Genomic DNA, 66,642 nt, shown 5'->3' on the forward strand with positions numbered 1-66,642 from the left:
ATTTATACCAACCACCACCTCCTCCTCCCCATCCCCATCCCCCACCTCCCCCTCCCCCTCCCCCTCCTCCACCACCACCTCCTCCACCTCCACCCCATCCCCATCCAAAACTGCCACCACCACCACCTCCTCCTCCACCCGCCTCCACCACCCCACCACCACCACCACCTCCTCCTCCTCTATAATATGGTCCTCTATTTTTGTTCTTATCATCGAGCACAACTTCAGTAGAAGTTCTATTGCTTACTTCAACATTGTCTTTTCCTTGGGGAAGCTTGACATGAACTGAAGAAGAATTGGTACTAGTGGGGCCCCTTACCAAGTCATCACCTCTCAGCCTAACAATTGCCACCGCTAGAAAAAACAGAACCCACCAACCTTTTACTAATGTCTCCATCTTTTGATTTCTGAAAAGATGCCACTGTTGCCTAAATGTGCCTGCTATATATACACTTGGTTTAAAGCTATACGCCCAGATCTCCATGGCAACCGAAAACAACCAATTGCTACTTGTTCTTTTCTTAAAAGTACTAAAGAATGAGATGCCTTCGGACACACTTTGTCCCCACCTAGGATTGCAATGTGACTAGCGCATGCTTGAAAGGCTCAAAATATTTCAGCCTCGCCCACTTGCATGGCAGGCGCACATGTACCCCTCTTAAGATCGTCCCGAGACTCTCTGAGGAGCAAGAATTAGAGGTAATGCCAGTGTATCCTAAATCCTAATTATAAAATGGCATGGATCTGAGAAGTGGGACATGCCATGACATCAATATAAATGAAACAGTTCTTTGGAAGATTGAAGAAACAATGGAAGTATGTTTCCAAAAGAAGGGAGTTCGAGTAGTGGCTGATTGTTTGCTGATAGTGGTACAACGATTGACTATCGATAAGCTTTCAGCTTTTGTTTCCCAAATGCAATGATCCCAAAAAAAGGATCAGCTTTTTGATGAAAAGGTGGAAATTAATTAACCAATACAAGCTCTTGATCGAATCAGAACTGGGACAAATCCACTTATCTAGAGACCAAGAGGAACATTGATAAGAACTAAGAAGCCTCCTACAGAAAAGAACCAACTAGCTTGCCTGGTCAAAGTTTACTATTTGGAATTATAAACCTTTGCATGCAATTAGCTAAGCAAACCTTGAGTTAATACCCATATTTTGGTAATTCATGGTCTTGTGAGCCTCACATGTGACATTCATAATAAAATAGTTTTAGCAGTAACAGAGGGGCCTGGTTCTTGGGCAGAGAATCTGTTTACAGTATTGGCAATTCTCTGCATGTCTTTACCAAACAATTTTGTTGCGAGCTTCCAAACTTTCTTCACCTTGACGTTTGAAAATTGAACAAGTGTGAAGGGGAAAGAGCAGTTGAGTATGGCATTTGTGGGGATACAATAATCTTGCTTGTAGGTAATGCATTCCTTATAAGGTACGGAACAAATTGATTTTTTCAGGGGCAGGGCACTTGTGCCATCATGTTTGCAACTTCATATTTAAAAGGAAAAAAAAATGATATGGCTGGCATTCACGTTCCGATTCAGGCTCAAGTTTTCTTTCTTACTGGCCTCCTTAACCACCATCTAGTGCTTGTCCTAACTCGTAACATGGATTGCTTGATTCTCACACAAACTGAGAAACGATGAGAGACACGCATGATTGAGCAAATGAGCAAGTTGGGAGAGCACTCAAGTGTCAGGATTTTGGCCTAAAATCAAAATGCTGCAGACAGTACTGATTGAAGGGTTTATGCATTATTTATGTAAAGAGTAAATTAACTAACCAAGATTTCCATTTTTGCATCTGCATTGGGCAGCTGCCCTTGCAGAAACAGATGTAATGATGCTTAGCTTAACCACATGGGCTTTCAAGCTTATCTTCTTACCCAGCATCAATGGAAGTCCAAAACGTCATGGATTGAATTGCATTGCGTGTCAGAACAAAGCTTGAAGAGGCATACTATTTTATTCCAAAATCAAGTAGTAATTAGCCAAAGAGACAGATAATCATATTATAGGAGGACAGCAGACAGAAATTTAGCAGGAAAGCTTAAAGATGAAAACTAAACTAAGTATGTTTGCTTTTCCCTTCCTGGGGTTTGGTGTGGGTGGTCCTGAAAATAGGATAATAGTAGTCCAGATCCAGCTGTCTCATGATTTTCTTTGCCATCCAGAGATAGGAAGAGTGGCCCTCGATAAATTCAGTTGCATCAACCTGCAAATCCAACGATAATTCATTGTCTTTTAACATCAGTGCAATGGAAATTGAAAAGGAACTGAAAAAATAGAAAAGAAAAAAAGTCTGAGCACTTACATTTTCAATCCCGTGAAGATCAACAGGTTGAATTCCAGCCAATCCCTTGGAAAGTATGCTGCAGATAGGAGACTGGAAAACTGTTTAGTAACATAGAAACAAAAAAGAGGAAGATACAAACAAGATCATGAATCATGATCATCCATGGAAGAAAATCCTAGTATTTCATTTACGCCACTATGAGGAGTCAAGTATTGACCATTTCATGTAAGTTACCGAACGCTTGCTAAACATTTTCTTCTTGCATAATTATGGATAAGCAAAACAAAATTTTTTTTCCATAGGTCAATGGTGTAAGATTTTTCCTAAGATTCATCGATTCTTTGACATGATAATTAAGTATAGACCAGTCACTTGCCTGGCACGAAATATGATTCCAAGTGTCCAATCATTAGTACTGTAAACATTGACAAATCTTCCTGCCACCATCTGCAAACCAGGAGCAAATCTTATTAGTGCTATCTATGAAAGAAGAAAAGTTGAGAGAAGAAAATTAGTGCCAGAAAGCAATCAGAAATACCTTTCTGGCATCTTCCCAATTTTCATCGTGTATTGAGATTGGTGCTCCAAGGAGGACAACCCTTTCGACGAGTCCAGCTGCAGAAATACGGATGAATAGAAAAATTATCAAATAGTCAATTCAACCTACTAATAAAAATGATAAAAAGATGGTGATTGGTGATCTTGCCATTATCTCCTTCTGTTTCAGCCAGACACTGGAGACATTTAAAGATTACTCGGGCACCCAAGGCGAAACCAACGAGTGTCACTGGTCTGAAAAAAAGTATATATAAACCAAGGTCAAAACTCAACTACTGTTATGGGGCAAAAAGATCAGTTTTTACATGATCATAAATGTGACTACCTGTTCCCCTGCAATCCCTTTAGCAACACTTCAGCTAGTAGCTTTCCAGCTTTATCAGATCTGAGGCAATATATACCGAAGATCAGGAATTGGCAACTATGATGCAAAGACTCCAAGAATGCTTAAGGGAAAAACTGCAGAGAAGTCAGTGGCGTTGTTTGAAGACTAAGGGAAGAAGATGTTGGGCACTCAACGTTTTGTTGAACAAAAGTGAAGCGTGCATGCATTATATACATCTAATCAAATGTAGAACTTCTACCATCATCCATCTCAATTACACTAAGTTATCCATTCCAAAGAAGTAAAAGATAACCTGTCAACAGCAACCGCCCATACATTGTCTATAAGGTTAGATGCGGTAACCAAAGCTACTGGCACAGCTAGTGCTGCTACTAGTGTACTTAATACAGTCAGCATGGCTCCTGCTTGCATTACGTCTAAAGCAATTCCTGCAAAAGGCGGCTAGTTTTCAAACAAAATACCTAGTCAGCTAGCAAAGATGGCTTACTAAGGTTAAAATAATACTTGAAGTAAGCCACTTCTGTACTGAAATGTTCAGTGCAATCAGCTTCTCGGACTCCCACTTTAGCACATACCTAAGAATTTGAAACATTAATAAGATTACTACATCATCAAGACAGAAAGAAAATAAAATATAGAAAGACCAAACACCAAATAAGTTGTTGGTTTTAAATTACATAGAAAGTAAAAACAGGAAGAACATTGAACATTGAAAAGACAAGGGAAATTAAGCACAAGTTCAGAAAAGCAAGAGTCAACCTTCGCTTGACAATGGAAACATAGGTACATAATCCAATATGCCTATTATGAAGAAAGAGGTAGAAACAGTAATACAAAAATAGAGGTTCTATTCCTCAAGGAAGATGGTTGATAAGTTTCTGACCTCTCCAAGTTATCATTGTGATCTTCCCAAGGTCTTAAAAAATCCTCTTCCTCAAAGACAATTCCAGAAACCAAAATTCCAACTGCTAGCCGCTAAAAAATGTAGTTATAAAAAATCAGCAAGTAAATTCATGAATTGAGCCAGTAAGAACGCAAACATGATAAAGAACCAACATTTAGTAAGTTATAAAGTAGCCTATTCTAAGCAGCCAAAAATGTAAAGATTTAAATAAATGAATAAAAACTCACGCCTTGGTCATGATTCTTCCCAATTTGTTTGAATTCAAATTCATCAAGGTCTCCAGTTCTTTTAGCCATTTTACTTCCTGCAAGACCAGCTCCAGCAGCTGGGATACGTACAGAGTAAGTTAGTGAGGAAAGTATCCACCAAACACATTACTTCGGTTACAAAGAAAAAAGTACTAAAAGAAATGCAAGTTGGTTAACATCATAACTAAATCTGCACTCTAGGCAGTAAATTGGTCTTATTTTACAGCATTCAATTGTTAAATTCTCTATTGTTTTAGCCCTTAAAAGTTATTATACGGAAAAATGACTGTTGATTGATAGTTTTGAGCTGTTTACTCTGCTCATCGTGTAAGTGTGAAACAAAGCTTTCTATGATATGTAAGCTTGTTTTATTGACAAATCAGTCAGGACACTGACAACGTTTTGTTTTACAGTCGTACTTCTAATGGTGTCTAGTGTTGAAGGGTTAGTCAAATCTAATAATTAAACCTTAGCAAGAAATGAAGGACCTTATCATGTCATTGAGTATTATGAAACTGTTACTAGTGTTACCATTTGTCCAAAAAAAATAAAAATGAATAACACCCAAAGTCCTGCATTGTGCAGCTCAGTTATAAACACAAGTACCATAAGTTCTCATGAAAAAGCATCAAACATAAACAAAAATCATGTTCAACGCCCCATTGATCAATACCTCCAAATGATGCGGCAACAGTAACCGAACCAGCAACTGACCCTGTAGCACTCGCTGCTGCAGCAAACCCACCTCCAACTGCAGGAACAATGCTGCCTAATGTAGGAGCCAGGGCACCTAATCCCTGTGCAATTGCTGGGGCAGCTAGGCCTGTTATGAAATTGGTCAACGGTGACTTTGCTTATACCATAAAAAAAGGGGGAAAATACTTGAGGAAGAAATATCTGCTATGTACAAACTGATGGATTCCATACCACCAGTAACGGCCAACAAAGTTCCTCCAGTTAAAGCAGCTGCACCGATCATGCCTTCCCGTTTCCAATCAGCTATCGTTTTCTTTTCAACTTCCTCTGCATCTTCCTTTATCAATGGAACCATGAGAGAGCAAGCAACCATTATCTCTGTGGCTTCCTACAATATTAAAATTTTCTTATGGATAGATAGAAGGTTCAAATGCAGCAAACACATTATCACTAGCAGGAGTTGTTTAAAACCAAATGCCATTCACAACTGATGCTTAAAACTCACAAAGGGCTCTACGGAATAATGAGTAGTTTAAGCACACTAACCATTTTTACCCATTTGACATTGAGCCAAGTAGCTAGCAAACGCAGAGCCACACGGTGGCGAGCATCATAGCCCTTTGTTTGAGATGAGCTTTTTGATCCATTGTCACTGGCTTCAGCTACGCAAGCTGAAAGAAGCTCATAAAGAACCGTTACTTTCCTCTCCTCAGTAAGCAATTCTCCCTCTTCCATTGGTTTCTCAGAAACTCTACTTCCTAATCCATCAACCTCTTCTTCTTCATCGGATACATTGGAAGTAGTCCTTTGAATTCTTCCATTAGGATCCGTGTCTTCACCGATTAACTCTGTCTTGTGAAAGCCGTATCTCCCGCGGCACTTAATTTCATAGTCACGACTCCTATCAATATCCTCAGAAACAACGAGAGAACTTTCTATACTAAGCATTGTAGCATCGACAGCCTTAAGTAAAGCAAGTTCCTTTTCTCGTCTTTCTTCAGAAGCTTCATCAGTTTCCTCTGAGAGTAATGTCAAGAACTGTAACAGAATCAATATCACGCTCAAAAAATAAACTTGTTTCATAATTCCAAGATTTAGATATGAATTAGTAAGGGACATACTGATCCGACGTGATGCCTCGCTTGTGTTGATACTCCGGCGGTTTCTTTGAGCCCATCCCAAGCTTGATCTTCCACTCCCATCAACCTAAACATCCGTAAAAAAAAAAAATTGTTTCAAAAGAAAAAATCAGAGCCGACTGATTTGAAAAATGAACTTTTTAAATCAAAACTTTTCAGTAATAAACCTGAAGACGGGCAAAAGTAAACCGGAGTTCTCATGGATCCAGAGCTGGGGATGATCAGAGACCGAAAGGGTTTTATGGGTGCTTGCGCCTTCACCAATCGGCTCGTCTTTCATTGAAACAAGGGCATTCGTAGGCCGTTTTTGGTGAACCTGAGAATGGTGAAGAGCCAGAGCGAACAAAGCCGATGCTGCGTACTTCTGCGTCGGTGAAAGAATCGATGTTTCCATTGCTAACCAATATCGTTGATCTCACTACCCTAAGCCTAAGCCATTACAGATTTTGCAATTCGAAGGGGTCAGAGCTGGGAAAAGATTTTCGTGTTGAGTTTTTGCTTACCATTGGAAATTTGAACATGAAGACGAAGCTGATTGCATAACAAGACTTTTTCAAAAAACGCACCAAGTTTCGCGGGGGAAATGAAGCGGCTACTGCACGTGATGTCACTTGATTAATAGACTCCTGCATGGACTGGGCCCAAATTAGTTGTAGACTCGAGGGGGCCTATTGGGCTTTTTTATATCGCTTGGGTTTACATTCCATTGCGGATTTTAATTTAAGAGTAAATTTTTACAAAACCCATAGTCAAAGATGTAATTTCATTCCCTTTCTATATGTTTTGTCTTTTTTTCTTTTAAATTTTAAAAAAATTAAAATAAAAATTTTGATTTTAATATATTTTGTATTGTAATTTATTTATTTTATCAATACAACTATTCAATTTTTTTAATATAAAAATTTTTTAAAAATCATGAAGAATAAATTTTTACCATTGCTGCAGCTCATGTCCCTGAACACTTGAGGGATTAGAACTGTCAGAAGCTAATATCAGTGAAAAGAAGATAAATTGGGGTCTAAGCATACACATTTTCAAGACTAAAAAGGTTTTTGCAGACAAAAACAAGACATTCAGAACCAAATAACCACTCTTTTGGAAGATTTAAAATGACCCAAGGCCACAGTTCAAACTCCTGTGCTCTCCGTGTACTACAAGCTCCTATCCTTGAAAAGCAGTAATCCTAACTTATGTTTCAGTATCGACGGTATCCACGGTCGGCCAGCCTGCCGGATGGGCACTCGTATGCCATGTGTCCCCTGCCACCACAATTGTGGCAGATGATAGGGGCACCTCTGCATTCCCTGCTGATATGTCCCACTTGATTGCAGTTCCGGCAGACCACATCACGATAACCATTGTTCCGGCTGCCACCACCCCTATCAGAAAGAATATGGCCCTTTGGGCATTGCCGAGCGACATGGCCAGATATGTTGCACAAGTTGCAAACAGGATCACTGTGACAATCACGAGCTAGATGACCCGTTTTCCGGCAGTTCTTGCATGCTTTATCATTTGTGCAGTCAGCAGCTAGATGCCCTGGCCTAAAGCAGTTGTTGCAGAGTCTCATGTCTCCGGATTGCATTTGGGGATTGGGGCAGTCTCTGGCACGGTGTCCAGTCTTGCAACATGAGTGGCAGATGCCCTCATTGGGACAGTGACTGGCCACATGCCCTGGCTCTCGACAATTCCAACATTGTGCCTGTGTAGTGCACTCGGATGCAATGTGCCTGAAAAGCAATTGTTAGGAAGCAAACAGGCACAAACAAAGGAAGCGATTAGTTAGTAATGCAACAAAAATTATCATTACCCAGGAAGACCACAGTTATTGCAAACAGAAACATTAATGCATTCTCTTGCAAAATGACCAGGCCGCTTGCAGTTGTTGCACAGATTGCCTTGGCTGGAGATAAATTTAAAGACACAAAAAGGCATTTATTAGAAAATTAATAAAAAAATTAATGTTAATCCAAATGTACAGAATGAGTATACTGGTAATGTATAAAAGAATGTTGTGGTCTAACAGACACTAACACATTGGAACCAAAATATCATCTCAGATTTAAAATTTATAAACTCATCACATAGCCAATGAAAGAGAAAACTAAACTCTGGTTGTCCTATCAGTATCCCTTTCTTCATATTTCTTCTTGTAAAACAAATAATCTTAAGCAACCATAAATACCACCTAGAGTCTTAGCAATAATGCAGTGTGCCATTAGAATCATATGAGAATGCTTCATTTATAGCCTACTGACTTTCATCCTATTCAAATTGAGCACACTCGTTGCATACCCCATGCAATCAGGCCTCAAGTCATTTATACAGAGCACCTAAGTATTTGTGGCAGCTAACTATTAGAATTTTGCTCTACAACTACCAACAATAAGTTAGTAACCGAAGATATTTGGCTTCAATCTCTCTAGGATGACGAGAAACTTAGGAGTTATTCTCAGGTGCAAAAGCAGGGTATAAAGACAGAATTAACTCAAGGAGGAAGCTTGTCTGCTGCTTGTGCAAGGAGACATTAAATGATCATTTCAAAACTCTAAAAAAGGCAAAATGTTAGAATTGAAATGTATAAATTCTATTACAACCAAAAATGCACAACTTCTTACAGATTATCTATCTCTATAATTTATTTATGTAGCGATCTAGCTCTAAAGTTAAGGCCTAAGAAAACTTAAAGATATGCTTCCTATTGCTGGCATATAAGAATCCCTTCCTGTTAAAATATTACTTTTGTTTTTTCAGTCTTCCTTCCCTTTCTGTTAAAACAAAATACTGGGAAAAAGTAAATCACTAGATAACCAAATAACCTGAAGCCATGACGCGACTCCCTCCTAAACGAAGCATCTCGGTGTGAAAATCGGTGAGATCGAATCCTGCGATCTCGTGGGCTCCTGCTTCTACTTCGACTCAGGCCTCTGCTCCTGCTACTGCTTCTGCTGCGAGAACTCATGTTCAAACCTTCTAATAGACACACCAACCAGCACAAATCTACTAATTAACACCCCACCACCAACAAAGCTGCACTTCCCCTGTCAACATTATCACACACCCAAAGATTATCTTCATTGGTCCATCTTATACTTCTACCCTAACCTTCAAACAGAAACGCGTAGTTCCATGCACGACATTCAAATACTTGCCCAAGACCCACCTATTAAAGTTAATTGACCATAACCCATACCAAGTAAAACTTAAAATGAGATTTCTTCAACATCCTCCGAGGTGATAAAAAATTACCCTGTATTTACTTTGAAAGCCACATTTTACACAATATTACAAACAAAACTCCAACGACACACAAATTATCCCACAAAGAAAGCAAACCTCTTCCATCAATCAGATGGATCCCTTAGTATACACCATTTATCAAAATCTTTTTACCAAGAAATCTGAATCGAATTTCATCTTCACGTTAGCTGGTTCCCCAATTTACTGTCTTCCTTTACAAGTTGGAAAGATATGGACTAGACGAGAAATTATAGAAAGCTGTCTAGTTTTAAAAGAGAAGGAAATATCCGCAGAAACCTGAAACTGCCCTCATGTGTTTCTTTTGTATTTTAGTACAAGCATTTATTTCAAATATAAGTTCTAGCAATCAAGATTACATACTACAATAGAAGCCTTCCGCCCTAATAGCAGAAGTTCTCCAATCTACAGTATACTCATGGATATACAATGGCAGGCACCTGGCCTTCCCTAAATTATAAACTGCTTGCCATATGACGATAACTATCATCTGATCCAAATTCATGCAAATGCTTTTGGATGAAACACAGAATCACCTACCATATGTTTCAATTAACTTCCTTAATCTCAAAATCCTTTAAAAAAAGGAAGGATCACAAGACACTTCCAAAGAGTTAGGTGTCACGGACTGGCGAAGCCAAGAAGATGGCAGGTGATGATGGCTGTCACCCCTCAATTTTTAATATTCTTTATTATTATATGTATAAAACTTAATATATATATATATATATATATATATAANCTTAATATATATATATATATATATATATATATAAGATGATTACCCTACTAATTACACTTTAACCACCCCTCATGCAAAATCTTGAATTCGTCCTTATGGCATCTACTCTTTCATCACAACTATAGTCAACCTAGCACACTTTCAATACATCAATGAATTTGCAAATTATTGAGGAAAGGAACAAAAGTTAATGCCAAACTGATATAGCAACTTGATCAGCCTAAATACTCCACACTTATGAACTATGGAAACCGTGTTAAATAAATTTTGAAACTCGATCGAATATAAGACAACACTGACAAACCTTAGCACAAAGGAACAAATCTTTTTCCCGTTCAAAATCCTTCCTTTGTAGCATTAAACATTCCTTGCAACCCTATAGATTAAACATCAATGTTTCAACAACGAAAGCAAATCCACTAACGAACTAAAAAGAAATTAAAAAAAAAAAAAAAACAACGATTGCAGGAAATGGATCTAATCCAGAAAAGCGATGCCATGGAACGGATCAGAAGCCAATTACCAGAACAACACAAAGGAAACGAAGGATTAAGTGGTTTCGAACTTACAGTCGTCGACGGAGCTTTGATGCAGATGTGATGCCCGTGCGAGCCCCGAGATATCCTTTTCTCCGATGGAGGGAGGGTGCTTGCTTCAGTTTGCAGATTAGGATCTCTGATAGGCTACAATTAAAGAGATCGAGGCTTGTCCTAATCTTTTGAACATTGGACACGTGGCACTCAGGTTAAGATGTTACTGTTTAATGTTTTCGGTTGCCCGCCTACGGTCATTGCTACGTCGGATATAGGACCCACTTACGACGGCGGTCCCCCGCTAATTTCTTTCATTTTTTATTTTATTTTTGCAGTTAATGCTTCGGATTAAGTGATTAATTAGCCATTTAAACCGGTTTAATGCCTTTAACTAAGATTAGCTAGATGCTGTTTTCCGTAAAGTTACATAAATAAAATTGATAAAGTTATATGCTGATTTTGACCTTGTTTCATAAAATCTTTGTAATTAAAAACTTTGTACATGATTCTTTATCTTTATTCGAGATTTATTATTAAAAAAAAAGAACATTTGCATAATAATCATAGAAGGGTTTAAGATTATTTAAAAGAATTACTATTACGATGGAGCAAACGCCAGCAGATTTCTGGAAATGAGTAAGCTGCAGAACTGTTGTTCAATGAAATGGGCCTGCATGGTTAGGTCGACGACGTCGTCTTCGGGCGGGAAAATGGGTAATCAGTCCGGAAATGATTTTGGAAGAGAAGTGGCGACTGTCTTTTGCATGGGGAACGGGGGAAGCACGCACTCCTCCGCCGCCTGATCTCGGGGTGGGATTCCAAACACCGTAATCCTCTTGGTCTTGGATGATGACTTTCTGACGATGATCCTGCTGCAGGTAGCTAATTTCCTTATCACCTGATCCCTGCTGCTTCTTTCTCTCAACCGGGTGGAAGAGAAGATCAGATGCTGGTGATGATGATGATAACGGCGACGATGGTGACGATGTTTCTGTTGCTATCATGGGCATTAATGTCATTATAACCATCCCTGTCACACCAAAAATGTGCATGACTGACCTCTCACTCAAGCTTGACATGCTTATCTTGTGCTTTGGAGTTTGCACCACTTGACCTATATATCTTAAAACCTTTAAACTGCAGGTTGTAGCGACGGTACAGTTCGGGAATCTGACTCGCTAGACAGAACGAGTAGTCGTCATTAATATTTTTTTATTTAATTACAATTAATCACATAATTAAATTCATCTTATGTAACACGCAGAAAGAATATTAACGCTCTATAACGCACGTACGGCAACTGTCTTAAACTACCACGAGATGTTTACACCTGTCAAAATAGAGTTTTGTCCAATTAATGTCGGTCCGACTGTACCAGGTAGCAGTGCTTGAATTAAACTGAACTTCCTAGCTCATGCCCAACAGATGACAGGTCATGGTTTTTGCATGTACTTGAATTGAAGCTAACTCTTTTTAGATCGAAAGTGTTGTGACGAAATGAAAAGGTCATGGTTTAATCTATGTACTATGTTTTGCCACAAGGATGAAAACTAGTGAATACGAGGCAGTATGTTTAATTGATGATAGAGCAATTAAAACAAGGTACCGTACTTGTCTTCACTTTTACTCAATATATGGGAATAATTTGTTATACATATTTTTTTATTAAAAAATAGAGATTCGAATACATATTCTTTAAATAAGAAATAATGTATTAACTGATGAATTAAATATTTAGGTACAATTTACCATAGTGCTTGTATACAATTTCATCTCTTGTGTCTTATATTAAATAATCAAACTATGTTGATGCATATAGAATGGAGCGATGCTAATTTCAGTTACTTGCAATTGCTTTGATACCTATGCGTAGGGATGTAAATTTAATTAGTTTCAAATTTTTTAAAATCAAATTAATAGAAATTTATTTTTAGTAAATTTTTAATAATTTTTAGTAACATTTTATAGAAAAAAAAGTACTCATCTCCACATTTTAATCAAGATAAATTCAACTTATAAAGATTTTATTTTTAAAAATATTGAAATATTTAATATTTAAAAGCATACTATTATTAATGGGTTTATCCGATCAATTCGATTATAAATTTTGAATATATAAAAACCAATCCGATAAATAAAAACAATCAATGTTTTTAATTGATTTAAGATGAAAATCAAAATAATCGAATCAAATTAATCACATTCGACAGATTGGATCCATAAATTATTTCAATTTCAACTCAATGCGGATGAAATGGCCCAGATCAAGGTTCTATTTCTTTATGGGCCTACTACAATCGAATCGATTGGGCTACTCTACCGCTAGCCTTTCAAAGGCTTAAAAAAAAAAAAACATATTCCGTTGCCGGGACTTGAACCCGGGTCTCTCGGGTGAGAGCCGAGTATCCTAACCAACTAGACTACAACGGATTTCGCGGGAGCCTCCCGTTTATTATTAATTTCTGTAATTAAAATAGGTTTCCGTCCTAAAAAATAAAATACTGATGGCTTTGGGATTGCGCTGCTGAAGTCAATCATGCCCTGTTATCTATATATATATATATATGTCATAAGTTTCCCGTTGTTAAGATCCTGATGGAAAAAGCTGGAATCAAGTGTTTAGTTGTTGGAATTTTGCATTTGGACGTGGAGAAAAAGAAATTACTTTAAACGATAAAAGTAAATGGTTGGTTTGACCCTTGGATATCAATCATAGAAAGTGACATTTGTAAGCCTTTAGTCCTTCATGCAGTTCTAAATATTATTCCTGTAGTAGTACAATTATTCAACAAACATAGAAACAGACAATGACTAAGCTAGGAAACCAGCTTGGTTTCTTTTGATAATTCCCCATCCTGCTAATTTTCATTAGGAAAAAGTGTCATCCACAATGATTTAGTGAATCATTCCAGAATATTTAATGAAAATATTCTAGATACTACATAGTTGTAAACATCATTTTGTTTTCTCTTTTAGTGTCAAACCCCCATCATTTAATGGGAAGGGAAAAATCCGACCTGGGCTCCCAAAACTCTGCTGTCTGCATTGGTCAACTGTATTACCTGTTCCCCTTCAAGTCCCAGCTAATGATGGTACCTACCACTTTCCCCACCTATCCTTATGATGAAGACGACTGAGGCAAAGAAACCAATAAGAGATTAAGAGATGGGATTATTAATAGATTTGAAAGATTTTTGAAGGATAACAAACTACCTGCAATTACCAACAGATTATGGCCCAGAGTATCAGAATAATGAAAGCTGATGTCACAGTTAGAATTCTTATACTCTTTAAGTTATTGTTGTTCCCTCCCACCTCACAGTTAAAAGGGAAGAATGATGATTTCATGGTAAGTCAATCTCCTCTTTATGACTATTAACTATTAAGCATACAATGGCAACACCAGTTTAAGATTGCATCTGATTCGGATTACACCACTAGCTTTTATTTATTGCTTGAACTATTCTTAAGACTCAAAAAACACCAGAAGTAGAATCAACACTTTCTACCTGACTATATTTATTGCCGCCTGGCCTTTCAACAACTCTAGGAAAGCTTCATTTCTCTTTCTTAAAGATAAAGCTTTGTAATTGTCTTCAATTGCTGGGCCTGCAATCACCGGCCAATAACAGTAAATGCTCAACATGTATTTGCCTTATGCAATAACAAGAGTCAAGTAGGCAAAACTATATATGGCAATTCACAACCTGAGAACATGCATTGGTGAAGCAATAAAAGATCTATCAATTGAATATCAAACTACTCAAGCAGAATGTCTGAGCAGAATTAATGCCCTGCACGCCAAAAGCATAACATTTGTTTCTCCATTTAACACCTCCAAACAAATTTAACACTACTAACAAGAAAAGAGCAGAAGATGATACAGTGAATATACACCATCTAGGGAATTTTCATTTTTCCCAAAAACGGAAGAGGAAAAATGTCTCTACAACAACTGTTATGAAACAAGGATACTAGAGCCATCACCTGAAAACGGTTTATTATACAAGGGCATGTTGCCCACTGAACACATTGATGAACTATATATTGCACAATGCACACAGGATGACTAAAACAACACAATGGAATGGTACAAGATTAGCAAAAAGACTTTAAACCAACTAGCTACGGATCTTTGTGGGATTGCAAATTAAAGCACATGCACTTGTCTTTCATCGCTTCAGCCTCACTTCCATACTCTTTGAATTTATACTCATCCTGTTTATAGTTAGTGGGCACCTTTCCCTCACTGTAGCATTGATTACATAGACTAAAGTGAGACTTCACTTCCTTAAAGCGAGAACCAATAATTGGGTAACGGCAAACAGAGCAAACTTGGCGTCCATGACGATTCCTATCTCCGGTTTCTAACTTCATCAGAGTGGACATGATACCAAAGCCCCAATCAGGATCGTCAAACATGACAAGAAATTCATTGAAAGATACCATCGAGGAATCTGTTTCTCCATGAATTTCCAGTATTTCACTTATTCCATGAGAAGGAACATATATAGCCCTCAACAATTTGATGTACTGAAGAGCATCCACCTTTCTAATCTGAGAACCACCTTCATTTACTGGCCGCCATAAAAGTGCATCAAAGGCAATCCGTTTTCGCTTATCCAGAGGTCCACTACAAATGGGGGCAAGAACAGCATAAAACATGCCCAAGTCCACCCTGCCTGATCCTGTTTCATCCAAGACAGAGAGGATTTTCTCATTTATGGCTTTGACAGCTCCTTGGAAGGTTTCAGGTTTTAGAAAATTAAGTAGTCTGCGTAGAATTTCTTCCAAATTAGGTTTGCGAATGGATTTCTGAGGACCGCCACCACCAGAGTAGGAGACTGGTACATCAGTGTCACTCATTTCCTTCTTCAGAAGATCCACTTCACAGCGGCCCAATCTAGTAATTCTCTGGAAGGCCCTAATTTCAAGGGCACTTCCTAAATCCTGCCTCAACGTAGTCTTCTCCCCCACAGTCTTGAATTTTGATGGCTCCACTATTACAAAAGCCCCTTCCCCGTTGGCACCACCGTTAGTCTTCACCTTCTTCTTCTGTAGCTGCTTCAGATGGTAAATGGCATCATGTAATTCAACCCTATTTGTCATTTTCAAAGCTTCCTTCAAAGCTTTCTTAGCTTCCTCAGTTTCTCCAGCCCCCAACAAGGACACAGCCTTATTGAGCTGTGCCCGCCAATGATTTGGCCACACAGCTAAAACCCTAGTGTACATCTCAGAAGCTCTCTGAAACCTACCCAAGTCCATATAAAGCCCACCTAGATTGTATAAAGCATCGACATGACCAGGTTTCAAATCAATCGCTTTCTGGAAAACCTCAATTGCCCTCTCATCCTCACCCATTGCATGCAAAGCTGATGCTAAATCACAATGTGCATCAGCATAATCTGGTTTCATAAAGATAGCTTCTTCTAAAGCCTTAACAGCCGCCCTATACTCCCCTACCCCAAAAAGAGCACTACCCAAAAGTTTCAAAGCTCTAAAATGAGTAGGACAAAGAATAGCAGCTTCTCTATAATACTCACAAGCACTTAAAACCATACCTTCTCCTTCAAGAGCAATCCCAAGATTGACATCAATTTGAGGAAGCAAGTAACCCCATTGATGTCCGCCTGCCTCAGCTGATTCCAAAGCCAACAAAAACTCTTCTTTAGCTTCTTTATACTTCCCTAACACATACAGACAATTCCCAGCTCTAAAATGTGGCCTCACATCCATAGGCTGCAATTCGCAAGACCTTTTGAAACTAATCAAAGCTTCTTTAAACAACTGATGCTCATATAAAACCCTCCCAATTGCCATGTGGCCATCAAATGCTTCTTCTCTCGACCTTGCTCCATCAGCTCTACTCCTTAAAGCCCCCAATTCTTTAACAAAAACAGCATAATCATGTCCAGATTCTTCCCAATACACCCTTTTCTCTGAAAGCTCCGCAGACGGTCCTAATTCCCTTGACCACCCAGCATCAGAATACGCATCAAAATTATCGTTTTTAAATTTCCCGTCTTTCGCTTGCTGTGCTTTCAATCTCTTCACCAAAATCTCCAAATCGTCAACGAGCTTCCACGTGTCATCGAAAACTATCCCGTGATGCGGCGACACGGCCCACGCTGCCGTCCGCTGCTTCTTCTGCGACTCCATTACTCTCTCATCCACAATCGACGAAGAAGAAGCTTCGGAAACAATCGACGCGCCTTTGTTTTCGTCCAAATTGAGCTCGAGACCCAGCGCGTCAAAGTCACGGTCCACGTCACCGGCTCCGTCGTCGTAAGTTCTCAACAAACCTTCGTACGTTAACCCGTTTTCACCGTCAATGAACTCCCCGTAGGTCCGGAACACTTCGTCGAGAATGGCGTTGATTTGTTCGTCGCTAAATTTGACTCTCGGGTTCACTGCGACGACCAACGCTGCCATTTCGTCTCTGTTAAGACCCCCATCCCGGTTCGCGTCGAATTGCTGGAAAATTCTCTTCACCTTCTCTGATCTACTCCCTCTTGTCGCCATTGTCTCTAAAATTTTTCTCCTCTTCTCCCTTTTCTTCTTAGAGCTAGGGTTTGAAACTTGGAAACGGAAATGGAAAAACACTAAAGTTTGTAAATTGGGAAACGAGGGACCAAGACAAAATTAAAAAAAAAAAAGAGAGAGAGAAGAAAGATGGGATTTTTTTCCCTTTATAAAAAAGAGGTTGGCTATAAATTAGAAAAGTTTGAACAGAAAATCATAATTCATTAGGGTTTTTTATTTATTTTTATTTAATTTTGGGGGTTTCGGGATGTTCCTTTGGTTTCATTCGATCTGGAGCAGCTAAAGGGAAAGGAGAGAACAGGAAGAGAAGGAGAGAGAGATGGAGTCCCTTATTTTTTCTTATTTTTTATTCATTTTCAATTTATTTTTCTGGCTCTGATGATGAGGGTGTGGGGGCTATGCCTATGAAGCCCCACAAAAAGCAAACTCTTTTTTTTTTTTTTTGGGGATGAAATTTGGATGAGAAGGCAAGAGGGAGTGTGTGTAGTTTGGTTGGTTGGCTGGTTGGCAGTTGGCTAATGGGCTTATTTTGAGGCGAAAAGTGGAGTAACTGCCAGCTGGCTGCGTGGCTACAATTATCGTTCCCCTTCCTCCTTTTTCTAACGAGTGGAAATTGCCAAAACGACATCCGTTGTAATGGTACTGCTCACCAAGTTTTCAACATAAAACAAAAGCAAGCCAAGGTGGTAGAGAAAAAACAATTACAAAGAAACAAAACGGAGCAAGACAGAAATGAGGATTCACCCCAAGACCAACTAACAAATATTGTTATAATTTGTTTACAAAAATATAAACGTAGAAATTTTAGATTTGATCATAAATATCTTTAATAAGTATTTTTATAATTAAGTATCATGTATTATTTTATATTATTAGAACTTTGTAATCAAGTATGAACAGTAAAATTATTAACAGTTACGAGTTTGGGTAACGAGTATAAGGTATTTGTTACTTGAATTTAATAATATATTATTTTTTAATAAAGAATAAATTTTATTTTTTATAAATTATTTTTATTAGTAAAATATTTACAATAAATGTAATATTTATTAAAATTTATTAATTATTTTAAATATAATTTTAAATTCATAATTTATTCTTTTATGAATTAATTTTTAATTTATTATACATAAAAATTTAAAAAATGGATTGAATCAATTAAAAATCAAATCGGTTTGGTCTGTTCGATTATGGACCAAAAGAACTAAATTTTTGTCATTTTTGTCTTTTATATATTGCAATATTAAAATTTATAAATTTTATCTATAATTATAAAATATACAAATAATTTAAACATAAATAAACTAATACAAACCATAATAAATAAATAAACTAATTAAACATATAAATATAATATACATACATATATATAATATAATTTTAAGATTTATTGTTTTATTAGTTCAATAAAAATTTTAAGATCCAGAACTAATCGAATAAATTGTAAAATCCAATGAACCGATCGAATGAACCAATTAAATCAAATAAACCAATCAAATCAAACCACTTTATTAAAATTTTATTCAATTCGATCGGTCATTAGTTTGATCTATTTTTACTCATTTTTAACAAATAAAGCTTTTTAGTTTCAAGGACTGACCCATCATCCAAGCCCAAACCCTTGGCCCATGATGTACAATTTGTGGGTACGAAATTTAGGTCGAATCGACGGGTTTGGGCAAGAAAATTATACCACTTCGGTTCACAAATAGATTTGGGAAAAGTGACCGAAATCCGGTTTCAAGCTCATATGAGAATTATTATATGAGGCGTCAAAAAGCTAAAAGCTCAAGTTGTGGACACGTGTACTTGGACAGCTGGGAAGGGATAGCGACAAGCGTTAATACTTGGAAAAGTGAAGGTCAAAACCGGTAAGGCCACATCGGATTTTAGTTAGCGGTAGCGGTTATATTCGAAAGGTCGGTAGGATTCCAAGTCAGGAAGAGAAACGGAGGGAGAGGGAGGCAAAGCGAAGAACAACGGCATTGCGTTTGCTGTTTACTGCCATTTTCTTCTTCTACTCTCTTTCTCCAGAAACGCATTGTATGAGTTAGAGACTTTTAGTTAAGTTTGTTGTATTTTTCTTTTTTCACGGAATTTGATGATTGTTTTTGAGCTGTTTTTCCAACGTTTTTGGATCCTTACGATTGATCAAATTAAGATCATTTCATTCCATTTTGCGTTGATTGATTGCATTTGAAAGTTGAAGCCTTTCCATTGAGATTTCTCTTTTTTTTTCTTTTTTTTCTATTTTGTTGCTTGAATTGAAGCTCGAAGGTGAAAGGATTGTTTAATTTTCATTTAAAAATGAAAAATTTGACGTTCAAATTTTTTGAATTTTTGCTCTCATTTTATCGTTAGTATAGATGTTAATTCTTACGTTTTGATTTGAAATTTTCTTGTGGTTTTATGTATTTTATTTCCAGGACAGTATTGTGAAGCGTAGAGAAAACAGAGACAAAAAAAGGCTTCGAAGCTGAAGAAACGGCATGATTTCAGTGAAATCGTGTTGGTTTCAAAGCTTCATGGTAGTACATTTGGTAAAACGGTGCCCGTGAAGGATTTCTTGGGCAGGTTTAGACAATTGAGACCATTACCTTACGTAAGCTTTCTAGGAGTGGAAAGGAAACGAAGGAAAATTCGGTGATCTGTTTGTGAGTTTTAAGGATAGATATGGGGACAATGAGTGAGGAGGTGGAAGTTCAGGAACAGGGGTTAAGTGGACAAGAAGAGAAAATTTTTGTTTCGGTTAGATTAAGGCCTTTGAACGAGAAAGACAGAGCGAGGAACAGTGTATCTGATTGGGAATGCATTAACAATGACACCATTGTTTTCAAGAATAGCTTGCCCGAACGCTCCATGTTCCCTGCCGCCTATACATTTGGTAAGGATTTGCTTGTCTCTTAAAAAATCAGTTCGTTGCCTTACAATTTTCCAATATGATATCATCTTCTAATCATTGTCTTATTGGTAAATTTTGTTGTGAATAGACAGGGTATTTGCTTGTGACAGCCATACAAGGCAAGTGTACGAGGAAGTAGCTAAACAAATTGCACTTTCAGTGCTCAGTGGTATCAATTGTAAGTAGTCTTTGTCTCCATGTTTCTGTTTCCTGATATTTATAGCTATATAATCAAGCAAAACTTTTCACTGATCGAGGATTTTTTGTTTCTTTTTTCAGCAACCATATTTGCATATGGGCAAACAAGCAGTGGAAAGACATATACAATGAGTGGAATCACTGAATATGCAGTAGCAGATATATATGACTACATAGAGATGGTAATTATAGATTTGTGATCACCTTTTGTATCTTTTGTTTTTATAGTTGAAGTCTATCTATTCTTGTTTCTTGGGAATGTAGAATGAAAATGACATTTTGTTTTGATCAATATCTCAGCATGAAGAGAGAGAATTTTTGGTGAAATTCTCTGCCATGGAGATATATAATGAAGCTGTCAGAGACCTCCTTAGCTCTGATAGTACCCCACTCAGACTCCTAGATGATCCAGAGGTAAAAATTTCCCCCATTTATGCTTTCTATTCTGAATAGTAATATGTTTGAACGAGCATAAACGTTTTTATAACTTGTTTTCACTTCAATAGAGGGGAACTGTTGTGGAGAAACTTACTGAGGAGACTCTCAGAGACAGGGACCATCTTCAGGAGCTCCTTTCAATCTGTGAAGGTAATGTGTTATCGAAAACACTCATGGCACTCTATCCAATTTCTTTTTACTTTTCATTTTTCAATAGATGGCATTATATATTCATTTTCGTATCGCATTTGCGCAGCTCAAAGGCAGATAGGAGAGACCTCTTTGAATGAAACTAGCTCCAGATCACATCAGATTTTGCGGCTGGTAGGAATGCTCCACTTGAGTAAACTTTTGTTTTTTTATCAGAGCTGTGCCTGGTCTTACTGTTGTGTTCAATGATGCAATCTTGCAGACTGTTGAAAGCTCTGCTCGTGATTATGCTGGAGCTGAAAATTCAAGCATGCTTGCAGCTTCTGTGGTATAATACAGTTGACTTCTTAGTAAACAATCCAGTTATCTTGTTTCAGATGGGAATTGATGAAATAACAGAGACAACTTTGTTCAGATTTGAACTAGTAACTTAAGCGTTAACAATGAAAATTTGACTTGCCTTTCTTGTACAGAATTTTGTTGATTTAGCAGGAAGCGAGCGTGCCTCTCAGACCTTATCTGCTGGTGCAAGATTGAAAGAGGGCTGCCACATAAATAGGAGTTTACTAACCCTTGGAACCGTGATTCGCAAATTAAGGTTGATCAAAAAAATTTTTTTTCATTTTTCTATAACAAATATTGCAGGGCATATGTGTATTTTTAACTCCTTATAAATATGGCATATATTGTTTCTGTCCAATTTACTGGCACGACATTTTGCAGCAAGGGAAGAAACGCACATGTACCTTATAGAGACTCTAAGCTGACACGCATACTCCAGAATTCCTTAGGAGGCAATGCGAGAACAGCCATCATTTGCACTATGAATCCTGCACGCAGTCATGTTGAGCAATCAAGAAACACTCTCTTGTTTGCAAGCTGTGCTAAAGAGGTGACAACAAATGCACACGTCAATTTAGTTATGTCAGACAAAGCATTGGTAAAGCAATTACAAAGAGAGTTGGCTAGACTGGAGAATGAAATGAAGAGCTTAGGATCAGCTTCAAACAAACGTGATACTGCTATAATGCTGAGAGAGAAAGAGCTGCTCATCGGGCAGGTGATTCCCATACATTTAACCATGACATCTTTGCATCTCAGAAAAGTTATATCTTGAGGGTACAGGCTCTGCTTTTTTTTTTAGTTATCACGACATTTATTATTTGGGATTCTAAAAGGGGTTTAGGAAACTTGTCATCAATATGTTACTTCAATATTGAGTTCTGAAAGCCAGGTTTAGAGTGTTCATACTTCTTTAGAGCGGAAAGAAAAAAAGAAAGAAGGAAGAAATTAGGAAAACTAGATAAAGAGTGGTTGAAAGTTGGGCATGCCCTGACTTAAAACTATTCACTTGTATTAACCTGGCTTTTTTTCTTTTGAGAATGTACAGATGGCCAAAGAGATAGCAGAATTGACTCGGCAACGTGATCTTGCTCAATCTCGAGTTGAGAATTTGCTACTGTCAGTTAGAGAAGTTCAAATGCTAAAGCAAGGTGAATATTCATCACCAAAATTATCAGAACCGGCCAAAGTTCCCTATATGGTTGATTACAACAAGCATAGGAATACTAGTGTACCTAGTGTGCCTAGTTCCTACAACCATTATCTAGGGCTTCCTGAGAACTCTGAAGAGTATTTTCTGCTCGATGGCAGCACTCCGAAGTTTGTTGGGCCTGATCCATGCAAAGGTTGGGAGGAGATCGCTCATAGAACGAATGAACAATTTGATGATAGCTGCAAGGAAGTTCGATGCATTGAAATTGAAAACTCGAGCATTAAGATGAATGAAAAGGCAGAAGTTTCCTCTTTGAGTCCTGCCAATAATGAAGGAAAATTAGCCACGGAAGACGCCATCGTCCAGGAAACTGAAACTGATGAGTTGTCAATTGACCCTGAGGAACAGGAAAGAAAATCGGCCATGACAGAGACCGTTGTCAAGGAAATAGAAGCTGATGATTCATCAATTGCTCCGGAGGAAAAGGTTGGAAAAGTACCCAAGACAGAGGTCATTCTCAAGAAAACAGGAGATGGGGAATTCCTGACTGTTCCTGAGGATATTGAAGGAAAATTAACCATGATGGAGTCAAGCATGGAGAAACTGGAAGCTGATGGCTTCTCCACTGATCCTGAGGAAAATCAAGGAAAATTAGACATAGCTAGAGTCATGAACGAAAATGTATTACCAATCGTACAAAAGGAAAATTTGCAATCAACTCCTCTGTATAGAGATGAAACTTACAAGGCTTTGAAACAAAAAATTGAGGAATTGCAAAGGACCGTTAAATTTCTTGTCAGAATTCATCATCTAGAGCAGTCGCCTTGTTTCTCGGACGCATCTAGCTCTAGTACCTCGAGCATGACCAGAAGCAGAAGCTGCAAGGCGGTTCTCGCGACAGTGCCATCTTCACCTTGCTTTGAGAAGGCACAACAGAATGAAAGCACACCCCCTTCCACTGGGTTTGACAAGGACTTCTTTGAAAGACCAAGGGGCCTAGACCAAAAGCTTTCTGGACTGAAATATGACAACAGAAGTGAAAATATGTCCAGAAAAAATTCTCAAACTTCTCTTAGCAGTGTTTCTGGGGATGCACAAAGTCTGAAAGATTCAGATGTTGAAGACAATTGTAGTGTAATTGATTTTCTTCCACGACCAGAGAAGTCATTTAGCAATGATTTTGTGAGAAGAAGAACTGCCTCCTCCCCTGATTCTGTTGCTGGTGGTATTGAAACGAAACTACAGTCAGAAAAGCAAATTGGTCACGATACGGTGAGAAGATGAACCTCCCTTACTCTCTTGATTTTACTTATTTCTCATGAAATCAATCTTTTACAGGTTAGCTGTTATAGTTTCTTTTGTTTCATTATAATCTTCTCTTCCATATCACTGAGGTCCTCACAATTCTGTTCTTTCAAAATGAACACAAATTGCCCAGAAATAAAAGATTCTAATAACTACCTTTCTGCTTTGGTAGATAAAGTATTCCCAAGGTTCAAGCTGTCCTCTCCACCACAGGTTTAAAGTAGAGTGAATAGAGATTGTTAGTAGGCATAGCAAAAAATATTCTTGTTCATGTCTTGCACTGAAACCTTGCATGCAAAAGTTATAAAGGTTGCACATGTGCATGGCCATATTTCCTTCATGCAACTCTAAGAACAGCTGTATGATCCTATGATGATACTTCCCGAAAACCCCCAAAAAAAGACCTAGTATGATTGATTTTTGGCATATTTATTTAGCTAGTAACCTATTTCCTTTACCATGGAATTGTTATCTATGGTAGGCTCAGGAAACCACAGATCAGACTGATAATTCCAGGGAAAAAATAGAGGATGCCATGCAACTGCACTCTAGTTGGGCCTCAGAATTTGAGAAGCAGCAGAGAAAGATAATTGAACTTTGGGATGCATGCAATGTACCATTAATCCACAGAACTTATTTCATCCTGCTTTTCAAAGGTGATCCTTCCGATTCTGTGTATATGGAGGTAGAGCTAAGAAGGTTGTCTTTTATAAAGAATTCAATGTCATCCGGAACCAATGCTCGGACAAATAGTCCTCTTGACACAACATCTTCAAGGTAAAATTAAGATTCCCTCTTAATGAGTTGAACAGTACACATGCACATTCACACAGTACGCATCTGCACTTCAATGGAATTACTGCACATTTTGAATCTGATTGAATACAAACGAACTGCCTTTACTCAATTCCCTTTTAATGCCATGGAAATCTTGATAGTAATAGTATTCTTCTGTGGTGGCAGTGTGAAGGATTTGATTCGTGAGAGAGGAATGTTGAGCAAGCAAATACAGAAGAAGTTCTCAAGAAAGCAAAGGGAAGAACTCTTCAAGAAGTGGGGTATTGGGTTGGACACAAAGCAGAGGAGTTTACAGCTGGCACGCCGTGTATGGACAGACACCAATGACATGGACCATGTCAAGGAGAGTGCTGCCTTAGTGGCTAAGTTGTTCGGGTTTGTCGAGCCAAGTCGAGCTCCCAAGGAGATAGTTGGACTCAACATCCTGCCTCGATCCATAACACGAAGATCCTACACCTGGAAGCACGGCATTCCTCCCCTGCTGTAAGGCTGTTGAAGTTTTAGAGAATTATCTAGGTTGGATCTATTTGCAGGGTTGGAATCTTCTCATTTTAACCTCCTGAACGTAAATCCGAAGGTGTGTAAAGTTAACCAGACTTTAGTAGCAGATTCGATTTGATTTCTTTCTTTGCTCATTGTATTTGAGTTACCAAAGATTTAATAATGGATTGAAGGAATTTTCCATAAACTTAAGTTGAACGACTTCTCTCATGATTCAATAATGCAATGCTCTGTTTCTGTCAAATAATAACACTTAAAAAAAAAACTGTGGCAAAAAGCAGAGTTTGGTATTCACATTGGAGCTTTGTTATGCTTTACATCATCTATGATTTGAAGACAGATCCTTCAGTAATTTTCCAGCCTGACTTGGTGCTAGACATTTCATATCTCGTGGTGTAGGATTGCACATTGGAGGCATTGTTCTCTGGATGATGAACATCGGTCAAGCAGGTGGACTCTTCCAGAGTTGCTTCCACTACGGCACGCTGCCCATCTAGTGAGAGGGTAACACTGTCGATGGCCAGGCTCAGTAGACTATATTCGTATGTCCAACCAAGCTGAGCAATCTCAGCTGCACGATCTGTCCATGTCTTCAACATCTGACCATCTAGAACCTGGTGGTTTTCTCAGTGTTAGGAAAAGCTTTAACAAAAAGTCGCACGGTGCCCTAATGCAGCAGCAATGAACATCTTCAAAAGCAATCTACTTACTATGTTTGGCTGACTCATAACAACCATACATAACCAGTTGCCCCCAAATGAAAAGGGTCTAGTTTGCGGGGCAGTTTTCAAGATCATCCTTGAGGAAATTAAAAAAAATAAATAAAAGAAAAGAATGTAAGTTACAGTATCATTACCTCTGGCAATTTATCAAGACAGTGATCAGGTCCAAATGCCTGCGATTTAACGTTCTGCCACCTGCGAACAATGCCTTCCGCAATCCTTGCATCTATTCTAGGTAATTCTTGCAAAGAATTTTCATCTACTGACCCTGCAAAGTTCAAAGCAGTTTTGAGCACCACATATCATGGAGGAACAGGATGACTTCCAAGGAATTTGCCTAATTTGGACACATCTTACATGTTTAGGAGAAAAATCATTCTCTGTTCCCAACCAATTTTGACATTATACTAAACAAACAAATGGAAGAATAGCCATATCAAATAAGTTTAGTTAAATTATAAGATAATTTTAGAAATTACTTCACTTGTGTGTACTTAATGCTACATTAGGTTGACTACTCACTCACTGACGACATGTCTTATTGAATCATACCTATGTTACTGACATTAGATGACATAGCTGGGCTGATTTCTTTGCGAATAACTGATGAACTAGATCTACCAGGTAAAACCTTCAATCCAACCAAAGTCATCAATCCAATTACCACACTAGCAGACATGATCTTGACACTGGCATCTTTAATTTTGTCAGTAATTGTTTCTTCTTCATGCATTTCTTCCAAACTACTTTTCCCAGGAATCTCAGCTAGAACGGCAGAATCCTCTGGATCAGGTTTTCCAAGAGTCTCTTCATTTTCAACAGCATGAAAAATATTGCTCATCTCGCCATCTAATTGATGTCTCACACTCTCCTCAGCACTACGAAGAGGAAACACCTTCTGCAATGCCTGAATTGCACTAGCCTTTACATGATCAAGAACTGCAGTAGCCTCTGCACCTATCCTCACTATAGCTGCTGCTGCAGCTAAGGGTGAACCACCCACTCCCTCAAGCCTTTCTAAATATCTCAGGACAGTGGGGTCATCATAATAATCTCCAAGCTTGAATTGTATATCTTTGGTGTCTCTAAATCTGGGGAAGACCACCTCCATTAACCATGTCTCCAACAGTTTACAAAGCCCAGGAAGATCTCTGTCATCATCATCCTTTGAGTTTTCCAAGACAAAATCTACGATAGATGGATTTCTATAAGGGGAGCTGTCACTGTCTAAGCCCAACCACAAGCGACACTCATCAAGCTCCCCCACAAGCAATGAACAGAGGCCCCTCTCCAAAGCAAAGTCTATCTCACGGTTTTCCATGGGAGCATAGAGAGAGACAGGGTCCCGGAGGGCTGCTACCTTTGTCTGCTGAAGCTGCTGGAAGAGGTTATCCGCATCTCGGATAAGATGAGGTTTCTTACTTAGAAATGCTTGAGCAACAAGTGCAAGTGCTACTCCATAAACTTCAAAACTTTCTGCAGGAATATTGCTTGGTGTGGCAGCAAATAGATCAACCTTTCATGGAAAAGGATTTAAAAACAAAGAGACTGATCAGAAAGCCTAAAAGGCAAACATGAATCATGACAAATATTATGTACTATAATACCTGCTCAGCCGCTGTCATGCATAAGAAGGCCTCATTCATAAAATCTTCACGGGTAAAACCTCCAGCGATTGCAGCAGCTCCTCCTCCACCGACAGCCCATAATATGTTGCGTACACCACGAAGACCCTCCTCTCTCTTTGTCCGGTACTCATCACCAAGTGGCAAGGCTAGAAGTTCCAGAACACAACGTGGGGTAATCTCTTCTAATGTCTCATCAATCTGTGACTGTAAATCCGGGGCGAGACTGCTGGCCCCTTCCTCCTGCATGCTCCACAGAAGAATTTATCAAGAATCTTGTAAATTTACAAGTGTCGAAACAAAAAGCCCAGTTTATCAATCCATAACCAAGTGATTAACCTTTATGTAGGTTCACTACATGCTTGAGTTGCTATGCATAAGTTATATCAGTAAAATACTGATAAAAAATTCCATACATTAGCTCCTTTTCCCATTGTTAGGCAGACTTTACACTCACTACAGTACTGAAAAATCCACCAATATACAATTAATATAGACAACCACATAGTAATCAAACAGAGTTTAATCAATATTGAAGCACAATTACAAAATGAACTAGAAAGAAGGTGTGTTAGAGTACCTGCAACAACTTCAAAGCCATCTCAAGCACCTCACAACCAGTAATAAAATCTGGCGGATTCAATGCCATAGCATCCCTCGACAAGTCCACATAAGCAAGCGCCATTGCCAGGACGACATCCTGCTTAAATGCCTTGGGCAGTCTCTCTCTCAGCAAACTCTCCCCAATTCGAAGCACCACTTCAGTCTCCCCTGCTTCTTGCAACACGCATAATGCTCCAGGAACCTACATTTCCCGCATTTTCTCAACAACCAAACAGAAATTTGATAAAAGAAAATGTGAAATTCTGAAATTACCTTGTCCCAGGGCACTTGAGTGATGATAGTGTCGCGCTCATCATCGACAAGGCCTTGATTATAATTTCGTCTAGAGCCAGGGTTAGCTAGAGTTTCACAGGCGGCTTGAAGAATCTGTCTTCGGCTAAGTAAGCTGTCTTGGCTGAACCCGTATTGAGGCGGTTTCGAGACTCTAGCTTCATATGCTCTTTTGATTCCATCACCTAAAAAATGAGTCTCAGCTCCTAACACCTGCTTTCCAAAACGACAATCTTAAAATTAACTCTGATTTTCTAAACTAACATAATTCAAAACGAACTGAGAGCTACTGTCTGACAGACCTTGTAGAAATCGAGGGGGATGGACACTTGGCGTTCGGGAGGAGAGGGAGAGAGTGGGGGAGGGAAAGGGGGAGAGAGGGTGGCGGTTGAGGAGGAAGAAGAGGAGAAAGAGTTGTCGGTTGGTGGGAGGAATTGGAAGTCCGCGATGAGGCGGTCGGCCCATTTACTGGCGGAGCAGACGGTTGTGGTGGCTGAAGGGCGGTGGAGTCTTGAAGGTTTTCCAGGGTGAGGCAATGGGGTTAAAGCGGGAGTGCAAAGCCCGATGCTAATGTGTCTCAAAGATTCCATTTTTGGAATTGTGAGTTAAAAAAAGAGGCTTAAACCGTTCTTCACTCTCAGTTAAGAGGTGGCTTCTTCGGCTTCTTCCTCTTTGTCTCCTGGGTTAGGAAAGTGCCGGACTTTCTACAATAAAAAAAAATCAAAGGAAGTCGCTGCCGCAAAGTTGTCGTCTTTTTCTCCGATCTTCTATGAGTGTCATTAGAACAACAACATCAGTGCTCCGTTGTAGTCTAGCTGGTCAGGATATTCGGCTCTCACCCGAAAGACCCGGGTTCGAGTCCCGGCAACGGAAGTTTCATTTTATCCATCCAAGCTCTTAGTGTCTGTTTATGTTAGTGTTGGGATTGGCCCTGAAATGAAATGTTCCCAATTTTCGTTGCATGGTTTTGCATTTACTTATTTCATTGCATGCCTATCTAGCCATCAAATCATGTTAGAGGTTGTATTGTTGTAATGATAACCCTGGAGCCAGGGTGAGAGACTAACCCATAAACCCTGCGCAATGCAATGATTACCATTAATTAACCTCCTCAAAATAACTAGGAGGAGTTGATAATCATTTTCCTCGTGCCCTTTTCTCTTTTCTCCTGTCAACAATGATTAGCTACATGAGAACCCACTTGCTCCTCGAGCACCACCCTGTCGAGATTTACAGGAAATTTGGGGAATATAGAGACTTACCATTCTTAATGCTGGAGCTGCTATCACCACTGTAGAAAGTTGGCCTCTGGTCCTGGAATTGAACCACAGCTATGGTGTTATCGTCAAAATCTCAAATGAATTAGATCCTTCAAGAAAAGAATTCATATCCATCAGGCATTGCCTGGTTGTGACCAGCTTGTTCTAAGCTTGTATTAGCCTGTATGCTGCCGTCCAAAATTTTTTCTCATTATTCCAACAGGCTGTGCGAGGGAGATGTGAATAACATCATTACTTCATATAAGACTGGTACTTTTGTTTGGAAAAAGTGAACTCTGGCCAGTGATTTAAGCCTCACAGATCAACTTAATACATGAATATTATATAATCATGCACATTGAATACTTGAGAGCTGAGATCATGGTACCTTGCCATGGCTTAATCAATTGATAAATAGAGAATTTCTGTGCCTTTTCCACTATTTCTCTGCCAACTTTCTTTAGATTTCCCCCAAGACTGACAGTTGAACTGCATAGGAAACGAGACAATGTCCCAAAGGCAATAACTTTTGCTGAAAACAAGAGATGAACATGGAGGAAATGGATCTCAAGATTTGAGTGGAATCTCCCTCTCCTATCCAGCAACGAAGCAAGAATGGAGATTAAGCAAACATTAATGCAAAAATGGGTCTCCAAATTTACCTCGGTTAAACTTAAATTCGATTACAAGGAGTGCATAATTCTAAAACTGGGCCTGGCTTGATAAAGGTCGACGCCTTTTGGAGCAAGCATGAAAGTGGGTCAGCTTTGAGATGGGCCATCTCGCAACGGAAAGCCGTCAGCAAGAGCATTTGGTGGTAGTCAGAAACAAAACTCAATAGCCCTCTGACCAGAAGCTATCCGCAACCAAATTAAAATGGAAAAGGACTTAATAATCTGCCAATAATAGAACTCTGCCATTTTGAATTATTTCTTCTATTTTTCTTTGGGTTCTCTCTGCTCTGCTAGTGCTATCTACAGTATTTATCTTTTACGTGAGTTAGTGTAGGATAATAATTTAACTCACAAGCAATGACCATTGGAAGTGATAATCATTGGCTGCACGTTTTCTCCATGCAAAAATTAAAAAAAAAAATTGCCCCAAAAATAAGATATCACGACTTGCCAGATCAGTTGATAAATGACTCTCCTGGAGAGATTAAAGTTTTGGCCTAATGACTCCATTAAAATGAGCTTTCTTTAACTTCTTAAACTCCTTTTATGGCACCGTAAAGCAAAGAATCTGATCATAACCCATGACCCATTGGACTTTCCTATCTCCCAATATCTATATTCTAAACAGCAACATGCATTAAGTTAGGAACACGCCACCCAGGTGAGGGTATCAAACCCCTCGTGATAAGAAAAATTTCACAGGAGTTGAGTTAATGATTCTCCCCCACCCTTCCTAGGGAATATAGAAATGGAAGCCAAAGCCACAGGCTCAGGGGATAAAGAAAGAGATTATCAACTATTTTAAAAGCCAAAAGAGGATAAAAAAGTTACCCTTGTGGCGCAACATATGGCGTCGTTTCTGTCGAGCACTGTTTTCCAGTTAGTCTCTCTGCGAACACACGCTCCCTCTGTACCTCCACCATCACTCCATTCCTAAGCTCCCACTTAACCATTTTCCCATACACCGAACTTTTTTTTTTTCTTTCCATTTCTAATTGGTTTTTTCTCTATGGAAATAACGGCTATTTTTCTTCTCTTCCTCGCCCTTGCCTCCGACGTCGTTTTGTCTACTAACGCTCAACGCAGCGCCGTTACTTCGGCGGAGATCCGAGCGCTGACGTCGTTCAAACGGGGCATCTTTCACGACCCACTTGGCGTTCTAGACGGCTGGGATGCGTCCACGCCGTCTGCTCCGTGCGACTGGCGTGGCATTGTTTGTTACAACGATCGAGTCCGCGAGCTCCGCTTGCCTCGCCTCCAGCTCGGTGGCCGACTCAGTGATCAGTTATCGGGCTTACGGGAGCTCCGCAAATTGAGCCTCCATTCTAACAACTTTAACGGCTCCATACCTGACGCGCTCTCTCAATGCGCACTGTTACGCGCCGTTTACTTGCAGTACAACTCATTCTCCGGAAACCTCCCGCCTTCCATTTTCAACCTCACCAACTTGCAAGTCCTCAATGTAGCTCATAATTATCTCTCCGGTAAAATCGCCGTCGATATCCCGTGGTCTCTCCGCTACCTCGATTTATCCTCGAACGATTTCTCAGGGGAAATACCGTCGAATTTCTCGGCACAATCTCAGCTGCAACTTATCAACTTGTCATACAACCAGTTTTCCAGTGGAGTTCCGGTGAGTATAGGGAAACTCCAAGAACTAGAGTACCTTTGGCTCGACTCGAACCAGTTGGACGGAACGTTGCCGTCTGCTATAGCGAACTGTTCTTCGCTAATGCATTTAAGCGCAGAAGATAACATGCTTAAAGGATTGGTTCCTGGGAGCATCGGTGCGGTTCCGAATCTTCAAGTGCTTGCTCTATCGCGCAACGGACTTTCCGGTGCGGTTCCTGAAAGCATCTTTTGTAAACCGTCGGGGAATGCTTCGGCGTCGTCGTTGAGGATCGTGCAGTTAGGATTTAATGAGTTCACGGAGCTTGTTAAGCCGCAAAATAACGGAAGCTGCGTTCCAGTTCTGGAGGTTTTGGACCTTCACGAGAATCACATCCGCGGCGTTTTTCCTTCTTGGTTGACCAGTTTGACCACGTTGAGAATTTTGGATATTTCTGGAAACTTCTTTACTGGTTTATTACCAGTTGAAATTGGCAACCTTTTGAACTTAGAAGAGCTAAGAGCGGCGAACAACTCGCTCACCGGTTTGGTTCCTACTCAGCTCCTAAAATGTGGTTCGTTAAAGGTCGTTGATCTTGAAGGAAACCGGTTATCCGGTAAAATGCCGGTCTTTCTTAGTCAAATGAGGAGCTTGACAAGCATAGCTTTGGGGAGAAATTTATTTTCTGGCTCGATTCCGTACGGGTTTGGGAACATTTCAGGGCTTGAAACGTTGAATTTGAGTGGAAACAATTTGACTGGAAGCGTACCAGAAGATATAATGCGGTTGAGTAATTTAACAACCTTAAACCTCAGTTACAACAAGTTTTCTGGAGGAGTTCCTGATGGTTTAGGGGATTTATTGAGATTGGCGGTCTTAAATTTAAGTGCATGTGGGTTTTCAGGGAGGATTCCTGGGAGTATTGGGTCTCTGATGAAATTAACATCTCTTGATTTGAGTAAGCAGCAGATTTCCGGTCAGTTGCCTATTGAGCTTTTTGGGTTGCCAAGTTTGCAGGTTGTTGCTTTAGAAGAAAACAGGTTGTCTGGTGATGTTCCTGAAGGTTTTAGCAGCTTGGTTGGTTTGCAATACTTGAATCTTAGTTCTAATGAGTTTACTGGTCGGATTCCGGTGACCTATGGTTTTTTGCAGTCATTGGTTGTGCTTTCGCTGTCCTATAATCGAGTTTCGGGTACGATTCCTGTAGAACTTGGTAATTGCTTTGATCTTGAAGTGCTTCAGCTTCGTTCGAATCGTTTGAGGGGCAATATACCAGGTGATATCTCTCGATTATCTCATTTGAAGGAGCTTGATTTGGGTTTGAATAATTTAGATGGTGAAATCCCAGAGGAAATGTCCAGATCTTCCTCTATGACTACTCTGTTATTGGATGGGAATCATCTCTCGGGTAACATACCAGATTCATTATCAAAACTGTCGTATCTAACTACTTTGAACCTTTCCTCGAATAGATTGAGTGGAGCCATTCCATCAAGTCTTTCAAACATGTCTAGCTTGAAGTATCTGAATCTGTCAAGAAACAATCTTGAAGGTGAGATTCCTAATGCATTGGGTTCTCGGTTCGATGATCCTTCTGTATTTTCAATGAACAGTGAACTATGCGGTAAGCCATTAAACAGAGAATGTGCAAATGTAAGAAACGGAAAAAGGAGGAAGCTGATTATATTAATTGCCATAGCTGCTGGTGGGGCTTGCCTTCTTGCATTGTGTTGTTGTGGATATGTTTACAGTCTTTTACGCTGGCGGAAGAAGGTTAGAGAATGGGCGACTGGGGAGAAGAAGAGAAGTCCGGCTAGTGCTAGTTCGGGAGCAGACAGGAGTCGTGGAAGTGGGGAAAATGGAGGACCAAAACTAGTCATGTTCAATAACAAGATAACGCTAGCGGAGACACTAGAGGCGACAAGGCAATTTGACGAGGAAAATGTCTTGAGCAGGGGGAGATGTGGACTTGTGTTCAAGGCGACGTATCAAGATGGAATGGTCCTTTCAATCCGTCGCCTTGTTGATGGATCTATTGATGAAGTTACCTTTCGGAAAGAAGCCGAATTGCTAGGCAAGGTAAAGCATCGGAACATAACAGTTCTAAGGGGCTACTATGCTGGACCACCCGACTTAAGGCTCCTTGTTCATGACTACATGCCTAACGGAAACCTAGGCACCCTCCTCCAAGAGGCATCTCACCAAGATGGACATATGCTCAATTGGCCAATGCGTCATCTCATTGCTCTTGGCATTGCTCGTGGCCTAGCATTTTTGCACTCGTTATCAATTGTTCACGGTGATGTCAAACCACAAAATGTCCTCTTTGATGCTGATTTTGAAGCTCATTTATCTGAATTCGGGCTAGAGCGACTGACAATAGCAACCCCAGCAGAAGCTTCCTCGTCTTCAACCCCAGTTGGTTCTCTAGGCTATGTAGCACCAGAAGCTGCTTTATCAGGTCAACCGGCAAAAGAAGCGGATGTGTACAGTTTTGGGATAGTACTATTAGAAATTCTTACAGGAAGAAAACCTGTGATGTTCACCCAAGACGAAGACATTGTGAAATGGGTGAAAAAGCAATTACAGAAAGGTCAAATTTCAGAGTTGCTAGAGCCAGGGCTGCTTGAGTTAGACCCTGAATCATCAGAGTGGGAAGAATTCTTGTTAGGGGTCAAAGTGGGACTCCTCTGCACAGCACCTGATCCACTTGATAGGCCATCAATGGCAGACATTGTTTTCATGTTAGAAGGATGTAGAGTTGGACCAGATATTCCATCTTCAGCTGATCCAACCTCTCTACCTTCCCCCATTTGAGATTTTTCCATTTTTCCTTTACTAAATTCATTTCGCACCCAGAATTTGCGAAGCCACTCTTGATCATTATCTTGTTTTTTAATTGCACAATGTGTCATTATCATTCCCTAATTAAATTCCATTTCTCTCTTCATTATCCTGCTTAGTATACTCCTTTCTTTCGTATTAGCACTGGACCCGACGGCGCCGTTTGAGTATATTTCCTCTTCCTCTGGGTCCAACCAGCAGTCATACATATTGTCCGTGTTCTCCTCGCTGGGGTGAGAAGGACCCAGCAGGTCATTCCCGCCAAAAGTACATAACGTCTAACCTAGAATAGCCACGTGGCGAAATCAAGGGTGGGGGGAGAAGTAGCCGTTAAGTGAGTCATTGGAAAAAGCAACGATGGCGTCAGGATCCTTGAAACTGTCGGAGTCTGGCGTTTTCTTAAGAGAACCAGAGAGGGTGGAAGCCACCATTAGCATTAGATTCCTTAGAAGCTTTGGCAGCCACGTCGGAATATCCATGGAGAATTGGCCGGCACGTGGGTCCTTGATGATGTCACTTGTTCTTGTGAAGGAAATAAATATCATGTAGTAATAGAAATATAGACAGTGGCACGAAAGTTTTATGGTTTCGGGTTTTCGGGTCCCACCGGATCAGCCTAAATTTTAAAAATTCTGCAGAAAATACAGATAAAATAATGGAGTGCACAGTTCCCCACAGTGTACGTATTTTGACAGTGTGTTAATGTGTCTTGTGACTCCCCAGGGTTCTCTCAGAACTCCAAACCCCACATTCAATCCGGTCATGACATCGAACAGGGTCCAACAGTTTTCCTGCTCCAATGGGTCACTGTCGATTTGTCAATCTGTCAATTTTTAACTTCAGTAAGAATGGGATTGAGCTAGGATTTTTCCTTCCCTCCAACTGTAGAAAAACCCAACTGTAGAAAAACCTGAGAGTTCACCTACGATATTTAACTAGGGGAAAAAAGCAACAGTAAAATTTACTGGCAGTGAATACAGGACATATCCCTTGATAGATTTGTGTGCAGCATGCAGGACTGCTGCACTGGCAAGTCCAGCTAAGAGTCAGCACCCTGAGACCTAGCATTTCTTCCTTTCAGCTTATTTTACTTGGTTTCTTTCATTGTCCAAAGAAGGTTTATTGGTGCTTCATGCTTCAGGTGGTTGGTTCCACTCGGGCATGGAAAGTCTTTTTACATCCCCTGAATCAGTTCAATCTCCATTCCCCTTAACCGGTAACCAATGCTATTTTCATAACGGGAAGCAGACTTAGATAGATTGAGGTGGAAGATACAACTTAAAATTTCTCACTATATTTAACATCCAATTCGTATACATAAATATGATAAATGTTACAGGCAAAGAATGTTTGACTGACCCAAAGAATCTTCTGACAAATGAAACCCTGTGATTATGTAGTATACACCAAACGTGGAAAGAAATTACAACATCCTTTCTTCTAAGCTGATTGCAAACCTTCAGGAAAGGGTTCATCATCAGGGTGAGGTGAGAGAAATCTCCTACAAGCATATAACATGGCTGAATGAAATCCATCTGGATTTTCAAGGAACACAAAATGTCCAGCCTGCAGATGAGAGAAGAGTAAGTTAAGGAGTCTAACAGGAAGGATAGCACTGGGCTTCTAAAATAGTCCATTCAAGGTTCTATAATAAAGCTTTCATTGAAATATAAAATGAACTTTTGGCAGGTGAAGCTGCCCAAGTTATTTCTTATATTGCAGTAGCAAACAAACCTGAGGAACCCTGAAAATTTCACATGGGACCTTCATTTGCTTACGAGCTTCTTGGGCTCCTTGATAGTTCATCCAATCTTGAACTCCATATATAAAAGTAGTAGGCACTTTCCACTCAGATGCACTATTCCAAAAAAAAAAATGTAATTCAATACTGACTTCCAAAAAACTTAAATCTTCTCTTGTTAGTAGATTGAACCAAAGTTCTAGACTTCTAGCTCATGCTCATACTTCATATGACTCTTATATCAGTCAGCTTGAAATTCTGAAAATGTGCTCTAGTTTCGATTAGATGTTGTGCATGTGGTTTTGAAGAAGTGATTCTCATTACAGGTTTTCATAATCCTCGGCTTTAAGCCATTCACTAGCATTATACAAAATGGAATGGCTTGTATGACCCTTCACAGCACACTGAAGCTTTATGATCATTACATGGCATTCTTGACCAACATAAAGTAGGCCAATATTAGGCCATCCAATGAACCCAATTAAAATTCAGTAAATAAACACTTTTACTATATCAATAAATGAATTTAGTCAAGTAGTGTAATCAAACCTGTGTAAAAGGGGCATCCGAGCAAAGGCTCCAAATGCAAATATATATTTTAAGCACAGCTCTCCACTTGCTTTTGCAGCTAAAGTATGGTACACATAATCTTCAACCAGGAAGTACAGGGAAAAAAACAGCAGTTAGATATCTACTTATGCATGTACCATACACAAAATCTAAAAATCTCACCATACCTGTTAGCAGTCTAGACTCCTCCTCCGTCAGCACATTTTCAGCTGAATATCTAGGACTAAATCTAGCAGTTGTATACTTATGTACAAGATCTGGACCCCAAGGACCTAAACCTCTGCATACAGAACAATCCAAAAAATTGCACAAAAGCAACAAATTATGCTATGTGATGCAAAATGCAATCCAAGACAAGAGAGTAAATGGAAATAAATATACAATGTATATAACAAATTGGAGTAAGAGGACTTTGACAGCAATATATAAGAACAAAGGAGACCTATAAATAATTCCAACAATAGTTTACGGTAGAAATAACCTACATAAGACATGTATAATGGACAAAAAACCTACATAAGGACCCATGAAGAGATGATTGATTATTTATCAATAGCAATAGGCTACCAAGGATCAATTTTGAACCCTTAATTTGTTGCCTTAAGAATTAATAAACTTGCAAGAAATATTTAGAACACAGTGGATATTAGTCCATAGCAAGGGTTAAAATCTTAGCTTGATTTGTGGATGGGGAGAAAGTTCCTGTGGTCAAAAGGATGATTCAATAGATCTAACAAAGAAATAAGAAATGGCTTTCTAGAAACAAAGATGAATCATGCTATTGCTACAGCATTCATTCACAAAACATTGCAGGCTAAGAAAATAGGACAAGACAATTACAAACCTTACAAGCTTCTGAGGAGTAAAATTAGACTCCCACAAATGATTCAAAATTGCACCTTTCCATGTTGCTCGGAAGCGGGTTAGCCACTCAGATTTGCCATCTGATTCTGCTGTAAATCCAGCAGGTCCTACTAGAATTAAGTGTTGAACATGTTCAGGATGCTACAAAATTAACACAAGGAGCATTAGAATAAAGAATGTGATATCAGACTACTTAGAGCATTCAAATAGTTAACATTGTAAAAGCAATCACCTTGAGAGCATATTTAGCTGCAACATATCCTCCTAAGGAATGCCCAAGTAATATAAAGTTACTCAGATTTTTTGCTTTACGCCATTCCTCAAAAGAATCAACAAACCATGCCTCAGTTTCTGCATCATCAATACAACAAAGATGAGATATGTACGCAATTGCTTTAGTAACTTCAGATAAGTGAAGAGGGCTGAGTGCATTATTAGCATGCTTCTCACTAACCTTCAGTGCTTTTGCATGTAAAATCAGGCCTGCTTGATCCACCCCAACTGCAGAACAAGGAGAAGAAAGGAAAGGCTAAGAAATTATAATGGAATGTAGATATCAAGCTCCAAAAACAATACTTTCCCTAGTTTTTGACAGTGATTTCGAAATTCTCTTCAATCCCAGTTCTAATAAGCATCATCAATAGATTAAAATCCTTTTCATGCGCGTGAATAAGAGAAAACCAGACACAAACCTAACAACCTAACAACTTGAAGTTATCTAACAACCTAATAACTTGAAGTTATGACTAGTACAGTTCAGCATGGCATGCCAAAAGCATAACCATTAAGACAAAAGGAACTTACCCAAGCTGATCAATAGCAATGACCTTGAAACGACTGGCTAGGTAATCGAAATTCTTGAAAAAGAAACCCTGAGAAGCAGCATATCCATGTACCATTACAAGAGTTGGAGAACCCTCCTTGCTGTCAAAGGTAACTGTATTTATAAACCTCGGCTCATTACTCGAAGAACGAAACCACCTAACTTTAGAACCAGGTGCACCTGAACCTATATTCACTTGCTCTTGCACATAGGGAGTCCTGAAATTTTAATCAATCCATTCATAATTATCGAATTCCAACCCAAATTTTCACCCAAATTTATACAATAATTGATATATTCAAACCAATTATCATTGTCCAATTTAAAAACAAAAACAAAACAAAAAACTAAGAATTTACGTAACGTCACACTAAAGTTTCCGGCTTTGCAAGCATAAATTCAAAACCATAGAATCCCCTAAAAGAAATTGATTAGCAAAGGAAATTGAGTGGTTACTTGACGAGAGAGAGAAGGCGCTTCTCGGAGGCGATGATGTGGTCGGTGGAAGTGGGGATCCAACGGAGAACGGAGGGCCAAAACGATCTGGATTTCGCTACAGTAGTCGTTGGAGATGATCGATGCTCCACCTTATTAATTTCTTCAGCCATTTTTCTTAAAATTAAGCTAGACCAACGATAGAGAGTCCCGTTCATACGATCTTTATTCGTTTTGCTTCACCATACAAAAACCCACGCATTCCTTCACGTTTTTATATTCTAAAATCTTGATTTTGACTCTTTTTCGAATTATTCAGAAAAAACGGTGCGGAATTTTCCCCTCTCTCTCTCTTTTGTTTTACCAAATAATTAATAGTAATCGACTAAAGGAAAAAACATGTTAACTAGGACGCGTGAAAAGCACGCTACAATAATATGGGAGTCGGGACACGTGGGCTTCGAATTTAGGACATGTTAGCGGTTGAGATTTGCTCAGACCACCGGTACTTGGTGTTCCTCAGTCGTGACAACAATTTAGGGTGTCTCTTGTTAACGCGGACGATGAGGAAATCATCGATTCGTTTACGTTGGCCATGACGTACGAGACTTCCAGAACTCGTGTGAACTGACTGAGGCCTTATTTTGACTTTCTTCTTCCTTGAACCGCAAGCGTTTTGTTCTTTTATTTGTTTTTTCCTTTTTACTTCGATTCTTCCCTTAATCGAATTAGCTTTGTGCCTTGCATGGCTTCCACGCACTTGCTTTGTTATTGGTAATTGTGAAGTGTTGGTATGAATTCTTGTTTTTCAAATCATGTTAGTTCTTCTTGTTACCGGCATTGAGTTTGATTAAGAAATTCTTGAGAGGTGGATTAGGAGTCATGTTGGGGTTGATTATGTTCCAGAGCATGAGGAAAAGAATTAGAATCCAGAAGCAATAGCAGGCAATGCACCGGAAATTGTTTCAGCAAAGGAAGAACCCTATCGCATTGCTTTTCCTGGGGTATTTTAAACTTCTAGCCCTGCATCCCTATAAGGTTTATCAAGCTATCATTCTTCATGGGTTAGTTGATACATTGAGCAGAGCAGGGAGTTAGAAAGAGGCGTCATAGATCATACAAGAAAATGCCTTCAGCTCATGGAGACGTGAAGCTACTGCGACTGCAAGAAGAGCTTCATACCAGATAAGAGGATATATGCAAGTTGTCATGAGTTATAAGCAGAGCCTGTCAAGGTTTAATATAAAAATTGTGGCAGTCCAGATACCAGCAGCCCAATTAGCTCATCCCATAGCCAAAAAAAGAAGTGCAAGTAGTAATTCTACAAGGTTTGGATTGGATCCAAAAGTACATAATTTAATAATGAAACAAAGTTGACAACCTTTATTGAGACAACTAATTTAAATCTCTAATCTATCATCAGCCACTGCAAATTTCTCAATCTGTAGAAACACTCGACACCTGAGCAAAACCAATATGCTTCTTAACAGCGACAGAAAAGAAAAATATATGAAACAATTCCGCAGGAACCACAACCAACCATGCAGTCACTAGCTAGGCCTTCTTTCACTCGGCTCTTGATTGACCAGCTCTGGAAGAGAGAATAATGCCGACAATCAAACCATATAGTGCCAATGCCTCAGCAAAGATGAGAATGAGGATCATACCAACGAAAAGCTTTGGCTGCTGTGCATTAGCTCTACAAAAACCCAATTACACAATGAGAAGGCGAGTTTCACTTTCAAGCTAATGCTGCTTCTTGCAAACTACTTAGCACACATAATGAAGCAACAAAACCATCAACCAGAGTAGCAAAGAATATCGATTTAAAACAAAGAAGAATAATTGCATCAACACGCTGACAAGAATGTAGTACTAGTTACAGGGGATGTAAAACAAGAAAAATGCTTAAATTACATTCATCTTTCCTACCCAAACAATCATAAGGACCCTACATAGCAGTCTTAATCCATCTCAATGCCTAAAAGACACCACTTTAAATGCCTCCCAAGCTGCATCTAGAAAACCAAGTAAAGAAAAGGGCCTAATTTGCTGGGTTAACTAATTTATGGACCATGGTAAACATCAAAACCCAGAGACAGTACCGACTTGCTACACAGAAATTGATCACAAATCATAAATTTATCTAAAATAAATAAACTAAAGCAAAAAGAATCAGTTACCTAACGCCAGCATCACCAACGATCCCAATAGCCATACCAGCGGAAAGACCAGCGAGGCCACAAGCGAGACCAGAGGACAGATGCGCGTATCCATCGAAAAGGTAATAAGACTTAGCCTTGGGATTAATTCCGGTACTAATAATAACAGCAATAATCAAGCCATAAATACCGAGCACACCAGCCATAACTACGGGAACGATCGACTTCATCACCAGCTCCGGCCTCATCACCCCCATCGACGCTACACCAACCCCACTCTTCGCGGTCCCATAAGCGGCTCCCATACCTGCAAAAACATCCGATCAAAACCCCCCCAGATCCACAGAAAAAAGAAAAAATATTTAACAAAGTCCTAGTATCGTAAATTGCTCACAGGAGAAAACAAGGGCAGCTGCGGCCCCCAGGAAGCCGAAGAAAGGAGCAGTTTCATCGCCACTGAATGTCGAAGACATCTTTCCGAAGATAGTAATGGATCGGATCTGCTGCTCCTGTAAATGTAATAATTTCTTTTTTAAATTATATTTGGAGAGAACTACGAATTACTCGAGTCTTCTTCCCCTTTCCCCTGGAAAAAGTAGCGAAACAAGGACCGCCACTAATAAGTAAAACTTGGGCTTCTTTCATTGGGCCATCAAGCAGGCTTGGAAAGGTAGTAGTTTCCAAAAATCAATTTGGGCCGTACCCCAACCCAATTTAACTTGAAATTTTTTCAGTGTAACAACAATAAGAATAATAATAATAATAATAATAAAACTCATTTTTTTTAAATATTATTTTGGCTCAAAAGGAACATATTATTTTTTGTCATTCCTAAATTTTTCCAAAAGCTGAGTTTTTTTTTATTAAAAGATAATATTATTTGGCTGCAGCTTTGAGCAAAAAACAAATATAAATAAATAACAAACTTTCTCGAGCGTGATAACATTAAAGAAAAACATGTTTGATCTCGAAACAACAACGACGATAGCCCAGCACTTAGGTACCAACATGGTTTCCTTAAGGTGGCCGATCGTTGTTCAAGAGCCAAGTCCCAACATTTTCAGGTACAAACCCCCAACCTCACACCCTTTCCTCCCCACCCCTTTTCTTTTATGAGTGAGCTTTTGCAGGCATACCCTGTCAACGAGCAAGAAGATTAAATGCAAAGCAAGTTTTCAACTAAATAGATCTGGCTCGTAACTGAATGAACAACATGGAAGTTGCAATAGAATCATGATCGATACGGTTTAAACTGTCAGCAATATACATTGAGTACTAAATAGTCATCGCACAAACCTGCCATACCTCAATTAACCCGAGATAAGGGTTTCCATTCTTCAGAAGCAGCAGCCAAGTTCCATGGAATACCAGCATAAATCTCTACTCTACCTTCATACTTGATGGGACTTGCACCATCTTGATAAAGCAGCTGCATCTAGTTCGTTCTATTTCTTATAAATCTTAAAAGCTGATGGGAAATAAGATGCTAAACATTCAAGAACACATAAACATATTCAAGATTCAGCAATATTAATTGGATCTTTGCAAGATTATCATCCAACCTTTGGTCACATGATAGTCTCTAGGCATTAAGAATTCAGTACATAAGGGGCAAAAGAGAGCATACCTCTCATTGATCAGAACCACAACATTTTGCCAACCTGGCATTCCAGAAAGAGGTGTTAGCAATGAAGTGATATCCAAGAAATGAAAAGGAGATGTTCAGCATATAGAGTGTATAAAATGTGACAGCAGCTAGTATTGTGCGGTATGTTCCTCAAACTAGTGTACATAATGATTTGCAATATATCAATGCTAATGCTTTACAAATGCGAAACCATCCAAACAGGACACCAGCAGAGAAGTATCTCACATATCCTTTCAATTTAAATGTTACACAAGAAAGAGCTCAAAGTCTTCAATCATGAAATGAAGGGGGAAAAAAAAACAATCCATGCATAATGATGCCATTTTAATTCCACCCCAACCCCCCAATACTGATGCACACATAAGCAAGACACAGTTTGCAGAAACTGTTCCTCAGATTCATTCTATGCATGTAAAATGTCATTCCTTCAACAAAGATTTGAAGAAAGAAATTGAAGTTAGCAATTGTCGTTCATTTAAAAAATCAGGACAATATTGAAGTATTTCCAGATAGAAGATCTCTGTATGCTTGTCATCACTAAAAGAATACTGAGCTGTACACATCAAAGATGAAAAAAAGGTCCAGTAATGTCTCATCTGTCGGAATCCCAGAATAAAATTTTGGGTCTTGACTACTACCCTTCCAAGTACAACAATGTTAAGCCAATTAATATATGTCATCTTCAACCCCCACAATCCAGATGAGATGGATGAGCCACAACACTTTTATTGAGCCCATTCATAATAAAGAAGCCAATTCAACATCCAAAAACAGCCTCCTCTACCACAGTCCAGTAACAGTTCCAATAAAATTTACAAGAAGGCATCAACTTGAGTGATTTTTGCTTTGAGGGTCAATTGAGATTGTAAAACACTGAATTGTGTTCTTCCATGGACACCTTCTGGATCATGAACTGCAGCTTGTAAAACTCTTAGTGCTGCACCACCAGCATTGAAGGCAGTGAACTCACGCAGAGAGAGGCTTCATTGGTCTTGCAGAGAAGCAGCCAATAAAGTATAACCAATCAATCCTTAACACCATCATGTATTCATGACTGGCTTCATTGCCATATGCCTCTCAATCAATTTGTCCACAAAGGAACGAATCTGCATGTCAAAGGCATCCAAATTAAGTTTGATCAAGAAATCAAAGAACTGGGCTCGAATCCCCCCTTTTCCTAAATCAACAGAAAAAAGGCATATTAACAGGTCCACTAGGTCGACTGGGTAAATAAGGCATGTATACAAACATAATGCATACCTTATTTTTGCGCTTGAAATCAAGAAATTCAGAAATAGCCATGTTTTTCTCTGCATCCGATGCTATCTCCATAACCTGGTAAAGGAACTAAAATGGTAAGACCAGAGTAAAGTAGAGGCAGAAAGGAGGTTGAGAACTAAGGAGTGAAAGACAAGAGGTGGAAGAGAAGACACAAACTTTTGTTGCAGTTTTCTTCATTATCGATTTGTATCCCTCTTTATCAATTTTTCTGGCCTTATAAAGGGGCATTAGCAATGATGCAACATAATCAACAACAGCCTGTTTAATACGATCAGCTCCACGAGGATGATTTTTAAATCGCTCCTTGTTTACTGTAATTTGGGATATGGAGCTCTCATTCGCTCGTCCATCATGCTTCCAGGTGGGTTGCCTTGAACTAGTATATGAATCTTCCTCATCCTTCACATGCATTGTTGGATGGAAGAAGTCTAGATCAGCAGCAGCTGCTTGAGACTGCCATCTGTCAATGGCATGATAATCCTTAATCCCCCCACTACCAGCAGAATCAACCCATGCTTTTGTGAAGATACTGCTGTCCACAGCCAAACTTTCTCCAGAGTGCTCTCTAAGTTTCAAGTGGCTAGCAATCTCATTAGAATGACTCCTCTGAGACAGGTTATCTACTGACATTCTGGAACTGTCAAGGTTAACACATGCAGCAGAGAAATCAACAGACCAGTCCCTAACTCTGCAGTTCCTAGAGTCTATTTCCGATATACAATCTTGTCTTCCCAATACACCACCAGGCCACTTCCTTTCATCCATTTGAGCATATTGCTCCCTTCTCGCAAATTTATGAAAAGAAGGAATCTTGGGAAGCTGCAGCAATTTGTTGCAGTTGGCTTCTGTGGATGCAAGTGCCTACAGAGTACAATAGTTAATCTATTTATAAACACAAGTACATAACCACCGAAGAAGAAAAAACAAGGAAATAATTTTTTTTAGTGAAGAAGAAAAGCAAAAGTATATGAATAATATGTTTGTAGAATGCAGCGTTAGGTAACTCTTTGCATTTTCAAAGTGATATAAAATACTGCCACAAGTTATCCAAATTTGGCCAGTCTATCAACTTGATGAAAAGGAAATAGAAGCATGTCCTTCAATTCTTTCATAGAACAAATGCAATATTCTTAAAACATTATATGAGATGGCTGTTTGTTCAGAAAATAACAGCAAAACAAGGGTTAAGCTCTATAAGTTTTTTGGTCTTGAAGAGAAACAAGGAAAAGCCAGACAACTTTGTCCATAAGCACAAATAAAGCCCTTTACTAGGTAGTATCCAAGTAACAGTTGGTTAAGGACACTGCATCAACATAGATATGCCACTGTAAAAAGGGTAAAAGAAAGAACAAACCTCAGCAGCTGCTTTTGCTGCGGCTCGAGCAGCTGCTTCAGCAGCAAAGGCAGCCTGCTCTTCCTCAGACATTGCTAGGTTGACAGCCTCCACCCTCATTGATTTGCCATTCTCTTTCACATTGATTGGATATTGGCTTCCAGCAGATAAAGGATCCTGCAAGCTTCTTTTATTCTCAAAAGCACCATGATGTGAACGTAGAGGTGGCTTTCCTGAAGCTGCATCTTTAAGGTTTTTTCTCTTTGAAGAAGCTTTAGCCTTACGGAAGACTTCCAGCCACACATTAACCAGCTGGCTTGCTATAGCACGTATGTCACGACTTGTATGTACACAAACTTTTTCCTTCACAGTTTTCCCTATGCCTAAAAATAAATAATAATTAATAAAATGCCATCTTAGCCACCTTTATTCATCACATACTACTTTGTGGAAAAGCCAAGAAAAATGCACATACAAACAAAAAATTCCCACACGCCATGCAAGTACACTATGAATGATAAAAAATATGTGGCACGCATAAAGTAAACCAATACCTGATGAACGAACAGCAACTAGATCAGTTGAAACAAGCACAAGAAGACGAACACAATGGCGCAAGAGTTGAGTCCCGTCTTTCCCCATTGAATCCTATAAATTTCAATTCAACACAAGGAACATCAAAGGCCATTATTTAGTGACACTAAAATAAGCATTACTAGAAGAAAATCCATCTTAGGACTCAAGGGAGGATACTAAATCATGAAAAGCAATAATACCAGCATCCATGAATTGAGTGTGGTAAGCCCTTCCTTTGTCCCAGCAAAGGATTTCAAGGATTCAACTGGAAGACCCAACAACTTTTTGGCCAGATGCAATCGACCTACAGTGGTTTTCACATTAAAGAACATGTCCCGTAGTAAAGCTTCCCTGGTCAAAAGTCGAGCTCGATCCAAAGAGTTTTTGTACAAGACATTAGAAAGTTCAACTGCTTCAAGTCTCTTAATTATGTCCTTAACTTCATCCTTTTCTGATTCTGACTGTCTCTGTGCAGCCTCCATTGCCTCTACTTCAGCTGTATGATCATTTCCAGTAGTGAATATGTCAATTAGTCGTACAGCCTCTCGAAGTCCACTCAACATCGCACCACCAACTGTATCAGGATGCTCCTTGCAGGTGGCTTCTCCGGCAAAAAATAAGCAGTTCTCAACCGGCCTTCCCAACATATCATAGTCTTCTCCAGATGCTCCAATGGCAACATAGGAGTAAGCACCATAGCTGAAAGGATCCCTGCCCCAATCAGTCACTACTGAGGCAACTGGATCAGGAACTGAAGCCTCTCCAAAAAGTTTACGGAGAGCAATTACTGCATGGTTTACATGATCTGATGAGCTCATACTTTGACCATCAATAGCTGCCTTACCAGCCACTAAGGCTATAAGAACAGGAGCCCCAACAGTTTTTCTGACATTCCAAAACATAAAGCAATGGCCCCTCCTGTCAGTTTCCTCAGCAGTCACTCCAAAGTAATCCACAGTATCATCCCAAAACACCTCTGGGAATTCCAAGACAACTTTATTAAGAACTCCAAATCCAAGCCGCTGTATGGAAGAATGTTTCCATTGGGGCAATGAAGGAGAAAACTTTATGGCTCCTGCTTTCAAGCAACCAAGTGGCACAGTAATAAGCACAGCATCTCCTGAAAACTCACTGCCATTCAAAGTGGAAACTTTGACCTGCCTATGTTGACTATCATCAGTTCCAGAATCCTTTGGGCTGTATGAAATATTTGTGACTACATGGTTCAAGTGGAGGAGAAGTCCCTCTGCAAGAGACTCAACCACTGTGCTGTAACCCCCTTTAATCATACAATGGGGTCCTCCAAATCCGCCATAAACATCATCTTGATTCCAGTGGGGAAGAGACACTTCCTTAAGCGAAGCAGCACAACCATACTCCAAATGGGCATAGTGCCAATTCATAACCCTTCTCTCAAGAGAACTCAAAATCTCCTCTTTAGAACACTTTTCTTCAGGAAAATTTCCAATGACATTGCTTGCTTTGGAATCATAGAAAGCTTCCACAGAAGAATGTGATTCTGTTTCTTCAATATCTGCTCCTATTTCTGCCATGCGATGCCTTTTTAGGGCATATTCTAAACCATCCTCAAGAGACATTCTCATTGCTTTTTCACCTTTTTGAGCAACAAGAAATACCATGTCATCAAGAAGAGTGTTGTATTCAGCTTCCAGAGCATCGTCCAGATCTGCAGGAACCTTTTGACCAGTTACAATGTCATACAGAGGACAGGAACTATTCAACACAGTCAACTCTAGCCCCAACTGTGCACAAACCAATGATGAAGGATCTGGTCTTCTATTAGTGGAAACGTCAGCCTCAACTCCTGTAATAATGCTAGCCCCAAGATCCACAGGTACGGAAAGAGAAGAGCAATCTGTATGAACACGACCTCCTATCCTATTCCTAGCCTCAAGTACAACTACTGAAAATCCATGACGTTGCAAGTGGCGTGCAGCAGTCAATCCAGCAGGACCAGCTCCAACAACTATGATTTTCTTTCTGACCTCTGAATCACCCTTCAAGTGATCATTCCAGTAAGGATTATCATAAGCAGCAGATTGAACATATTGTGAGTCATTCCTTTCTTCCGGAGTTACTACAGGGGCAATTCCCATGTCAACTACATCACAAGATAGATCAGCACCTGGAACCTGCAAATTAATCAATCCAGGGTTTAGTTTTACATCAATGCTGTCATTTTGCTGGCAATTATCACTTAGGCATTCTTCTTGTATTTTTACATTAGGTAATTCTGGTGTGATCGAATCAACCGATACTTCACATAATTTGGCTTCAGATGCCAGGTTTTGATCATCAACTCTAACACCACTCTTTGCCTCTGCAGGAGCTTCAGTTGTCTTGACCTGACCAAGGATAAAGGCAACTCCATCCTCTGAATCAGCAATGGAGGCCCCAGAACTACCCTCAAAATTTTCTTCCTCTAGAAGTTTATAGTTATGCTTCGCGTTAAGTTCTGCCTTCTCTTTCTTGGAAGCAATTCCGAAGTTTATATAACCCTGCAAAAAGGAGGTTAGCATTTGATTTTCTTCAACACTTCAAGATCAACATTAAATTTACCCCAAAGGTACTAAAAGATGAGAAATTACAAAAAATAAGAAATTTTATCCATCAAAAAACATATATAACAGATTCTGACTCATTAAAGAGTAAACACTTACACTCTGATCAAGAAATGCATATATCTCCCTAATGAGGGAAGCCCGGGCTGGTTCAGCCTCTGAAGGAGTATCAGTCACACCACAGTCAACAAGAGGCAAAATACGAGTAACATCTTTACTCCAAAGACCTAAGATATGATTCCTGCAGCACCGAGCGATTAAATTCCATTGAAGAAATCAGAGCTTTTTAAAATAGAAAAATCAGAGGGTAACACATTGGGAACTGGCAATTAGATCCACTCCTATAAAAGAAAGAGACCAGAATAGGAATCCTTGAATATACAAGTAAATTATATGAATAATTCCATGTTATAGGCCCAATCACAAATCATAAAAATAAAAAGTTTCCATAAAAGATGTCACGTGGTGCACAAGGTCTCGACAGTAATTAATTCGCTATAGTTTAAAATTAAAAAAAAAAAAGAATGGGAGCACAAAACAGGAGCCCATACTCACAGAATAATTCATAATAATAACTATAACTAAACAAAATTATAAAAAAAAAAAATCACAAACCTGCATTCCAAATATTCCTGTAGCCCACCTCTACGCTTCAAGACCTCCTTAAATTTGATCTTCTCAACTGGACCCACTGCACGAGCTTTCAGTCCAGCTGACACTGCAGCCTCATCAAACTTCTCTCTTGCTCTAAAGGAACGATCACTGTCTACAAACTGCTGACTTCCAAAAAACCCTTGCTCACTTATCAAATTCTCCCAATCGGCGTCCCCTTCATAAGCCATATCTCCATGCCTACGCTTTTTAATATTGCGCCCAGCACGCTGGATAGCTGATGACTTACTGTCTTTGATTTCAGAACTAGGCAGAGAGACCACATCTTCATGGCAACTTTCATTTTCATCAGGTGTTAAGGATGTAGGAGAATCTCCATCAGCCTCTTCATTGACGGAAAAACAATCATGGCTGGGAACACAGGCCCCATGGGATGCATCTTCAGATGGTTGATGCAAAGCAGAGTTGCACCTCCTAATGGAGGCAACAAGTTCATTGGGATGAACATGGGTTTCTAAAGACTTTTCCTCAGCACAAGTATTTGGACCGTCACTGCAAGTCTCTTCCATCTTCAGTGAATCAACAGCAGATAGAGACAGGTTAAGTTGAATTTGTTGTGAACCTTCCTGATATTGGTTGAAAACATAGCCACTTTCCAATTTTGCAGTCTCTTCACATGCATTTTCATAAGACTTGTTTAACAACTCATCATTAGAGTTTTCTTCGCCAATTGAATAAATCTCTGGATCTGCACTCAAAATATATTTGTTTGAAATGTCCATAGACTGTGGAACCAAACCTCCAGCACTAGATCCATGGATTTCTTCCATCAGGTTTGACGAAGAAAGAGAGTTGGCCATTTCCACTACACAGGGCACTAAACTGCCTGTTTTGGCTGTAGATTGAAGTTCTAATCCATCCTTTAAACCTTCACTTTCTGGTTTACCTCTCTGGTCAACTGCTGAACAATTGTCCCTGAGCTGAATATTGGAATGCCGATTTCCATCCTTTTCACAAACTTTAGGTGACCTGCATGGATCTTCAATGGGTCCTTTTTGGGCATTTAAGTCACATGGCTCCAAAATGGTCTCTTGTTGACACACACCATCATCAAATCTTTGATTCACTGCTGTGTTGCATTCTTTGGATGTCGAATGCCACAAGCTTGTACCAGAAACTGAAAGAGAACTGTCATCACACTTTCTGCTGGGGTTCTTTGAAACAAAAGCATGATGGGTAGCCTTGCAATTCTGTTTCAAACACGAATTTGGGAGAGACTTCCTTTGTGAACCAGATTGCACCCTCTGAAAAAAGGTTGACAAGGACTCTTCCAACTTCTCATCCAAAGGCTGATCTGAAGCTTCCCCAGGCCACAAGCCTCCCTCATTATGATCTTCCTCAACCTGAGATTCCAACCCTTCTGAATCATCATCATCCCCAGTGGCCTTTGCTTTCGAATCAAACTTGCCTCTCCTTACTTTCCCTGTACTCTTTCTTTCAACTCCTTTATCAGTAACCACATTAGATCTGTCTTCACCAATATCCTGACCTTTCTCCACAGTCTTCAACTCAGAATTTCCATCCAAAACCCCATCATCCTCCACAGACTCATTCAAAGCATAACCCCTTCCCCTCATTGTTCCAGGTTCAATATCTTTCTTGGGACACTTCAACTTCTTCCTAAAGCTCGCCAAGGTATCATTCATTTCCCCCAAATCCTCCTCAGCCTCACCCAAAATTTTATGTGCCTTAACTTCAACCTTGTGGCACTTCTCAACACTGCCCTCCAATCCAGCCTTAATCTTTTTAGGATTCTTAGGTTTCCTTAACTTCAACAAAGATCCAATGGGCTCATCATCACCCGAATCAAAACCAACCTCCACCGGCGTAACCTTTACTCTTTTCTTAGGCCCCCCACCACTATCCATTTTCTTGTTCCTAGGTTTCAATGAGTGCTGTAATGAATCCTTTTCTAACCCTAGCTCAACTTTATTCCCCATATCAAATTGCAATTCTGGACCTGCCTTGGAATTTGAACCATCGTCACTTTCCATCTCTCAATTACCACAAAACCAAAGCTCATAATTTCAAGCAAAGATTCCCTCCTTCAAGCAACTAAAGCCATATCCAACAAATTCAGAGCGAAAACCAAATGTTCCAACGCTTTGTCAAATCCTAAAACATTCAACCAAAAAAAATTATATTCACAGTTAAAAATATACAGAGTTTCTCACAATTAATGAGTTTTCCACAATCTATCGTCAATGCATTAGTTCTACTCTCTCTAGTGCATGGAATCCAATGAGGAAATAAGATTTCGAAAATACAAACAAAAAACCTAGGGTTTTTAAGAGAATTAGTGAGGCCTAGGGAAAGAGATAAAGATAGAGAGAGAGATAGAGATAGAGAACAAACCAGACCTGAGGGACGAACCTCGAAAGCAGTGAAAACGGTGGCGTTAATGGAATTTGACGATAGTGAGAGGCGCACGTTAGCGTCTTTGTTTTCTGGCGTTAGAGAAGCTCACGCCCTGTATATTGCGCTGCGACCACGGTGTAATGAAAAAAAAAAATTAAATGGAAAAAGTTTAAATAATAGATCTATTTATTCTCATGAGGAAATAAAATTTAAATAGGAAATAACGAACCTTTACAAATTAGGCCTCGAGGGAGTGCCCCCTTCCATTTTTTTCGCTCCACGCCAATTATTTCTGCTGGATGGAGCCAACTCACTTTGGTTTTGCAAATTTGATCTCAATGTGTAGACATACCCCAAAATTCTAAGTGACGACTTTAATTTAAATAAAAAATTATAATATTTAAATTTCAATAGGGGTTAGAAAAATCAATTAAAATTAATTGATTTGATTCAGTTAATTTCGTTAAAATAGTTAATTCTATTATAATGGTTAGTTATCTTTGTTAAATCAGATATGTTCGATTTAAAAAATTTACAATGAATTAACTAAATTAACAAATTTTATATTTATTATTTTAATAAGGTAAATGGTAAATGTATTTCATTTGTAGAGATTTTTCATAATTAGGTATAAATAAAGTATTAACATTTTATAAAAGAAATGAAAAGTATCACATAATAAGTTTTTTTTTAATTTTAAATTTCATTTATTTATTTTGATATATATAAATATATAATCCACGTAGATGTTTAACTTCTCAATGCAACAAGAAAAAAACAATTTATAATTATTAAAACATTAATATCAATATATCACTTATATAATCATATGAAATACTTACAAAAATTAAATATAATGCAAAACTAATATTCATATAATTATTTTCTTCATTTTTTTTATCAAAAACTTAGTTATTTACAAATTATCTCACTTATTTATTAAAAGATGTGAAAGATTTTTTATTAAATAACAAAAATTACAAAGCATTTATATAAAACCTAAATAAGTAATTAATTAGTTTAAAATTATTTATTTAATTTTTATTATCTCTCGATCTTTTAAATTAAGTTTACTAGATGATTTTAATCTCATGTTAAGAATTATGGTTTTAAATCAGTATACCAAATAAGATCTATAATTAGATAATTTAATAATTTTTATAAATCTTATATATCTTGTATTTATAATAGTATTAATTTTTTGTTTGATTTAAATATTAAATTAATATGCACATGTGACATTTAATATGTTTTGTTCTTTTTCATTATTTAAAAAACTATTTTGCTTTTATTCGTGAACATCAACTTCTTATATTTCCACCTTTCTCTTTCTCATTTCATACATATGCCATTCAATGGCATTGATTTGGCAACTACCTTAATTTGTCAACTACTTTAAAGGAAAACAAAATATTAGTAACAAATTACCTAATTAAGAAAATATTACTAATATAAGAGAAAATTATTGGATTCTTTCCAAAAAAAGATTATCTATAACATATATATAAAGAATACCAAAAAGGTTTCTTCATTTAATCACGTGAAGGGTATAAAAAATAAAAAAAAATAAAAAAACAAATAGAAAGAGACTCGCGTGCAACGCACGGCCATAGTCTAATATTAATCATAGAAAAGAGATAATGTCAAAAAATTTTCATAGTAAGTTATTAAGTGAAATGAAAATTTTAGTAAATTTTTAAAAATAAAATTATTTCTATAAAGTCGATTAAAATCAAATTAATTGATTTGTTTTAGTATATAAATCTTGATGTCCATGATTTTATGTTTTATATTTTATGGTGTTTAAACGTTGGATCACTTACCAACATAAAAAATAAAATACTTAAAAAATAAATTTTATTTATTTATCAAACTTAGTTTTTTGGGCCATGCATGGAAAATAAGAAAAAGAAAAAAAAGTGAAAAAGCGTTGGCGCGACTATTCCGCTTAGACTTGAAGCAAAGAATGAGCTCTAAGAGCAAGAGACCACCGCCTGACCCGGTGGCTGTGCTGAGAGGTCACCGCGCTTCCGTCACCGATGCTTGCTTCCATCCGTCGAGACCCATTCTATTCACCGGGTAAATCCTCAACTTTCCTTTTTATAAAATTTTAACCCAAATTAAGTGGGGGGGGGGGGGGTTCCATTTCAGCTCTACAGATGGTGAGATGCGGATTTGGGACACGATTCAGCATCGCACAGTATCATCTGCATGGTTGTTGTCATTCTTCTTTTAATTTCTTATACTCTCTCTCTCTCTCTTCTTTTTCCTTGACGAAATCGAGCTTGTTTTTGTTGATAATTCTTATTGTTCTGTTGTTATTTTATAGGGCTCATAGTGCTGCCCATGGGATTATAGCCGTTGCTTGTAGTTCTTTGTCGGGTACCAACAAAGTTATCAGGTGAATTTTCGTTGGTTGTTTTGTTTTATTGTTTCTGGAAATATAAGCTGAATGGTTTTTTTCTCATGTTTTTCTAACATGTATAGTCAGGGCAGGGATGGAACTGTCAAGTGTTGGGACATAGAAGAGGGAGGTCTCTCCAGGTGACTCAGCACTTTGAACTTCATTTTTCATTGAGAATAGTGGCGATGTTCTGCCTTATGAATGCTTGTTGCATTGCGGAAAAATGTGGATGGCTAATTTCTTTCATTCGATGAAATGCCTAAATTTCAATAATATGAACTATGAAGTTTAACAGTATTCAATGCAATGTTTATAGATAACTGGTATGTCTTGTCAACCAACAACAATTTAGAGATTAAATGACTAAAAGTCTTTTTTCTTTTGAGTATCAGGTTTTATTATTTTGTAGAATAATGGCTTGAATGTTGAAAATATGGAGAATTACATGCTGGTGTGTTGAACCAAGTTAATCTGTTCTTGCATCGAAGTTACAAGGGATTAGATTGCCATATTTGTTATCTTGTGTCAAATAGAAGTTTTTCATCTAGCTTTTTGTCATTTAAGGCATTATTTTATTAATGAGATTTTTAGATTTTTTGTTAAGCTGAGTTTCATGGGCATATCTGCTTTTAACTTATAAGTTGGAATCTCATCTTACTACTATTTTGGTTCTTGACAGGGCACCTACACTTACAATCAGGACAAATGCTTACCACTTTTGCAAGCTTTCCTTGGTGAAGAAACCTATTGCTAATGTGAAGCAAGCCTACCCTGATGTGCTAGGGAAGGAAACTGTTGATATAGAAAGTTCCGATGATAGCAGAGGAAAGACTGTGGAAAATCAAGTAGAGGGTTCCAACACCTTTCAAGGTTTGTCTAAAATAATGTTTTATTATGAGATTCATGCAGGTTTTCCACATAAATCTTTGTGACAACTCACTCTCCTCTCTATAGGGTTAGACTCAAGGGGCCATTTTTTTCCTGATCAATACTTATAGTCCGGATTTACTATGGCTTATCTAACAATGAAAGAAGGGAGATGCTCTCTTGGAAAGTAGAAAACAAATGTTAGAATTTTTGCATGTGAATTTGGAAATGGGGGCTGGAATGGTTGTAGTAATATTTCATTTTTATATTTCTTACTGTTGTTTAAACCATCCTAGTTGCGATACGCAACGCAACCACTTCTTTGATTATGTCTTATGTTGGGACCAATTCTTGCAGTTTTATCTTGTAAGCAACATAGCATACGTGGCCCTTTTCGAGGGATAGGCTATAATCTGGAATGGAAGATGCATCTTGGAAACAAATCATAGTCCTTTTTTCTTTTCTTTTTTTCATTTTTTGCTTTAACAAGGAAACAGGGGCTTGATCCGTAGAGATAGCCATGTATGTGCTAGTTTTTCCTACATTTTGACCTTATTGTACAGGATAATTGTTTTTAAGTGGCAAAATTTTACATTAGATTTCTCTTGTCAATACTTTCTGCATATTTTCATGTTGACTGCTTGTTGATTCTACAAAAATTTCATTGCTATGGCCTCTCAATCATTTGCAAGGTGGATTTGTAGAAGAAACATATGTTGAAGGACTTAAGTATGTGGCTATGGCAGGAGAGCAATCTTCTGAGGTCAATGTGCTGCTTTTGAATTTATTTTGCCATTCAATTTACTCTTGTTTTCTTTTATTTATTTGGAATATCTTTTTGCTGATTGTTTCCACATGTTTTATATGCTAAGGTTGAGATTTGGGATCTCAATACTAGTGAAAGATCTGTACGGCTACCTCTAGACAACTTTGGTGGTTCTTCCAGTTTCTCTACTAAGGAGAGAGGTCATTATCTGATATGTTACTTTTGACTCAGGACATTGCAATTTTTGCATTGATAAATTACCTCTAGGATACTAATCATTTGTCTAATTATATACATTGCCATCATGGTAATGATTACTTGTGGTAGTGTTTTCCTTTAGAAACATACTGGCATATCTATATTTGATAACAATTCTATCGGAAGTTTTGTTTTGTAATGTCCTTCCTGATGATTGTCATTGTGCTCATTGTTGATTGTTGAGGCATCTAAAACAATGACTGGTTTTTTGGCAGGAATGTGCATGGCAGTTCAATCCTTTCTACTACCTGGATCACAGGGTTTTCTTAATGTCTTGGCTGGGTATGTGTCCCTGATATCTCCGTCCACTGCACCCAAATTGTTTTTAAGACCTCCCATTTTCTCTTCTTGAATCATTCTCAAAAAGTAAAAGGAAATAATTATTGTTTATGATTGGTGCTCTTCAAAACTGTGGAATCAGTTTTTCTAAAGAAGTTTGAATTAGAGATTGTGATTTGGTGTCCGACTTTTGGAATGCTATCTAATATATTGTCACTTATGGAATCGTTTGCTGTATGTACTAGTTATGAGGATGGTTCCATTCTTTGGTGGGATATACGTAATCCAGGGGTTCCTGTAACTTCTGTGAAGTTCCATTCAGAGCCAGGTGGGCAACCCAGAATATGGAGACTTCACATGTATTCTCTTTCCTCTTCATCATCCTTTTCTCTTTTCTTTTTCTTTATAAAGTATGTTTTATTGCTTATTTTCTATGCAGTTCTAAGTTTATGCATTGATGGATCATGCAATGGAGGTATCTCAGGGGCGGCAGATGACAAGATTGTAATTTACAATTTGGATCATCCCATGGTAATTCTCATTGTTTTTAAGTCATTCCACTTTAAACCTCCCGTGGACTCCTGTTTCATGACTTGTAAGCTAGTTGCTAACAAAAATACAGATTCACATGCCCTTTGGTTTTGAATATGAAATCTTCATTTTGGAAATGATTGGCCAAATGTTTCGGTGGTGTTTCTAGATGATTATATGCATTTGTATGGTTGTGCGGATCCAGTTGTCAGGTAATGTCAAAGAGTGACATCAAATGGATAATAGTGCTAGTTTTAGTGACATATGTCTGTTCTTTCACATTAGGCAAACAAAAAGTGGATGAGATTTTGAATCTTTTGATGTGTTAAGGGCTGCTAGAGTTCTTTGCTTAACTTCTTGAGTTCTGGCTTCACATAGCAATGGTGTAAGTCACATTATTTTCTCAAATGCTTCTTATGTTATGTTCTTCTTGATGTAGGGTTCTTGTGTTGTTAAGAAAGAAATTAGTTTAGAACGGCCAGGCATATCCAGTACCTCAATTCGGTCAGATTGTAAAATCGCTGCAACTGCTGGCTGGGACCACAGGTGTGTATCACATTTTACATTTTTTTCCCATTTTTCCCGAATATTTTATATTTCAGATCTTTGGGCATTCATCCTCAAACTGAACCTCAAATTTACTGGATATTATTTGCAATTTTAGTTGCTCAAGTGGAACTCTGTCATTGAGTAATTGAAATGTATAACTCAAATCTGTTTTGTATGTCTTGACAAGGAAGAATCCTTTACCATGATTTCCTTGATGAGTTTTTTGGTTCATTCTGAATTTGAATAAATCCAATGCTTTTCCAGTCATTAACAATTGAAAATCAAAGTCACCATGGAGTACAAACTTTAAGTAGATTTCAATGTGACTAATCAACCTAATGGAAGTGCAACTTTAAGTCTTCATTATTCGAAACTGGATTGCAGAACTATATTGTGCCTCCAACTTAGTTATTTGCCTCAGTCAAAGTGAGTTATTGTTCTATATTTCTCTTCAGAAGTCAAAACCAGAAAAATTAATCATACATCGTAATGTCAAACAGACTAGGGGTAACTAGTCGCATGCTGATCTTTTTATTAGGTCTATCTGCAAGGGTTGGTTCTAACTTGCCCTCTATTTCATTCATGGTGGCAGAGTTAGAATATACAATTATCGCAAAGGAAATCCTCTGGCAATTCTGAAATATCACCATGCCACGGTACGATGAAGATTCTAAGCCCGAAATTCTGTCATTTTTAATTCTTTTGAACTATCTGGTGTGATTAATTGTGGTCTGAGGAGCTATAACTGTGTACTTATTCAATATATCATGCTGTTCTTCACTTGCAGTTAATTAGTTATTCCATGTTACAAATTTAGAAATAAATTATCTACTTTTGCAGTGTAGCTCTGTCTCATACTCAACCGACTGCAAGCTGATGGCTTCTGCATCAGAAGACACAACTGTTGCACTATGGGAACTATATCCTCCTCAAACTTGAAGCAGGAGTGGAACTAATATTGTTATCCTGCTACTGTCTGCTCAAGTTGCTCCAGCAATTAGGTTCTAGTCTAATGTGACAATGTGAATGTTGTCACACTTCCAGCTCTTCCTTAAGAAAACAAATCCCACAGATGAAATCAGCTTTTGCTGACATTTCCAGAGAATGTTGACTGTAAAGATTCACCATTTCTTTCAGAACCTATATTCTTCCTTTTGCCGCTTTGACAGACAAGAAAGTACTGGGAAGGAGTGCAAATCTTGAACCACGACGTGGAGATTAAGGACTCATCTGGAAGATAAGGATCTAATCCTGAAACTATCCCATTGCTTTAAAGCCTTAAACTGGGGTCTTATCAGACTACTAATTAAAGTTTATCTGAGTCAAGACCGATCAACATCACTGCCCTTCCATATTTTGTCATAACTCGTAGTCCTGTGGATATGACAACAGCTACTGATTCCAGGGAATAGTTCTTCACGTGGTGATTTTTTCCATTCGCTCAACAGTTCACATCACTTTGATACTGACATTCTTGTCTCTTGATACACTCCATCCAAAATCAGTGCATTCTCGAGCAAACATCTCCAATTATATACGAATTCTTAAAACTAATCTTTGCATGACTATGTTACTTACAAGATTTCATAATTGAACAGTCGAGAAACTTGGCATCAAAGAAAACTAATATCTACTCAATGACAACGACCTTTCATGACTCCTTTTTCAGACGAACAAAATCGAAACAGGCCGACTCCAAGTCTGTGGATGCCAGGCTCATCCGTCCAGGATGGTCCTAAGCCCTTTTTGTTCTATTTTCTGCTTTCATAGTGTTTTGACTTTTCACAGTTAATCATCGAAAAGGAATTGAATGCCTTTTTAACTCTATAGCGTAAGTCTAACAGATAAAACAAAAAGGTGAAGTAAAACATTACGGTAGGACTTAAGCAAAGTATGTACGTTCTTTTCCAACGTGCTAAGCATAAACTCTAAGCAGTTGTCGTATGTCCCCATCAAACAGGACTAGTTTAATCAGTTTTGTCTTGTTCCACAGCAGCAGCCAAGAACATTGATTTCAACATTCATTTAATCTGGTTCACAGCTTCATTGATGTTAATGGACAAACAGAGTCCTTGCCATGTGCTCCTGGGAATCTTCCTACCGCATTCTTTCTCTTGTATTAATGAAAGCAATAATCAAAGGAGCGAAAAGGTCTGCTACCCACCTCGAAGTGTTTGTAAAGTATAAGCAAATATTATTCCAAGGGGAGTCTAGATTCTCCAAATGCATTATAAAACTAAGACAAGTTTGAAATCTGCATGCCTAGCCTAGCCAAGCCAATCCAATACAAATTCAAGCAAGAAACGTCTGGGCTGGGGGGCAAAGAGATAAAGACAGTTTGAGAATCGAGTTCAGCTTTTAAAATGATCAGACTTCATCAATTTGAACACTGCTACATGCTTTGAAAGTAACACTGCTGCTACCTAATCATGAATTTCCTTCTAAGTAAACCACCATAAACAATAATCTTCAAAGAAAGCTAATCTGTTAGAAGCACCAATCTTCCAAGGAAAATAAATATTGTTTGACTTAACTTTATTTTTAAAATTTTTTTATATCTTTTACATTTCATATATATATATTTTCATATGTTAAGCACCTAGGTTATTATAATTGCTAAAATTGTGAGAAGAACAAATGTCAACTCTTTATAAATATTATGTAAAGAAAAAAAAAAAAGAAAAGTACAGATAAGCCATGATTATTATTATTGTTATTATTATTATTTTTCTTTTTAGGGATAAACATGATTGGAATAGACGGATGTGTTTGAATATACAAAATTGAGTGAGAAAATTTATAAATGTAAATATAATTGTATACCATATTATAAGAATTGTATATAAAACTTAATCTTATTGATAGTTTAAGTCTAATTAGTTAATAATGTTATAGTCTATCTAGTTAATTAGCCAACTAATAGTATTATATTCTAACTATATACCTAAATCATTGAATTTGTATAATTATCTTAGCAATGAACATGAAACAGGGTGCAGTGATATCATTTATATTTGGAAATTTTCGATAACGATGGTCCGAAAATTTTTCTTAAGAAGCTTAGAAAATCAGAAATAAATCAGTCTAAGTTGAAGGATTACGAAATTAATTTTTAACTATACTTTCCTATGATTATCTGCTTGAATTAGACTAGCCAGGCATCAGCTATTCCTATCAATTATACGTAGCACTGTCAAACAGATGAAAGCAAAACTTTTTCCATTATTTTTTGATATGTACATTCCTGAACTCATCAGAACTTTTGACTTGATGATGAGGATAATGTATAGAATTGTAAATATCTATAAAATCTAAAAGAATAGTACGATCTTGGGTTAGGTTTATCAACTAAAAATTCTCTTGACTCGAATAATTGGGTTGCCAAAGCATTTTAATCATGATTATATATTTTATGTGTTCTTTTCTTTCTTGCTCCTTTGAACAAAATAAGTTTCGTACACCAAACATTCTTTACTCCTGATATCAAAGCAATTACTTGAACTCATCAAGGGACAAGGAAGGTGAGGAAAATGCAGTGGGAAAACAAATAAACAAAACAATGTTGCAGAATCTTGGGGGGTCAAACTATATCTCATTCAATGGATACAAGGTTGCAAAGTCGAAGGTCTGGTTTTGTAGAACAGTTGAGGCGACATAAAAATAAATAAAATAAATGTTTTGTCTGGATTAATATAGAACATGAGAACACAAAAGAAGATTTGCACAGCTCATTGAGGTTCCAATATTCCTATACATTTTGATTATTCATGAACACCGTGTATGCTCTAGTTTTCATTTGCACGTCTTTGGGTTTGTCAGCTTCAATCTATATGACCAACCAGTTCAATCATTATCGGAATTCATGAGAAGGTTCATGTCCCAATCTTCATCACAATATTTTTGCGTAATCGAATTCCCCTTATCGTTTCAGACCTTGAACTATTGACAAATCCTGGAAAAGTCTGTTTACAGTTGGTTGTTACTAGGCAACAAAGAATGAAAAGAAACAGCTTGAAGCCAGAAGCCAAAGTTCCAAGGACCAACTTTTGGTTTGGCCTAAGAAATCAGAATCATTCTTTTAGTTAGGTACACCTAAGAAGGAATATTTCCCATCCCAAACAAAATCTCTGTTTCTACAAAGACAAGTTTAGGGTGATCCCTACACTGAGATTTAACTTTGTCATTTCATAATTCATACAGATATTATATTTGTGTAAGAGCAGAACAGTTCAAGCCCAAAAGAGAACTCTACCGCCTAACTTTTGACATTGAGGTTGGAGGGTAGCCATTAATTCTTGGCTTATGTAACTTAGTCACTTACAGTCCCCAGCTGTCTAGATTTGGCTCTTAGGGGTGTAGTTTCCAAGGAAGAACTATGGCCCGTCCACCAGTGTTGAGATATCAGTCGACCAGGGGCTAACATTGTTGGCTCATGGCCTGACTCTTGGCTGGTTTTTTTCTGAAACCGAATTGGTCATTTCAATTCCTTTTACTTGTAAGGGTGGGATTTCTCCCGAGTCGAGTCTTGTAAGTCTATATTATATTCAACCGCAAGATATAGATTAATTAATTAATGTTTGATGCAGACTCGACTTGAGCAATTTCTTGGATGCCCCAAATTTTACGTTCGGACCACAAGCCATGGCTCCACCATCCTCAAACACCACTTCCACTTGTAAGTTTAGTTTCACTCGATTTGAAGAGTCAAAACTTTGTTTCCAACTCGAAAAAAGACAAAAATTGAGTTTAACTTTACGTGAATCATTGAATTAGATGTTGGGATATCAAATTTTACTTTTTAAACTCTTTTCTCTACTTTTAAAATGTCTTCTTTTATCCTTTTTTGACATGGTCTTCAATTCCACTGTTGTGCATTAAATTCAAACAACACCTTTTGACAAAAACAATGCATAAAAAATGATTATAATAATATTTAACTTATGATCCAAAATGAAAGGTAATGCTAATCAAATGATTACTTAAACATAATACTGAAAGAAAAAATATTCAATTCACGTCAAGCCACGACAAACAGCAAAAGAAAAACGACCACCTTGTGGCCAATTAACTTAGTTAACAGAACCCAGAAGGTAAAACATAACTGCAAGCATATATCCTCTTGACCAATCTTTGAAAAAAAGATGGAAAAAAGGAAAAGAACAAAGAAGAAAAAATATAGATATGCTTCACCGACTAATCAGAAGAATCAACTCTGAATGGCTGTTTCTGCCTAAAGCAACTTTCTTCCACGTGTTATCAATGAAAAGAGAATTTCTTTGTTTGTGACTAATCATTGTTAATTGAGGGGATAAATTACATTAGAGAGATTAGAGTTATGCTGCTTCTTCCAATCATAGATGAAGCGCTGAAGGTTCCATCAGAAATGGGAAAAAAATGTACTGGGGAAAAGGCAGGTCATGGCATCTAGCTAGCTTTTGTAGCTCATGATTTTCTTTGATTTTCGCAATAAAATTTTGGTCCTCTTTTGTTCTCTTCGTGCAAAAGTCTAGATCTCGAGGCTGTCCCTGTGGTGGACTGGCTACACCCCTTTTCTCTTTTTATCAGCTTAGATTAATTACATGCTTATAGATAAGATAGCATAGCAATCTAACGATTGCCTAGACTAGACGTGAGCTAAGAGGGGGAAAGAACGAGCTAATTCGTAGCAGGACCACGAATCTAAGCCATTTGGAAAGGAAGCAATGCTTGTAAGTTAACGATATTTTATTTTAAATCAATCATTGCATGCTTTGATATCCATATGAGTTGTAATGCTTATTCTGATTCATGTATGTTGGCAGAGGTGATTGTAATTCTGAATTACTAAAAATGTAAAGCCATCTTAATTGGTTAATAATGCAGCTTATCTCTGGTGGCTCTTATGTTCTTTATCATTTGATTTGGTGATCAAGATTTTACTCTGACATCAGGGTGGGTTCAGATATTGGAGACTCAGAAAAGGATGAAATGTAAATCCAGGGCGACCTGTTTACCTTTCAGAATCCACCAATGATCAAACTATAACGATGACTTCCCACTTTATGATCATTTTAACATTCTCATTAGAGTAAAGACAATAAGTAATCCAACTTCAGACTAAGATATTAACAACAATGAGCCGAATTCAAACCTTGGAACATTTATTCATCTGCCCCTAAAACTCCAAAATCGAAGCAGCCAACTACCAGGCCAGCTTCCTTCCTCCACATTGCCTAATTTTAAAACCCAAAAACCATCGTTTTCACTAACCAGAACAAGCCTACCACGCGTCACACATGCGTGTGGGATTTTCAAACCTTCATTCCTTCTCTCCTTCACGAGGCATTTATAAAGAGCACCAAGCGGACAGCCTTGATCAACAACAGCCCACAGTGCTTCTGCAGCAAGTAACACCCATAAAACAAAAGCAAAAAACCCCTCCAATCAAACATGACCCCAACATTCATTTTCTCAATCCTCCTGTTTCAACTCCTCTTTGCCTCACAGCCATATCACCTTATCCTCATCTCCGCAGCCGACGGTAGGTGGCAGCTTCTACAAAAAAGCATTGGCGTCTCAGCCATGCACATGCAACTCCTTAGAAATGACCGTGTTGTCATGTTTGACAGAACAGATTTTGGCAAATCTAATCTGCCATTGCCAAATGGGAAATGCCGCACTGACCCAAATGACACAGCGCTAAAAGTAGATTGCACGGCTCATTCAGTTGAGTACGATGTTTTGACCAACAAGTTCAGGGCTCTCATGGTCCAAACCGACGTTTGGTGCTCTTCAGGCGCTATCATGCCTGATGGCAATTTGGTCCAAACCGGTGGTTTCAATGACGGTGAACGTAGGGTCAGAGTTTTTAGCCCATGCAGCACCTGCGATTGGCAAGAAATACCAAATGGATTGGCAGCCAAAAGATGGTATGCCACCAACCATATTTTGCCAGATGGCAGACAAATTGTTGTCGGTGGTCGCAGACAATTTAACTATGAGTTTGTCCCTAAAAATGTTGCCGCCAACACGTTCAATTTGCCCTTCTTATCGGAAACCAATGACCGTGGAGTAGAGAACAATCTCTACCCTTTTGTTTTCCTTAATGTTGATGGAAACTTGTTCATTTTCGCTAATAATCGAGCTATTTTGCTTGATTATGTGAACAATAAAGTTGTGAAGACGTATCCGACAATACCAGGTGGCGATCCTAGAAGCTATCCAAGCACTGGTTCGGCTGTCTTGCTTCCATTGAAGAACTTGAAAGCTCCTGCTATTCAAGCTGAGGTTTTGGTTTGTGGGGGTGCTCCTAAAGGATCTTATCTCGAAGCCCTGAGAGGTAAATTCATTGCAGCCTTGAAGACTTGCGCGAGGATGACAATAACCGACCCCAACCCACAGTGGGTCATGGAGACTATGCCCATGGCTAGAGTTATGAGTGACATGATTTTGCTTCCAAACGGCAAGGTTTTGATCATCAACGGGGCAGGTTCCGGATCAGCAGGATGGGATTTGGGCCGGAACCCTGTTTTAAGTCCAGCCTTGTACCTGCCCGATAATAAAATTGGGTCACGGTTCCAAGCACAAACCCCGACAACAATTCCTAGGATGTACCACTCCACAGCAGTTTTGCTTCGTGACGGGCGAGTTTTAGTTGGTGGAAGTAATCCCCACACGTTTTACAACTTTACGGGAGTCCTTTTCCCTACCGAACTAAGCTTAGAGGCATTTTCTCCAGCATATTTAGACGCTAAATTCAATAATCTGCGACCGACAATCGTTGCCCCGAAGTCTTCGTCCGAGATTCAATACGGGAAAAAGTTAACTGTTCAAGTGCTGATCACGGGTAAAGTAGCTCCAAATTTGGTTTCGGTAACAATGGTAGCACCATCTTTTACTACACATTCATTCTCCATGAATCAAAGGGTTCTCGTACTAGGAAATGACAAAGTGACGGCGTTGGAGAAATCAACGTATAACATTGACGTCACGACGCCACGTTCTGCTAATCTTGCGCCGGCAGGGTTTTATCTTTTATTTGTGGTTCATCAAGACATTCCAAGCCAAGGCATTTGGGTCAAATTGCGGTAAAGGAAATACAAAAGATTCATTCAAAATATCCAAATTAAAGGTTTGCATGTTCATAAAAGATTTCTTTCCATGTGTACACTTCTTATTATTCTTCTCGACGTGACTTAGTTGTTTTTTTTATATTCAGCAATCCCTGTCGGTTGCTCTTATAGAATTAGGATACCATGTTTGTAACTTTGTCCTCTACAAAACTAAGTGTATTTACAAAGCTCGATCAATAAGGAGGATTTGTTTTAATTAATTGTTCTTATCTTCCCTTGCATTTGAACTTTAATTGTAACTTGCTAAGTAGTCATTGTGGTTAAATTTTTGCCTCAAATTGAGTTAATTATTTTGTATGGTTAAATTTCTTCCCTTCCTCCATTTTTTCATGCCGAAAACATGATTATTGCAGCTGTTTTCTGTTCTTTACTTACTATAGCATTGGCTATGGCTTCAGGATTCTCCATGAATTTGTAGGCCTTCACACAAATAGCAATAGCAACCAAGACCAAACAAAATATTAAAGCGGGATTGGTTGTTGTTATATATCCTGTCTGTTGCACTTGCTTTATGAGGAGAAGTCAGAAAAATACTGACTCCATATCAAGATGATTTAATGCAAAGACCAGTCAATTCTTCGAGCTGCCATTGACAGAACGTCATGTACAAACGAAACCGACCTTTCTCTAAACTAAGTCCGTCTATTCTCTATGAATTTCAACCTTTTTCTGATCTCCTTCTCGTTTTGTTTGTTTTAACATGACATACAGTGATTTATATGCCATTCATATATGACAGAATATATATATATATGCCATTCATGTGTTTATGTTGGAGGGAGAAGTTTAAAAGTTGTGTTGGATTAGAAGCTGGATAATTAATGACAGAATTGGGACAACTACTTGTTCTCGAGAGGGAGAAACCCATGGTTTTTCTAGAAATTGTTTGCGTGTGGGCATGGCCTTTAGTGTCACGGGGCTGGTGGGAACTTTTCAGGAATCAAAGTTCACGGGCACAAGTAGTTAGTGAGGGTCTGCAAATTTGGCTTAATTTCCTCTTAGGAGTGCCATACAACCAGCCACCATGAAGTAGATCAAGATTAGTAGATGCCACCATAAACAGAATGACGGGCTTGGTATATTATCTATGAGATAGGGAAACAAGAATGTGGATTTCAGCATAATAATAGAAAACCATGTGAAGTTATACTTT

At 38.4% G+C, this 66,642-nt stretch overlaps 12 protein-coding genes and 2 non-coding genes across 26 annotated transcripts in view; 5 read left to right on the forward strand and 9 right to left on the reverse strand.

Moving 5' to 3' along the window:
- LOC18591487 (RNA-binding protein cabeza) overlaps positions 1-397 on the reverse strand; it is an 843-nt gene extending 446 nt beyond the window's left edge. The window contains exon 1 of the mRNA XM_007017629.2: positions 1-397. This exon is cut by the window's left edge and continues 446 nt beyond it. Coding sequence (XP_007017691.2) covers positions 1-397 — 397 coding nt within the window.
- Positions 1,954-6,667, reverse strand: LOC18591486 (transmembrane and coiled-coil domain-containing protein 4). Its single transcript, XM_007017628.2, has 15 exons — positions 6,357-6,667; positions 6,172-6,256; positions 5,597-6,088; positions 5,282-5,438; positions 5,028-5,177; positions 4,334-4,431; positions 4,086-4,177; positions 3,707-3,777; positions 3,495-3,630; positions 3,182-3,241; positions 3,005-3,090; positions 2,837-2,913; positions 2,675-2,745; positions 2,317-2,374; positions 1,954-2,217 (listed from the first exon to the last, which is right to left on the reverse strand). Exons 1-15 carry the CDS (start codon positions 6,581-6,583, stop codon positions 2,071-2,073), a joined length of 2,007 nt encoding a protein of 668 aa, XP_007017690.2. The 5' UTR covers positions 6,584-6,667; the 3' UTR covers positions 1,954-2,070.
- On the reverse strand, positions 7,182-11,039 carry LOC18591488 (zinc finger protein GIS2). Of its 2 annotated transcripts, XM_018125679.1 has the most exons (5): positions 10,759-11,039; positions 10,494-10,565; positions 9,009-9,230; positions 8,000-8,092; positions 7,182-7,919 (listed from the first exon to the last, which is right to left on the reverse strand). In XM_018125679.1, exons 3-5 carry the CDS (start codon positions 9,149-9,151, stop codon positions 7,385-7,387), a joined length of 771 nt encoding a protein of 256 aa, XP_017981168.1. In that variant the 5' UTR covers positions 9,152-9,230; positions 10,494-10,565; positions 10,759-11,039; the 3' UTR covers positions 7,182-7,384. The 2 variants fall into 2 exon arrangements, with proteins under 2 accessions (XP_017981168.1, XP_017981169.1); XM_018125680.1 differs by lacking the exon at positions 10,494-10,565 and having other exon boundaries at positions 10,759-10,850.
- Positions 13,080-13,152, reverse strand: TRNAE-CUC. Its single transcript has one exon. It is a non-coding gene; the product is annotated as a tRNA-Glu (tRNA).
- Positions 14,527-17,596, reverse strand: LOC18591489 (uncharacterized TPR repeat-containing protein At1g05150). Its single transcript, XM_018125677.1, has one exon. The coding sequence runs from the start codon at positions 17,242-17,244 to the stop codon at positions 14,848-14,850; it is 2,397 nt and encodes a 798-aa protein (XP_017981166.1). The 5' UTR covers positions 17,245-17,596; the 3' UTR covers positions 14,527-14,847.
- LOC18591490 (kinesin-like protein KIN-7F) lies at positions 19,175-25,963 on the forward strand. Of its 4 annotated transcripts, XR_001929024.1 has the most exons (14): positions 19,175-19,308; positions 19,692-20,149; positions 20,256-20,345; positions 20,447-20,547; positions 20,666-20,779; positions 20,872-20,953; positions 21,060-21,127; positions 21,216-21,281; positions 21,427-21,551; positions 21,677-22,013; positions 22,344-23,720; positions 24,235-24,530; positions 24,717-25,128; positions 25,452-25,963. XR_001929024.1 is itself a non-coding variant. In XM_018125675.1 (13 exons), the coding sequence occupies exons 2-13, from the start codon at positions 19,939-19,941 to the stop codon at positions 25,036-25,038; spliced, it is 3,189 nt and encodes a 1,062-aa protein (XP_017981164.1). In that variant the 5' UTR covers positions 19,175-19,328; positions 19,692-19,938; the 3' UTR covers positions 25,039-25,244. The 4 variants fall into 4 exon arrangements, 3 of the variants coding, with proteins under 3 accessions (XP_017981164.1, XP_017981165.1, XP_017981163.1); XM_018125675.1 differs by lacking the exon at positions 25,452-25,963 and having other exon boundaries at positions 19,175-19,328; positions 24,717-25,244; XM_018125676.1 differs by lacking the exon at positions 25,452-25,963 and having other exon boundaries at positions 19,175-19,328; positions 19,697-20,149; positions 24,717-25,244.
- On the reverse strand, positions 25,263-28,976 carry LOC18591491 (protein ACCUMULATION AND REPLICATION OF CHLOROPLASTS 6, chloroplastic). The gene is made up of 7 exons (XM_018125678.1): positions 28,596-28,976; positions 28,276-28,506; positions 27,980-28,204; positions 27,382-27,642; positions 26,327-27,290; positions 25,909-26,042; positions 25,263-25,666 (listed from the first exon to the last, which is right to left on the reverse strand). The coding sequence occupies exons 1-7, from the start codon at positions 28,881-28,883 to the stop codon at positions 25,376-25,378; spliced, it is 2,394 nt and encodes a 797-aa protein (XP_017981167.1). The 5' UTR covers positions 28,884-28,976; the 3' UTR covers positions 25,263-25,375.
- Positions 29,094-29,166, forward strand: TRNAE-CUC. The gene has a single exon. It is a non-coding gene; the product is annotated as a tRNA-Glu (tRNA).
- LOC18591492 (probable LRR receptor-like serine/threonine-protein kinase At4g36180) lies at positions 31,008-34,785 on the forward strand. Its single transcript, XM_007017637.2, has one exon. The coding sequence runs from the start codon at positions 31,236-31,238 to the stop codon at positions 34,650-34,652; it is 3,417 nt and encodes a 1,138-aa protein (XP_007017699.2). The 5' UTR covers positions 31,008-31,235; the 3' UTR covers positions 34,653-34,785.
- LOC18591493 (1-acylglycerol-3-phosphate O-acyltransferase) lies at positions 35,939-39,487 on the reverse strand. The gene is made up of 9 exons (XM_007017638.2): positions 39,134-39,487; positions 38,659-38,895; positions 38,309-38,355; positions 38,087-38,205; positions 37,835-37,995; positions 37,158-37,270; positions 36,970-37,069; positions 36,414-36,537; positions 35,939-36,245 (listed from the first exon to the last, which is right to left on the reverse strand). Exons 1-9 carry the CDS (start codon positions 39,328-39,330, stop codon positions 36,120-36,122), a joined length of 1,224 nt encoding a protein of 407 aa, XP_007017700.2. The 5' UTR covers positions 39,331-39,487; the 3' UTR covers positions 35,939-36,119.
- On the reverse strand, positions 40,377-41,889 carry LOC18591494 (V-type proton ATPase 16 kDa proteolipid subunit). The gene is made up of 3 exons (XM_018125681.1): positions 41,669-41,889; positions 41,296-41,581; positions 40,377-40,811 (listed from the first exon to the last, which is right to left on the reverse strand). The coding sequence occupies exons 1-3, from the start codon at positions 41,745-41,747 to the stop codon at positions 40,679-40,681; spliced, it is 498 nt and encodes a 165-aa protein (XP_017981170.1). The 5' UTR covers positions 41,748-41,889; the 3' UTR covers positions 40,377-40,678.
- Positions 43,137-51,869, reverse strand: LOC18591495 (lysine-specific histone demethylase 1 homolog 3). Of its 4 annotated transcripts, XM_007017643.2 has the most exons (10): positions 51,727-51,869; positions 49,310-51,481; positions 48,794-48,935; positions 48,356-48,631; positions 46,313-48,265; positions 46,091-46,184; positions 45,558-45,919; positions 44,360-45,064; positions 44,183-44,257; positions 43,137-44,028 (listed from the first exon to the last, which is right to left on the reverse strand). In XM_007017643.2, the coding sequence occupies exons 2-10, from the start codon at positions 51,358-51,360 to the stop codon at positions 43,963-43,965; spliced, it is 5,724 nt and encodes a 1,907-aa protein (XP_007017705.2). In that variant the 5' UTR covers positions 51,361-51,481; positions 51,727-51,869; the 3' UTR covers positions 43,137-43,962. The 4 variants fall into 4 exon arrangements, with proteins under 4 accessions (XP_007017705.2, XP_017981429.1, XP_007017708.2 ...); XM_018125940.1 differs by having other exon boundaries at positions 46,313-48,631; positions 51,740-51,869; XM_007017646.2 differs by having other exon boundaries at positions 46,313-48,631.
- On the forward strand, positions 53,624-58,849 carry LOC18591496 (protein DECREASED SIZE EXCLUSION LIMIT 1). Of its 6 annotated transcripts, none has more exons than XM_007017650.2 (13): positions 53,624-53,803; positions 53,876-53,938; positions 54,054-54,125; positions 54,212-54,268; positions 54,808-54,998; positions 55,688-55,758; positions 55,868-55,961; positions 56,235-56,301; positions 56,544-56,626; positions 56,738-56,829; positions 57,269-57,375; positions 57,971-58,034; positions 58,219-58,849. In XM_007017650.2, exons 1-13 carry the CDS (start codon positions 53,691-53,693, stop codon positions 58,315-58,317), a joined length of 1,173 nt encoding a protein of 390 aa, XP_007017712.2. In that variant the 5' UTR covers positions 53,624-53,690; the 3' UTR covers positions 58,318-58,849. The 6 variants fall into 6 exon arrangements, with proteins under 6 accessions (XP_007017712.2, XP_017981785.1, XP_017981786.1 ...); XM_018126296.1 differs by having other exon boundaries at positions 58,224-58,849; XM_018126297.1 differs by having other exon boundaries at positions 55,700-55,758; positions 58,224-58,849.
- Positions 63,734-65,698, forward strand: LOC18591497 (aldehyde oxidase GLOX). The gene has a single exon (XM_007017654.2). The coding sequence runs from the start codon at positions 63,808-63,810 to the stop codon at positions 65,446-65,448; it is 1,641 nt and encodes a 546-aa protein (XP_007017716.2). The 5' UTR covers positions 63,734-63,807; the 3' UTR covers positions 65,449-65,698.

This window comes from Theobroma cacao, chromosome 8, assembly GCF_000208745.1.
Source record: "Theobroma cacao cultivar B97-61/B2 chromosome 8, Criollo_cocoa_genome_V2, whole genome shotgun sequence".
Classification (NCBI taxonomy): Eukaryota; Viridiplantae; Streptophyta; class Magnoliopsida; order Malvales; family Malvaceae; genus Theobroma; species Theobroma cacao.

What these genes read in the sequence shown, in the direction of transcription:
- LOC18591486 (XM_007017628.2), bottom strand. Translation starts at nt 6,583, where the DNA reads ATGGAAACATCGATTCTTTCACCGACGCAGAAGTACGCAGCATCGGCT. An exon ending in ACAGAAGTGGCTTACTTCAA is followed by an intron (nt 3,631 to 3,706) that starts GTATTATTTTAA and finishes CGCCTTTTGCAG; the next exon opens with GAATTGCTTTAGACGTAATG. An exon ending in ATCTTCACGGGATTGAAAAT is followed by an intron (nt 2,218 to 2,316) that starts GTAAGTGCTCAG and finishes TTGGATTTGCAG; the next exon opens with GTTGATGCAACTGAATTTAT.
- LOC18591488 (XM_018125679.1), bottom strand. Translation starts at nt 9,151, where the DNA reads ATGAGTTCTCGCAGCAGAAGCAGTAGCAGGAGCAGAGGCCTGAGTCGA. An exon ending in GAGTCGCGTCATGGCTTCAG is followed by an intron (nt 8,093 to 9,008) that starts GTTATTTGGTTA and finishes ATTTATCTCCAG; the next exon opens with CCAAGGCAATCTGTGCAACA. An exon ending in AATAACTGTGGTCTTCCTGG is followed by an intron (nt 7,920 to 7,999) that starts GTAATGATAATT and finishes ATTGCTTTTCAG; the next exon opens with GCACATTGCATCCGAGTGCA.
- LOC18591489 (XM_018125677.1), bottom strand. Translation starts at nt 17,244, where the DNA reads ATGGCGACAAGAGGGAGTAGATCAGAGAAGGTGAAGAGAATTTTCCAG.
- LOC18591490 (XM_018125675.1), top strand. Translation starts at nt 19,939, where the DNA reads ATGGGGACAATGAGTGAGGAGGTGGAAGTTCAGGAACAGGGGTTAAGT. An exon ending in TATATGACTACATAGAGATG is followed by an intron (nt 20,548 to 20,665) that starts GTAATTATAGAT and finishes TCAATATCTCAG; the next exon opens with CATGAAGAGAGAGAATTTTT. An exon ending in CTTGACACAACATCTTCAAG is followed by an intron (nt 24,531 to 24,716) that starts GTAAAATTAAGA and finishes CTGTGGTGGCAG; the next exon opens with TGTGAAGGATTTGATTCGTG.
- LOC18591491 (XM_018125678.1), bottom strand. Translation starts at nt 28,883, where the DNA reads ATGGAATCTTTGAGACACATTAGCATCGGGCTTTGCACTCCCGCTTTA. An exon ending in GCATGACAGCGGCTGAGCAG is followed by an intron (nt 27,291 to 27,381) that starts GTATTATAGTAC and finishes TTTCCATGAAAG; the next exon opens with GTTGATCTATTTGCTGCCAC. An exon ending in ATCTAATGTCAGTAACATAG is followed by an intron (nt 26,043 to 26,326) that starts GTATGATTCAAT and finishes TGAACTTTGCAG; the next exon opens with GGTCAGTAGATGAAAATTCT.
- LOC18591492 (XM_007017637.2), top strand. Translation starts at nt 31,236, where the DNA reads ATGGAAATAACGGCTATTTTTCTTCTCTTCCTCGCCCTTGCCTCCGAC.
- LOC18591493 (XM_007017638.2), bottom strand. Translation starts at nt 39,330, where the DNA reads ATGAACGGGACTCTCTATCGTTGGTCTAGCTTAATTTTAAGAAAAATG. An exon ending in ATTGCTATTGATCAGCTTGG is followed by an intron (nt 38,356 to 38,658) that starts GTAAGTTCCTTT and finishes CTTGTTCTGCAG; the next exon opens with TTGGGGTGGATCAAGCAGGC. An exon ending in ACTCCTCAGAAGCTTGTAAG is followed by an intron (nt 37,271 to 37,834) that starts GTTTGTAATTGT and finishes TTCTGTATGCAG; the next exon opens with AGGTTTAGGTCCTTGGGGTC.
- LOC18591494 (XM_018125681.1), bottom strand. Translation starts at nt 41,747, where the DNA reads ATGTCTTCGACATTCAGTGGCGATGAAACTGCTCCTTTCTTCGGCTTC. An exon ending in AGCTGCCCTTGTTTTCTCCT is followed by an intron (nt 41,582 to 41,668) that starts GTGAGCAATTTA and finishes ATGTTTTTGCAG; the next exon opens with GTATGGGAGCCGCTTATGGG. An exon ending in GTTGGTGATGCTGGCGTTAG is followed by an intron (nt 40,812 to 41,295) that starts GTAACTGATTCT and finishes GGGTTTTTGTAG; the next exon opens with AGCTAATGCACAGCAGCCAA.
- LOC18591495 (XM_018125940.1), bottom strand. Translation starts at nt 51,360, where the DNA reads ATGGAAAGTGACGATGGTTCAAATTCCAAGGCAGGTCCAGAATTGCAA. An exon ending in CACTCAATTCATGGATGCTG is followed by an intron (nt 46,185 to 46,312) that starts GTATTATTGCTT and finishes TGAAATTTATAG; the next exon opens with GATTCAATGGGGAAAGACGG. An exon ending in CAGCAAAAGCAGCTGCTGAG is followed by an intron (nt 45,065 to 45,557) that starts GTTTGTTCTTTC and finishes TGTACTCTGTAG; the next exon opens with GCACTTGCATCCACAGAAGC.
- LOC18591496 (XM_018126296.1), top strand. Translation starts at nt 53,691, where the DNA reads ATGAGCTCTAAGAGCAAGAGACCACCGCCTGACCCGGTGGCTGTGCTG. An exon ending in GGTACCAACAAAGTTATCAG is followed by an intron (nt 54,126 to 54,211) that starts GTGAATTTTCGT and finishes TAACATGTATAG; the next exon opens with TCAGGGCAGGGATGGAACTG. An exon ending in GAAGTTCCATTCAGAGCCAG is followed by an intron (nt 56,627 to 56,737) that starts GTGGGCAACCCA and finishes TTTTCTATGCAG; the next exon opens with TTCTAAGTTTATGCATTGAT.
- LOC18591497 (XM_007017654.2), top strand. Translation starts at nt 63,808, where the DNA reads ATGACCCCAACATTCATTTTCTCAATCCTCCTGTTTCAACTCCTCTTT.